Source organism: Kryptolebias marmoratus, linkage group LG10, assembly GCF_001649575.2.
Source record: "Kryptolebias marmoratus isolate JLee-2015 linkage group LG10, ASM164957v2, whole genome shotgun sequence".
In the NCBI taxonomy this organism is placed as follows: domain Eukaryota; kingdom Metazoa; phylum Chordata; class Actinopteri; order Cyprinodontiformes; family Rivulidae; genus Kryptolebias; species Kryptolebias marmoratus.
In genome coordinates this window covers 8871596-8942603 of record NC_051439.1, presented here as the reverse complement: position 1 = coordinate 8942603, position 71008 = coordinate 8871596, and the positions used below count along the sequence as shown (strand labels likewise).

Genomic DNA, 71008 nt, shown 5'->3' with positions numbered 1-71008 from the left:
ATAATTTCTGCATATATCAGGTCCCTATTTGCAGCTTACCTAAAACTTACTTCTGATGGAAAGGTAAAACCTCACCACAGGCAAGAAAACATCAAATCACAAAGTGGTTTGGACATTTTAAAGCCTTTCTGGTCTCCAGCTGACCGTTTGTGACCCGAACCTCCTTTCAGTGAAGTTCTGATTTTGTATCAATAATGTTAGGGAATATAAAGCCGTCATATCATTACTAGTACTTGCATTCAGGGGTTGGATGCCCAGACTTTAAAATAAAATCGAAGAAAGTAATTGGAAAGTCAACAACCAACAAAAAAAACAAAACCGAAATGGTCAAACTTAAATCAATTTGCTAAGACTTTTGAGAGCTCTCAATGTAAGACATCCAGAACTGTTCATTAAATCATCTATTTCCAAGGAAAGTTTGCTTTTGTGTCCTTGGATGCAAATTAAAATATGCTTTGGTCTTTAGCTGTACATGTTTTGGTGCCAGTTGTGGTTTGGGTTTGGTGCACATCATGCAGCTGGCCATTGTAAAATAGAAGAAAATGTTGCCTACCAGTCTTAGGAGCTTAACATTAAACACATGTTTTTGTTGGTCACTTTAAACTCGGGGCCCAGGCAGCTTCGGAACTAACAAAGACTGGTGTTTATTTTAATTTGTGTTCGGCGCCATCTCGTACTGAATGACTGCGCATGAACGCGCTTTCCTTTTTGGTTCTCGTTGTCCGCTCATTGGCGTTGGCTCTTTTTAGCCATCTGCGTCTGGAGCGTTTAGCCCAAATTAGAGCAGCTCTTAAGCTGGAGCAAGGAGATATAAAAGGAAGCAGGTCTTGGCTGGGCGATGAAACGACTCTCCCCTGCAGAGAACGGGCGCTTTGCTCGGAGCGGCTCCAGCTCATCGCTGCCTTTCTGATGTCAAAGCTAGAAGAGGTTGACCCTAAATCCCCTAAAGAGACACGTTCAAATTAAAGCTAGTTTGTGCGGATGGATCGTGATGGTTTTTTCTCTTCCCATGGGTCAGGTGGCAGTTGTCATCATTCATTTTCTGTGTGCACTCTTCAGTAAAGCACCATCAGACCTCCAGATCTTATTTTCATACACTTTATCCCCCCCCCCTAATGTTTTGTGCTTCTCATCTGTTTCAGGTGATATCCATGGGCAGTACACAGACCTCCTGAGGCTGTTTGAGTACGGTGGCTTCCCCCCGGAAGCAAACTACCTTTTCCTGGGTGATTACGTGGACAGAGGGAAGCAGTCTCTAGAAACCATCTGCCTTTTGCTGGCCTACAAGATCAAGTACCCGGAGAACTTTTTCCTGCTCAGAGGCAACCACGAATGTGCTTCAATCAACCGCATTTACGGATTTTATGATGAGTGTAAGTGAGCTTGTGTTTGCACAAGCTGCTCTGACGCGCAGACGTACAGCGCTCGGCTCATACAACACGTTTTCATGTGTTCACAGGCAAGCGGAGGTTCAACATTAAATTATGGAAGACTTTCACAGACTGCTTCAACTGCCTCCCCATCGCTGCAATTATTGATGAGAAGATCTTCTGCTGCCATGGAGGTGAGGGCCTAAAATCTGGCTCCCATCCCCTTGTTTAGAGAAACTTACATTTTTATAGGAAATTTTTGCCTCTATAATCAGATGCAATCTGTGTTTTCTGTTTAAGGGCTTTCTCCTGATTTGCAGTCCATGGAGCAGATCCGCAGGATCATGAGGCCAACAGACGTCCCAGATACAGGTACCGTTTGAGCCGGGGGTGGACTTCAGAGAATACTTGATCCTGAACATCTTCACCCTGTCTGGATTTCTGCCAGGAAAAAAAAAAAGAAATTTATGTTTAAATAAAAGACAAAACACAGCCTCTCGATTCCTGATTGAAGAACTTTTTACATCAGTAGGTCGTCTGTGTTTTCTCATCTGTTCACGGTGCCTTTTCAACATTTTTTCTGCTCTCCGCCCTTCCTTTCCACGCGCACCCATCAGGTCTGCTGTGCGACCTGTTGTGGTCAGATCCCGACAAGGACGTGCAGGGCTGGGGGGAGAACGACCGTGGGGTCTCCTTCACGTTCGGGGCTGATGTGGTCAGCAAGTTCCTAAACCGGCATGACCTGGACCTCATCTGCAGAGCCCATCAGGTAATCAGGAGCCTGGATATAAAGGATTTAATGATAACTTACCTTTATTTTAGTCTCATGTTGATTAGAAAGTAGTCAAACCACAAATGTGTTTTTCTAATTTCCTGTCTTTGCTTAATTTCTTTCCCATAGAAGCTCTCAGTTATGATCAATCACTTTGTTTGATCATAATTAACTATATTTTAAGTTGTCATTAAAGCTATTTCATATTTGTTCAGATGGTTTGTGTGCTCAACCCAGAAAGAAGTGTTTGTTTCTGAAACAGGCTAAATGTTTGTCTCTTAGTATTGATCGCTGTAGGCGTTAGAATAATGTCATGTGTCTTAAAACAGGTTGTGGAGGATGGATACGAGTTCTTTGCCAAACGCCAACTGGTCACACTTTTCTCTGCTCCAAACTACTGCGGGGAGTTTGATAATGCAGGCGGCATGATGAGTGTTGACGAATCGCTCATGTGCTCCTTCCAGGTAATTTGAAAAAACCAAAATGTTTTGTTTTTGTTGTTTTTGTCTGAACTTGTCTCCCCGCCACAGAAAGCTTCTCTCTCACGTGTCGCATTTGCCATGTCTGTCTCTCTCTCTCTGCCGTCAAGATCCTGAAGCCCTCGGAGAAAAAGGCCAAGTACCAGTACGGCGGCGTGAATTCCGGCCGGCCTGTCACCCCACCTCGCACCACCCAGGCCCCCAAAAAGAGGTGAACACACAGCTGGGGCTCCTCCTTCTCATCTTGTCCATTCCTGGTCAGCCATCCTGGCAGCCCCTGTAACGTCCCCCTTCAGAGTGAAGAGACGAGGCTTATCTGAGTGTCCAAATCTTCCTCCCTCTTCCTCACCAACACTTTTCTTAATGTGTATGTGTACATAAACTTGATGTGTCAATCTGTTTTATTTATTTTCACTTTGTAATTTGCCTGTGCGTTAGGATTTTTTTTTCCTTTTTTTTTTTTTTAAATTTCTAACAAATAATCTTTTTTGGTGGTTTTCCTAAGGTTTTCTGAGCTTGTGTGTTGTGTAAAGAAATGCCTTCTATGTCGCGAGGGCAATGTGACCAAGCTACAGAAAACCTTTTTTTTTTTTTTTTCTTTAATAAAACAGAATAAAAGTTCAACTTTTTTTGACTTCTCAGAGGGAAAAAAAAGGATATTTTTTGTGTGTTTTTTGGGGGGATATGGTTTAGTGCAGAGCAAAATTCACAGATTTAAAAAAAAAAAAAACCTAACCCACTTTCAGATGATTAAAGCATGTGCACGAGTATATTTTATATGACCATCCTCTGATTAAAGTTCACCACCCCATTTTTAGGAAAATAGAGAACAGATTTTAGAGGCTAACTCAGACACGATCTGCAACACAACATGCTCTGGGCATCGATTTCTCCACTCTGTTCTGCGTCCCTCTGCCTCGCCGCGCCTCGCCTCCCACACTGAAACATGCTGCTTCTCACACAAAGCTGGTATTGACCTTTTCTCACATCTCTTTATTCCTCCTCACCAAAATAATTGTTTTAAAGTGAGGACTGAGGGTTTTGATTACACTGATCTGATGCCGTTTTTGAAGAAACTAAAAACTAAGCCTCACCAAATTGTTATTGTAATATGCATATGGTACTTTTTAGGACTAGCAGCTTTTTTTTTTCTCTTACATCACCCAATCTGTTACAGTACAGTGTGTGAAAACTAGTGGAGGTGGAAGTGGGTGGAAGACCCAGTTTTAACTTTGCTGTGTGATTATGTCGCCACCTAGTGTATAGACACAGCACTGCAGTGATAAACAGCCCACACCACATGTTTTACAGATCATTACATTACCAATCTAAATTGTGTCATTTACTAATATGCACAACTGCGGTTAAAGTAATTCTGGTTAGTGTTTGCTTCAGTCTCTACTGCACTTACCGTACGATTTTATAGAAAACACTTCCCTTTTCTATTCCCCCCCCACCTCTCTTTTTTTTGTTCAATTATTTTGGTGTATCTTTTTGTTCTCGGTTGATATTAATTTGCTTCATTAGTTTTCTTGATGACAACAAGAAAACACGGTGTTACTAAAAGCTGTTTTGCAATTTGTACAAGTTTGTTTGGAAGTCAATACATTCAATAAAATGGATAAAACACAAAGTCACCAAAGTTACTGTCTTTTTATTAACTTTAGGCAAAGGTAGGCAGCTGCCTTATGCTTCACAATACTTGGGGACTCATAATATACCAAATAAACCACACTAGTTAAGATAAAATGGGTGCTGTGCAGAAAAAAGTATCCATACTGAAATAAATGGAGATATGGAGATTAAATGCAGATGTGAGTCACATGGCAAGTAAGACAATAAACAAAATAAGCTACTAGTGATTTTAGGAAAATAAGGGTAGAAACAAATTAATGGAGGGACGTGTTTGAGCTTTGCTTTGGGCCTCAAAATGACAATCCACCTCTGCTTAGCACAAGTGTATATCTGAACATATTTGATTTGATTTTATTCCAATGTAAAAATGAGGTATCGTATAGTCGAATTGAATGAAAAGTGTGGCATGCTTTGGTTTTATTTTTGGAATATGTGCTCAGTTTTGTGCAACATTTCTTCTCAAAGCATGACCTCGCAGATGCCTCTTAGCCCAGCTCAGACCACTCCGCATCAGCCATGAGTACAGCAAGAAGATCAGCGGCAGGAGGACACATGGAGCCGCCGGGTCGAAGTGAGAGAGAATCCATATGAGGAGGACCCACAGCGCCGCTTTCAGAAGAAGGAGAGCGTAGAAGATGATGTTCTGAAAGCTAAACGTGGGGCTTTTCTGAGAGACAGGCTGAGAAAGGAGCAAACTGTGTTGAGCTATGTACCTTTTAATGCATCATAAAAATATGTTTGTATTATGCTAAACCTGTTCATGATCCACTGGTGCCATCTGAGCATCCTCACAGTCCACACACTGTAGGTAGTAGTCAGTATGATAAGGAAACCTTCTTTTCTTCTTTCTTTGTCTTAAACATGGTTTTGGTTGTGGCGTTGATGAAACCATTGTCAGAGAATTTCAGCCTATAGTTTGTGTTGAAATAATTTAAATGTGCTGAGTGTGAAAGTGTCAATAACAGAAACATTTTATATTAAAACAATACAATTTTTAAAGTCATATAAGCTTTGCTGGCATAAATTTTAAAACAAGAAGTGCACACTAAATTTTAGCTACAAGCAATTGATAAATAAATGTGAAGTATGATCCATTATAATAAATTAAAATAATAAAATTCTTTGCTTTAGACTTTTGTTTGCAAACTGCTTCACTTACTTGGTCTGTAGTTTTGAGTTAAGAAATCTGTGCAAAGAGAACTTGGAAAAACATGTTTTCAGTATATTTTAAACAAAAACACAATTAGTACAACTGGGATGTGATTCACCTTCCAACCGCATGGGGGCGATATGTATAGCTTATTCAGATAAACCGATTCCGCGACGTAGTTCGTTTTTGAGGACGCGGCGCGGGACAGTAGAATCCTATAGCAGCTGGATGGGTTACAGCTTGCGGACAGAGCGCAGGTAAAGCATTTTAAGATCAGCGATGTCACCTACGACAAACTGCAGAACCAGAAGTGTAAGGTAATGTCCCGTCCTCTGCATCATTTTTCAGCTAAATCCATTCATAAAAACTCGTTCGAGGTGCTAAAACTGAGCTGGTTTTATTTTTATTAGTTAGCATCGTTAGTATTCTGTAGACACAAGCGATTTGCTACGTGTTGGAGGCTAAGAAAACATGCCTCCCGTGTCTGGTTTGACTGCTGTTTACAAGTCTGAAGTTCAGTTCATGAAGAGTTCAGGTAGCTAATGTTGTTTAGTATGCTTCGTTTTGGCTTAAGTGAAGTGAAATTTATTTATATAGCACTATTTAGCAGCAAGGCGATCCAAAGTGCTTAAGAACAGTCATAATTAAAGAAAGAGGCTTGTAACTATTTACATTAACGACGGCCTACGAAGTGTATTACATTAGCTAGTTTTATTGCTTGTTTTTAATCTGCTTTTTTACAATGAAGTCCATATTACCATCGACTATTTAATCTGTTATTGTAGATGCTGAGAGCTATACTGCTACATATTTTACATTTTATTGGAAAAAATCACTTGGTGTGTCAGTGAAACTTGAGCAGCAACAGAAAGTCTTCTGAATGTTTTGGAGCTTGAGTCTTAGATTATTGTTACAGATAATGCACTTTTGTAGCAGGCAAAGCAAGCTGCTCCACATTTGTTAGCTGCTTTTAACACACTGGTATTTATTGTATTCCCAAACCTGCAGGCTGAGTCCGAGCTTTGATGCACCCACCATCAGCCCCTCGCTGCTGTTTCAACAATGAACTATGGACACCTTCAAGCTCTGAGTGAAGAATGGCAAGGTTTAGGTTCAGAACTTCTGTCGCATCACTTGCTTTGGTGGTGTTCATCCTCGTCATAACCCTGATTTTAAGGGCTCTCGCCCCGGAGGATCCTTCTCTCCACAACCCAAAAGACGTTAGGGCAATCCCAGACAGAAAGATTGATCTACAGATCCAAAGAGACACCAAGAAAACACCTGAAGAGACCAAAATGAACGACTCTGCTGAGTCAAAAAGGAATGCAGAGCTGGAAGCCATACTGAGGAAGTTTCCTCCTCCAAACTACTATCTCCATACTTTCTACTACGTGTGGTATGGAAACCCCAAGTTTGATGGCAAATACATCCACTGGGACCACCCACAGCTGCCACACTGGGATGCTAAGGTGGCTGAGGGATATCCACAAGGCAGGCACAGCCCCCCTGATGATATTGGGGCCAACTTTTACCCCTCTTTAGGGCCTTACAGTTCCAGGGACCCCTCTATTATGGAGGCTCATATGCAGCAGCTGCGTACAGCAGCCATCGGTAAGACGCGAGTGAGCTGAGCTGTCACTTAATCAGGAAATAAATGGGAGTGAAAAATGGCTAAAATATAAAAACGTGTACCAACTGAATGAGTCAGTTTAGGCAGATGTCATTTGAAAGCTAAAATTAATTTCACTAAAAGTCATCTAGTTAGTAGGTACAAACTTTAAGGGCTGGTATTAGTTATTTGTTTGCAGATAACTAAAGCTGAAATGTAGAAAATATTACAAGCGAATATGTTTTGTAACAATATATTAGCACACAATTCGGTATAATGAGAAAAGTAAATGTCTTTGTTTTTTTTAATATCATATAAAATGTGGTCAGTTTTCTTTTATCAGTCTGATATTTTTGCTAAATGGCAGTCTATGCCTTAAACTGCTCATCATTTATGTCCTCAGTCTGAACAGCGATGTGGAAGTTGCATGTTCTGATCAAACTGTGTGTGTTGTTTGATGCCTGCATTTATTCTCAGGCGTCATCGCTGTTTCCTGGTATCCTCCTTCAACTAACGACGACAACGGAGAGCCAATAGACAGCATAGTGCCTTTGCTGTTGGAGGTGGCACATAAATACCACATTAAGGTTTGTAGGATGAATGGAAGGTCAGGTACTTGTATCTGTTGAGATATAATATATAACAAAATAGAATATGTAACAAAAAAAACATTGCACAGAACACTGAAAAATTTAAAAGGGTCTTCAGCATTACAACAGTTTGAAAATGAGTGTAATTTAAATAAAATATGAATAAACGAGCAAAAAGCAATAAATAAGACTAAAATACCTAACTTCTAAAACTATCTAAAATAACACAAAGAAAGTCATTTTTTTCCACTTTAAGAAAACAATCACAGCTGTGGGAGAAGCATTGGTTATTTGTGCAGTCAAATTTTCAGATGGTTCTGCTGCAGTCAGCCACAGCGTTTTTTTTACAACGCTGAGAAGGGAACAAAACTTGACCATCTATAGTTGTGTAAGTAGCAGCAAAACTTTAGGGTAGAAATCATGCATCTGTTTCAGTAATGGAGAAGTGTGACCTCTGCAAACCTCTGACTGCATTTAGAATGTGACAGATATGTCATCAGATCTTAGTGTTGATAACAAGTAGTTGCAAAAGAAAACACTACATTTAAAGTTTGTCGTGTTAAAAAAAAGTCCATGTTTTTGATAGTTTGGAGGTCGTGTCTAAAAGGTGGGACTGTTGCACATTCTGGTTGTTTATAATCTCTGATCTCTAACACTTGTCCTTACAAGTTATTTTCAAATAGGAGACAGAAACCACAGTGACAGTCTTAGTCGATCTAGCGATACGTTGATCTGTCTTCCTGTCAGCCACACTTTGGCTTGTCATGATGCTCTGAAAAGAGTCAGTATTGTTTTTATTTAATGCAGTCTAACTACTTATTAAGTAGTTACAGCCTAATTAATAACTGCATTATTAACTGTTTATTAGTCATTTATAAAGGGACCCTTATTGTAAAGTGGTAACAGACATAGTTTAGAAAAATAAATGTTCTATTTTTATCTGATATATGTTTTCAGGTTGCTTTTCACATTGAGCCATACAAAGGAAGAGATGAAGTCAACATGTTAACTAATGTCAAATATGTCATTGAAAAGTGAGTATTGCTGTGTTTTATGAGTGCTTATCCATTAGTGATTAGTGTATTTGTACATTCCTGTGTAACCTTTCTTTGTTATTTATCTCTTTTCCTCAGATATGGAGAGCACCCGGCATTTTTCAAGTACCGAACAAACACCGGCAAACTTCTTCCACTTTTTTACGTGTACGACTCGTATTTGATGAACTCGGAGCAATGGGCTAAGCTGCTGAAACACACGGAGAGCAGCAGCATCAGGGACACCCCGTATGACGCCATTTTCATCGCCCTGTTGGTCGATGAGAAGCACAAGATGGACATCCTGACCGCGGGGTTTGACGGCGTCTACACATACTTCGCCACCAACGGGTTCTCCTACGGCTCCACTCAGCGCAACTGGGGCTCGATTAAAGCGTTCTGCGAAGACAACAACCTGGTCTTCATTCCCAGCGTGGGTCCAGGTTACATCGACACAAGCGTTCGGCCATGGAACTTTCAGAACACTCGAAACCGCATCAATGGCAAATACTACGAAACCTCGCTGAGCGCAGCGTTGGAGACCAGGCCTGATTTCATCTCTATAACATCGTTTAACGAGTGGCACGAGGGGACACAGATTGAAACGGCAGTTCCTAAAAATAGCCAAACGGTGTACTTGAACTATCTGCCCAGTAAGCCAACAATCTACCTGGAGATAACTCGCAAATGGGCCGCCATATTTGGCGGTGAGCGACAAAAATGGCAGGAGTGATCACGGCAAAAATTCATTAATAGGGATATGCTACTGCAAAAAAGTTTTGTTTGCAAAATACAAATGATTTATTCAAAATTAAATGATTTGTAACACCACAACGCAGACAATGCTACTTCGTTATCCTCATATTGGCTGCAGTAATGTATGGTACTTCTTGCACTTGAGTGAACTACTGTTAATTACTTATAAGATTCAGAAATATTCCCAGCTGAAACCGAAAGGCTGGGTTTTTTTTTTTGCCTTTATGTGATCTGTGACTTTTTTCAGTAAACTTCTTATGCAACATGCACCACTGGAAGAAATTAAAGAAAGACAAGAAGGTGACTCTTTTCACCTTCACTTCAGACAAAAAAAGATGTTATTCATAGTCATAGTTTCAGAAACACTGAGAAATACTTATCTGTTATGTGCAAAAGTTCACATGGTTGTTGAATGCAGTTACGTAGGGGTATGGTGACAAAGTGTTTGCACGAATCACTTGAATAAATTCTCTGATTAGATAATGGAAGTTCTTCTTGTTTCACATTGTCACATTGTGAACATAGTCCACATTTTTCAACAGTGGGTCATTATGTGTGAGCTACTCCAGCAGGCAGGTTTTGAAATAAAGCATTCAGAGGTTCAGGCCACTCGTTATCAAATCCTTTAGAATTCATCTAATTCATCGTTTGTTCGGTCCTTCTGCTTTCACAAGCTCTGACAACTCATTGGCATGCAGTTTTCAGACTCATGTCCTCGTTATTTGACTTGAGAAATTAGAAGGGGGAGAATGAGGGCAACTCCAAGGGTTGCATTTGCATTTAGGAGGCGTTTGTGGGAACGCGCAATATATGATTCAAATAGGTGTTGATGTTGTCGAAACAGCTCATCATTTGGTTGAAGAAAAACAACCGAGCTGTCAGAGAGATAGAAGAAACCATTGGATGATCCAAAGGCAAAAACATGTATTTTATGGATGTTCTTCACAGGATCTGGTAATTTACAGAACATTTGAGAACGTGGGACCTGTTCATGCACCTTCGTGAATAAACAGGAGAGGATCAACATGTGGACTGGATTTTATGTATGATGGCACTGAGGAGACTTTGCTTGAAAGCAAAGGAACCTGGAAGTGGGCAGATTTTACTTTCAGGTCAGAATTAGTCAAAAATTGCAAACTTGTGAAAAAAAAGGGAAAGACTCAAAATAGCTTTTTGAGACAAAAATATCGTAAAGTCTGACATTGCAAAATACAGAGGACAAAATTAGGAGCACAAAGTCACTAACAAGAAACGACAGAAGATAAAGGCCTTGAAGGCCAAGTTATGCATATTAAGGCCGAATATTCTGCTTTTTTATGTATGCTAAATCCAACCATAGAAGTTCTTGACTGCAGCTGTCAAATTACTTCTGAGCTTGCAAAATAGCCGCTCTTCAGTTAATTTAGTTGATTTTTAAGCAAAGCTGAAAGCCTCGAGCACGTCTTTGAAAACTATAGAGATTGTCCCAGAAGGTAAGACGTAGGAGGAAACACTGATGTTGTTCGCATTTTTAAATGTTCAGCCATTTTCCTCGGACGTCATTTTACATTCTGGGACACTGTCGATTGGCGAGACAGACGGATCAGGCTGGAAAGGATGTGCAGCAGGTTAAGGCTTGTTAAAGCTAGAAATGGTAATGCTCTAACAAGAGAGGTGATAGGTAGATGGAGGAAGTACTTTGAAAAAATAATGAATGAAAGGGAAAAAGAGTAGAGATCATAGAAACTGTGGACCAGGAAGTGGAAAAGATTGGTGAGGATGAAGTTCGGAAAGCTTTGAAGAGGATGAAGAAGGGAAGGTAGTTGGACCTGATGCCATATAACAGCTGTGGTATGAAAATGTCTAGGAGAGACAGCAGTGAGGTTTTTGACTAGGCTGTTCTGAAGAAATTGGCACCAGAACAAGGGTGATTTACAGGGTTGTAGCAAATTCAGGGGAATTAGATTGATGAGCGACATGATGAAGATCTGGGAGAGAACTGTGGAAGAAAAAAATCTGACTATTTGTAAACAGAAGTGTGGTTCTATGCCAAAAAAAGAGCACCACAGATGCCATCTTTGTTTTGAGGAGTTTGATGGAGATGTACAGAGAGGGTCAGAAAGAACTTCATTGAGTTTTTGTGTATTTAGAAAAAGCATATGACAGGGTGCAGAGGGAGGAGCTGTGGTGTTGTATGAGGAAATCTGGAGTGGCAGAGAAGTATGTTAGACTGGTATGTTACTTCAGCATGTTTAATATCTGCAGATTTATCTGACACAGCATCATCTAAAGAGAATGCACTTCATGTATGAATGGCTCATTGTTCAATTGCAGAAGGGCTCAGTTTTTCTATTATTAATGGGAAGTGTGATATGGGAAGTGTGATATTTTTATTTAATGAACTCTTTCACTATGCCCTCAGTGTGTCAAGTGTTTCCACTTGCCCAGCCCCAGACTTGAAATTTTGCCTTTTTTAACAATTGGTCTTCTTAATTATATTCAAAATACAACAGGTTGTTTGTGATTGTAGCCAAGAAAAAAAAAAAAAAAATCACATGGACTTATTCTGTATCAGGATTTGGGGGTTGACAATCTGACCAGAATAGTTGATCTTTTTTAATCGTACACATCCAATCATCGCTGTGTTGGTTTTACCATTAAACTAAACCGAGTGCTTAAGGGGATAGTCCACTCAACTTTGAAGTGATTTCCTGTCTAACAGTTATCAGTAGTTAGAACCTTATCAGCCAGGAAATGAGTCATGGAGAAAAAGGCACATCTGACGTCTGTTAGCAAAAATCTCATAAACTACTGGATGGGTTTTAGTGAAACTTTCAAAAACTAATCACTAAATGCTTGTCTGCAACTCAAGTTTTGGAGTCAACCCAGTTCAATATGGCCACCACAGCTTACTGTCCTCAGCTGACACAAGAATGACTATAACTCAGCCAATTTTACAGATACTGAGCTAACATTTAGTGTGGAAGTAGCTGAGAGTCCTCCTCAGCAGACACTCTAAGAGCTTGAGCATGAGGTTGTGCATAGGTTGGACTAATCGTCGTAACATCATAAGGTGGTCTTCGTCTGAAACTCTGGCGTGAAAGGTGGCGGGTGATATGCATTCCTGCATTGAATGCTCGACCTTTAATTTTAAAAGGAGTGTCTCACATGTCCTCCATCTTGGATGTGGGCCATAATCTCACCAGATTGCCCCTGAAAATAATGAATGTTTTGTGTGCGTGTGTTTATTTAGGTTTAATGGACTGTGGGCTCCTTCGCATTATTTATCCTCTCAGATTAATGTTGTCCATTACAGTAACCTCAGCTCCACTCAGCAGAGGGTCTGCTGTCATAAAGTCCTGTCAGAGAGAGAGAGAGAGAGAGAGAGAGAGAGAGAGAGAGAGAGAGAGAGAGACACACACACACACACACACACACACACACACACACACACAGCATCATCATCAGCAGCAGCAGCCTGCAGCTGCATGATGAACGGTAAACAGGGCAAGGTATGGCGCATGGGCAAGGCAGCAGGGGAATTATCCCGCATCCCTGAGCATACATGGCCGACACCGAGCTGGGCATTTAACGCGCAGGCTAACGAGGTAGCCGCCCATTTGATTTCTGCTTATTACATTTCTTCTCCTTCTTTCATTCGCAGACATCATTTGTAGTCGGTTTGGGGAGAAGAAGGAGGAGGAGGAGGAGGAGGAGGGTTGGTGGGTGGGTGGGAGGAGGATGCGGCGCACACAGCTCCAGAGATAATCATCATTTTCAAGATCAAGACGACGGACAAGGAATGCTGCAAAACGGACTGGCTTTTATATATACATGCATTTTATTTCCTATTTATTATTCTGAGCGCGTGCCCTGCGTGCGGCGTTTTAAGGTGTCTTTGAAAAAAGGAGATCTGAGGGGAAATGAGAGGAGAGCTCTGTTGAGATGGTGAGTTAAAATGCATCCACGATTCTAACGGGGAAAACAACCAATTAATTTCCACTGATGGGGAGGGAAAAAAAAGACTGCTATTCAATCAGTTATTTGGGGTTTGCGCCCTCATTTTCAGTTTATTTTCATCCATGAATGTGACTCCTGTTCCCAAGCAGCTCGGCTCATTTTACAGCCTCGTTTCGCCTCCCTTTTTAATCATATTTCTCTCCGTTTTTGGGTCCAATTAAGGATGTGTATGGGCTCTGTCCGCGCGCACAGCTCGTTTCGGTGATTTTCCATTATTCGTCAACTTCACCACAGTGTCTGAAGACAACCATTTAAAAAAAAAAAAGAAGAGTATCTCCACGAAAGCAGCGGTTCTAAAATGACCTTCAGTGCTCGGAGGCTGGAAATTAATTGCCACCTGGGATGGAGGCTGCACAATCAGAGCCCTCTAAATCTGTGCTGCTTGTTCTCACATTTTTTACATGAATTTCTTTATTCCTAGACGTGGAACGCATCCCTTTGACCATACGTGTTCCTAAAATCATATGTCTGGTTTGGTGCATCCTTGAAACTGAAAGAAACAGAATCAGTGGTTGCGTTTCTCTTGGTTCTCTTATTTCCACCCCCACACCCCCCCAGCAGCCATCTCAAACGTAGCCCCTCTGCGGACTACTCACCCACGCCGTTCTCATGTCCCAAATACATCAAAGTGTATTTACCAAAAGCCATGTTATTTAAAGTCTGAATGGCTGCTCGAGTCTCTCCCAGTTTGACTGGACGACACTTCCCATCCCCTGCAGAATAAAACACAGGCCTATGAATTGTTAGAGGATGTGCACTCAGCCGCCTCGCTTTGTCCAAATGAAACGGAGGTGACCCAAACTTTCACCCTGGATTTGTGAAACCTTACTCAAAAAGTGACATATGAATGTTTTAGTTAATGGCAGTTTTGTCATGTATCCAAATCGCATGGATGTAGTCATTTGGAATCATTCAGTCTCTTTTGAGGTCTCATTTGAAAAACGAATAAAAAAAAACACCCCAAACGTTGGTTTTCACGCCACGGTTCTAAAGAAGTTTCAAATGCGGTCTGTTAGTGCTCATAGCATGCAACTGGGATCAGCTTCAGCTACCACCACACCAAACCTTTACTCAAAATCTGTAAAAGTAGCTGAGTTATAGTCATTTCTGTGTTGGCTGAGGTTGATTAGCTGTGGTGGCCATCTTGAACAGAGTTGACTCTGAAGGTTATTCAGTTGTAGATGTACATTCAATGATTACTTTCTGAAAGTTTCATTAAAATATGGCCTGTGGTTCATGAGATATTTTGGCAACAGACAGACAAGCAAATACATGCGTGCACACACACAGAGGCAAATGTGCAATAATCTGCTTTTCATGGCAATGGGCAATAATTAATAATTATTTAAAAAACATTCAAGAAGAAAATTCAGAGTGTGGCAAAAGATGTTTGTTTTTTTCCAGTCTGCTGATTCTGAAATTTTTATGAAGTACCATCAGAATGGGATGATTTGAAAAAAAAAATAAGGAATTGCATTAGACATTAAAGTATCAGATCTGAAACCTGAACACACAACAAATCAAGAATAAAAATAAACAGAAACAGAATTTAAAGAGAGAAGTTAATAATATAGTTTGTGAACAAATTGTAAATAATTGGCTTCAGGAAAAGGGATTCATATCTGCAAAACCAAACACAAACCAGCATTATACCTTAAAAGAAGGGAATTCAATGGTCTAAAACCAGGCTTCTCAAACTGTGGTACAAGCACATTTGGTGGTACTCAGAAGAAATCTTGGTATTACCTATTTTCAAGTTAAATAGCAAGCTAAATTATCAGTGGTTCAAACAAAAAATGATTTTGGCTCTAAATAGAAAATGCTCGAAACAAATGTGCAATAAAGAACATTTAAGTGCCCCCATGGAAACTGGAGTGGAGATGTGCCAGTGGCACCAGTGACTCTCTACTGCAGTGGTTCCCAAAGTTAGGGTCTGGACTCTATTGTGGGTCATCAAACACCAAATGTGGGGTCTTGAAGTTGACAGGATTTAAATGAACCTAAAAAAATGTTATTAATGGCATATTTATCCTTAACTGCCAAAATAATAATAATAATAATAATTAAACACAGTAATCGTATGGATAACAGTAAAATAATATTTGATAAGATTCTTTGGTAATTTTTTTGTTAGTATTGTTGATACACTTTAATCAGCAGTAGTTAGAATCACGAGTCTCTGCAGCTTTTAATTTGTGAGTCAACAACTGAAACGTTACAACATTTGCCATATTGGACCTGCAACAACAGGTGCAAGACAGTGAGTGTGCATGCTGATGTTCACAGCTACGAATGCATAAAATGGGGTCATTTTGTTGTGGTTGTGGTATAGCTAGGTTTTTTTGTTTTTATCAGACATGAACAGAAGATGCTTGTGCGCCATTTCATTGTCTGTTGCATTAGGAGACAATCAGAGAATTAAGTCATTTTAAAAACAAACAAAACAAAAAAAAAACACAGGACCAAAACGAAGCATGACCATCAATGATTGATTTAAATTAATAGCAGCAGTAGCAGTTTCTCTCAGCAAAAGAAGATGATGCAGAACCCTTTGTCTGGTGCAAGTCCAAAGAAAGGTAAAGATTAGCGCCAGAAGAAACGCAGCAAATTTCCAGTGGTTGACGATGTACACTATGTCAAGTGAAACAGCAGGGAGACGGCAGCAATTCCCTCTGCAGTAAATGCACAGGTGGACTTTTCTCATCATCTCAACTGAAAGTAGGTCTCGTCATGATGCAGTCATTACAAAAGACAGCAAATCATTTATGGGGCCAGTAAACAGAGAGCACCTCTTCAGATACTTCCTGGATCTAAGTGGCTTATCTGAGTAAAACATGAATGTTTCTTGATACTATCATGAGAGGAGGTCAGAACAGCAATAATATAAAAAGAATAAACATTTAACAGACCTAATATTAGAATCCATCCCCTTTAGTTTTTACAACATACATTTTTTCATTTCCCAGTATCTGCAATCAAATGTTCATGTATAGGTAGCTTTAATGAAATATTATTTTAAATTAATTTAAAGAAAAAAAAAAACAAAGGTCCAACATTCCTTGAAGGAATGTATATCCCTCACCACGTTTTATGCCAGACTTTTGATCTAAAATTGCTTTATGCCGAAAAGGGAGGGAGTTAAAGCAGTTTGGTAAAAATGACGTTTTGCACAGTCTCATACAGTGAGCTCTCACGAGACGTTACCCCTCAGAGTATGTGCGGAGGGTGACTCTCAGCTGCGACCACACCAAATTTTACCCCAGTATCTGTAAAACTGACTGAGTTTCAACCATTCTTGTGAGGGTTAATGTCGATTAGCTGTGACGGCCATCTGGAGTTGGCATGACTCCACAAGTTAATCTGTTGTAGATGTGCATCCAATGATTACTTTCTGGGAGTTTTGCTGAAATGTATCCATTGGCTCATGAGATATTTTGCTAAGGCTTCAGACAAACGAACCTAGACACGCTCACACCCCTCAGCCTTTCAAATCCTCTTTCATACAGTTACACAAATTCACTCCACAGACTCCTGTGCACATGCTCTTATTTGTTTTTTATTTATTTATTTCACTCTCCTTTCAGCTCACCCCCCCCCCCTATTTTGTGAACAGTTTTTTTTTTGTATATATTTTCTGCTAATAAATCATGTCCTGCTCTGTATATTATTTGACTAATTACACCTATTTGAAGCGACCCTTGGGTTGGTAGAGTCCGATTCGTTGAAGCACCTGCCTGGAAGGTGAACTTAAGAATCTAAGTGTCTTTATGCAGTGTGAGTCACCGCCTGATGTGAGTGGTGAATGCACGAATACACAGAGCACAGTCAAGAAAACACTGGTAAGGATCACGTAGAAAAGCGGATCCTTGATTTATAATTTACTAATCCCACAACCAGCCTCATTCATAAAAAAGCTGAAAATATTGGCAGATAAGTGTCATTTCTCACAGTTTGTGCCAATGCTAGTAATAATACATCAATTCAGGATAAGGAAAATGGGAGGTTTAGTTTAACATGGCGTCTGCCTGACTCATATTCTGGATGAGTTGTTTCTTAAGTTATGACAAATGAGCTATCATATAATTTTGCCCTTCTTCATATCTGCTATGGGCATTTTCTATTCCTCTGTGCTTCGATACACATATGCCAAATGTATTTGGCTCTACTGTGATCTGAAGAAGCCTGATCATTTATTTATTAACAAACAGATTTGTGTCTTTAGGTTAGAAGTTGTAAGCAAATTAATTAAATAAATTTAAACCTTTGAGCCTTTAAATTTGAAGTCTGTGAACCCCTGGTTTCACGAGAAACAACAGGAACTAACTGCAAACCACATTTTAACCAACTTGATTTGCTGTACCAGACTAAATAGGAAACGCAAAAAAAATGTACTGAAGCAAAAATTCTGTCACTCTGTTGAACTTTTACCCAAGTGCAAGTAAAGTTACATGTGTAAAAGTCTAATTAAGTACAAGTAAAAAGCATAATATAAACAAAAAGCTTCACAATTCAATATGCAACTAGATCCAAAGACCTAGGGCAATAAACCTTCCTATGATTGGATCCCCACCTATATTTAAACACATTTTTTTTGTAACAACCCCAAATTTTTCTCAATATTTCATCAAATTCTGTTCATTAGTTTGTAAGAAATCTTGCTAACAGACAGACAAGCAAACCAATGCTACTAAAAGTCAAGTCAAGTCAAATTTATTTATAAAGCACTTTTCAGCAACAAGGCGATTCAAAGTGCTTTACAACATGAAAACACAAAAATACAGATAACACACAACGATATCTAAAATATGAGCTAAGATAAACTAAATGAAACCATAAAAACATAACTTCCTTGGCGGAAGTAAAAATAACCAAAGTCTTGGTTAATCAAAAACAGCTCAAATGGCTGGTTGTTATGTAGCTTCAGGGTTAGTAGATTGTTAACTAGACAGAACTGAATTAATCTTTTATTGGATGAATTTTTAACCACAACCACGTCACAGTCCAGTCGCTACAGTAACGGTTCATTTGCAACTTTAATCTCTTCTTGTGTAAAGTGTGATGTTAGAAGTTTAAGTGAAGTTTTAAAACAAACCAAAACACAGTTTTTACAAAGAGATCACCTGTGACTTTAACCTTTGACCCTGTGACCTTGACATCAATAAGGATCACTCCTGACCCATTAAGTGTCCAGCTGTGCAGTTTGACATTCCTACGTTACACGGTTGAATCAGAGCACAGGGTCACCTGTCACCTTGACCTTAGACCAGATTCCCACCAAAATTTAATCAGCCGATTGTTGTGATAACCCCCAACACTTCCTAAAATTTTGTAAAATCTGTTCACTAACAAACTAACTAACACTTCTAAAAACTTAACCTCCTTGGCGGAGGTAATAAAAAATGCAGTGCAAAAAGAGAGACAAACCTTGAAGAGCTTATGATGTGAATCCTCTTTCCAAATAATACCAAGAATTTAGGATTTTTATATGACTTCATAATAATAATAATAATAATAATAATAATAATAATAATAATAATAAACTTGATTTCTGAGGAAAAAGCCTACAGTTTGATCTATGAACAGTGTAAGTGTAAAAAGAAGCAAGATTAAAAGAAATGTTAAAATAGCTCATTATGGTCACTATGGCAACCACACACCTGTCAACCAACTTAAGAGAGTCCAAAAGAAACCGATTAAAAACAAAGTTTTAAGCAAACAGTCACTGTGCAAAAAATATAAGTTAGATTCTGCAATTTTTAAATTTTTGAGTGGCAAAAGCTTCTGATGGTTAAAATTTAAAATATAACTGAAGTCTATGAAAGCTTGGCTGTGCACTCTCTGTATTCAGGCGTGGTTTAGGCTTCCCAGCAGCCTTTCTGGAACATTACAACTTGGATACAGCATGAATTTTGTCAGTCAATTGACAGTTGTTATCAGTTTAACTAAGCTGAACAGCTAAATGTGAATAAGTCAGATGTTAATGTGAGCTCAATATCACAGGAGAGAGAAATTTGTTGATTTCTTGAGGAAGCCCATTGTATTCTCAGCACGTGACAGAAAAATCTTTTTGTACAAGTTTGAACAGCTTCCAACTAAAGCATAACCACCAAACCTGTTCACTGTACAGGATATAAGCGTAATAACAATAAGCTCATTACTTGATGGCATGTGATTCACACAATAATGGGGCAAGGTTTGTGTAGTGCGAGTGGCACGAAGGTCTGCATCTTCATCTCAGGTCTAAAGTTCAAATTTCACCATTTCATAGCAACTTTGAATGTTCTTGCCACACCTGTTTGTTGTTTTTTTCTCCAAGTACTCTGGCTTTGACCAATTGTCCAGAAGCATGTTAAAACACAAATTAATGAGATTAAGCCCTTACGTCACATGACCTTGGTAATGTGCTTTAAGGCTCGCTCTAACATAGTTGACGTTACTGTATGTATTACGGCAATTTGTGTGGATCAGTGTTTCTTCTCTGAAGGTTTTCGGTGACATGCTTGAATTTTAAAAGTCCTCATCACGTTAGAGAGAGATATAAAGAAAGAGAGTGGAATCCATTTGATATGTTAATATAAAAAAAAACAACTTCCTGTCATTTTTAAGTACATTAGTATTCATGCAAGGGCTGCATGTCTGTGTGTAATGCTGAGCTGTGCATTAGTCATATGTCCTACTTTCACAAAAAATGTATAACATTTGGTTAATGCGTTGAAGAACAAACCACATGTTCCAGTTTGCCAGCGTAATAAAAAAGGGACGGTTTTAAGCCTGTTGTTTTCTGTTTGTTATCAAGGAAGTGAAAAATGCTGAACCATATGTGCAGAAGTCAAACATTTGCCATTTCTTGTAAGCGATATTGCAAAACTGTATAAACACCTAAAGCTTAACATTTTACTAAATATCTGATAAGCACAAAACAAACTTGATAATTTCATTTTGTCTCAAGGAATCTCATTTTCTGTTTACTGTTTGAAGGTGCTGGACAAACAGAACAAACATTCCCATCAGGTAGCTCCACCTCTCTTTTATCGTTTTTCTCTGGGGTGTGGACAGCGGTGATGATGAACATCAAACAATTCGAACAGACAGTGCGCCGTCCTCCACACAGCCTCCAGAAGACAAACCTGTCCAACAGCTGGGGAGTCATCATAATTTCAGAGGGTCTTCTAAAAAGCAGCCTTCATCTTCCTCGTCCTCCTTCCAAGAGGGTAAGACAAACTGGACATTCCTTCTTTTTGCACCTTTTGTAATGGAAAGCAGAAGACACACATACATACATACGTTCAGTGGACATGTTCACTTTTCAGTTCTGCTGAACAAGACTCTTGACGAGGCATGGTTAAAGAATCCACAGTGAATGTATTGTGTTTCAAATATGGCCTTGGGCCTTTAATGAACACAATAGAAGATTAACAAAGATAAAGTATCCTTTTGTTTTTTGTTTATTTTTCATATTCTGAATCATATATAAGAATCCTCCCTATTTCTATGTATTGTGGATTTTAGCAAAAACAAAACAACAGTCTAACTTTGGAAGAAACCACAATTTCCACAGTCTTTTACTTTATGCTGACATAAAGAGATTATTAGTCAAGTGACAATATATCAACCCTGTATGCTTGTTTTGACACAAACAATGTTTGAATCGCTGATTCATTGTGTTCTGTTCCTGCTCTGTTCCTGGTTTCTGTCTGGTCAGTTCGTGCTCGAGTTTGGATTTTGTTTTTTTGTTTTCTGTGCTGCCAAGTCAGCCTATTGTTTTGTTTTACTTTCTTTAGTTAAATAAATTAGTTTCTTCAAGAGGAGTCTGCATTCTGGGTTCATCTCCGTCATCCCTCATCCTGACACATATGTACTGTTGCTGTTGGAAAGTTTAGTTTTACTTTGAGAATTACACTCTGTCGAGGAATCTCTAAGTTTTGGGACTTTGGCTTTTCAGGAAGTTTTATAGTAGGGTCAGTTTGACAGATCAGAAACAAGACCTCAATATGCAATTTATTCTGGCAGCATCCATGACTTGAGATGAAGGTGGAGATGGGGGTTGGAGGTAAACAAGTGCGCCTGTAAGCAGTCGTCTGATTCACCCAACCATTTGGTCTGAGCAAAAGGCAGAAAGGCACACGACAACAGCAAAATTGGAATCAACTAAGTGCGCTACAAGTGTCAAGATGATTTCTAGATCTAGAAATCTGACATTTTCAAAGTAAATGAAATATAAAACTTTTTTTTTCGTTCACTTTGCCAGCAGCGACCAGTGTTTAATAACGTACGTTGAAAAAGTTGTAGTTATTTTGGTCAAACCTTGATACTAGTAATGCACATTGTCATGTGATTTTGCAAGAATATGTGTTCTGAATACTCTCTGCCACACTACCACACTGAAGCTGATTGATTCAGCTCTGCACAGATTATGGGCCGTGCAGATATATACTAATATATATACTATTTGGTGCATGGGGTTGTCACAACCTCATCAGACTTTTAAAGATATGTTTGAACTTGTGTTCATTGCTATAGCAATTTTGTAATAAATCATAGGACTATTCTCTTGTTTAATTATTGAATTCCACCATTATTTCAGAAAATCCACCATTCTGTCTGCAACGGCTACATTTTTCTATGTAGCAAGGTGAATTATTTTGAAAAGTATTTCTTTCTTTGGATAATTAAAAAAAAACTTTGTCATGTATCTTTTAAATCGGTCATCAGTGTTGCACATTTCAAAGACAAAAGGGCGAGGACTTGAATCAAATATGTCTTGAAAGGTCGACAAAGTTGAAATCATAAAAAGATACTGGTCTGACTTGAAAAAAGGGAATTTTCCTGTTCTTCAAACTGTCACTTTGTTGCTTTCAGTGACACTGATTTTAGTTTCTTTGTAACACTAATAACAATGATGTTTATGTTTTATGAATGAGTCACATGTAAAGCAGGAAGAGCAGCATGGCAGAGTCTGTTTCTGCTGGCACCTCTATTGTTCAATCCAGAAGATAGAAGTATTGAATATGTATTATTTTTGTGGTAGCAATACCTACTGTTTACGAGGAGGACTACAGTGAGTGCAGCATGACTGTAGTGCCAGTGTAAACAATCAGGATGCAGTTTTAATAGCATCTCGCTTGTTCTATACCCAGGACTTGAGTATAATGTTACTTTCCGGGATGGTTAGGGAAGTGCTCAGATAAAAGTCACCGTGGGCATTCAAGTTGTAAAACCCAGCTGAGGTGGTTTGGGCACCTGGTGAGTCCCCTCTCAGATAAGAAGCAGTCTATAAAAGACAAACCCCTCCTGACGCCTATTACCCAATTAACCATAGGAAATCATCTTGCCAAGAAGAATAAGAACTCGATAAAGAGTGTGATAGAAGTGGAGGTGGAAGCCAAAAAGATGAACCTGGGACCCTCAAAGTATGCTCAGTGTCTCCATAGCAGCTGGTGGTTTATTCCCACAGTAGCCTGTTTGGTGATGAAAGTTGTTTATTGCAGAAACTGGGTAAAATAAATAAATGCCTCCACTATTATAACTGTAAATTGAAAATGAAAATGCCATGCTGGTTTTGGCCTTTTTGGTCCTACATTTGTTACTTATACGTGATCAAACTGAAGATTTTACAAAAAAAATGTGTATTTTCCATTATAAATGCTAAAACCAATCTAAACTAAAACAGTAAAAACTCTAGCATGCACGTGAAAACTGTGCATAAATGTGATATGAGAGTGTAGAAAAGTCCCTGTGAGTATGAAACGCTCACCAAAAATAAACTTTCTTTTTCAGAAACATGCTGCCACTGAGGTCTAAATTTAGAGGATTAAAAGAAATTATAATTACACTGGCATGCAATCTTACTTCTCAGTTCTACTATGTTAGAAAAGAAATAAGAGCTGCTTCCACCCAGACATGAGCAAAATTATGAAGTGAAGTTCAACAGTAATAACAGAAAATCTGCTCATGTTTCTGCGTTATTGTGAGGGTTCCTGTTTGTGCCTTAGAACATACCAGCCGTGGAACAATTAGAGATTAATGTTTCAGTGCTCTAAATCACTTTGTACAGGGCTTAACTATTGTCAGAATAGTTTTGTTGGAATCCTTTTTAATCTGTGCCCTCAGATTTGTCATGTCTTGAGTAAGAAAAGCTGTGCACATTTTAAAACTGCACTCGCAAGTTTATGAAAACGCTTCCTTGTTGGGGAGCATTGGATGGAGAATTTCATTAACTTTCAAGTATCTCAGCTGACACATTTATAATGACTTTATGTGGATGAACAACAGCTGGTTATGTTTTAAAATGTATTGCTTTTTAATGCTTATAAATCTATGCTAAGCATAGACTTAATGAAATGCTCCATTCACTGCTCCCTAACAAGGAAGTGTTTTCATAAGTTTGTGCTGGTTTTATGGTACACTGCTGGTCAAAGATACAGGTTTTGTTTTCGTTTGAAATGACAAACTAAAGAAACAAAAATCTTAAACCTTAATAATAACAATTTTTATTATTGTTTTGCTGGGCTGAAACTTTGAAGACACAACTGGTAAACTAAATCACTTTTTCTACATGGCTATATTTACCAAAACCTGCGTGTCTGCCACTGGATATCTGCAAACAAAGGGCTTCAGGTTACTAGGCAGTGGCATTATGAATAAAATCCCTGTGAAAATAAATTACAGTGTATTTCCTGTGTGAACAAGATGGTAGGCTTGTTATTCGTTATAATGATTTTTACACATCTGAAAATAAAAACGTGAAAAATGTCTTGCTAAGTAAAGAGCCAGGCTTCAATTAGTCACCTAATTAAGTGGTAGCTGATGCTATGGAAAAAAAAAAACAATTTCCTGAAAGTGGAAAGTAATTAAATTATTTAAAATAGGCCCCAGATCTGTTAGTGCTAGGGACAGATAAGAGATCTGTAACATTTAAAAAAATCATGCTTGTTACAAATCAGTGATGGTTCTTGTGTATCTGTCACTAAAGGATATTTCTCACGGTAACTCAATGCTTCAGAGAAATACCAAGGAGCTTCTTGCCGTCTTGGCCTTAACATTACAGCAGTCTTTTTGAATTGTGTGCTAAAAGTTGTAACAGTTATTATTGGTATTTTAATTTTAATTTCTACTATTCACCCCTTTTGTTTGTTCAGATAGGACTGATATTTAGATGTCAGGTGCATAAATCCTTCAGACATGTCTTTTTTGCTGTGATATTTTATAATTTCTGGTTGCCTAATTTACTTTTTCTTATCTTTTTTCATGCTCAACTACAGGAGGTATCATTAGGAAGACCTGCTGATTCAAGATTCGCCGCACCTCATTAGATCATTAGGGGTCATTATCATTCTCCTTAAGAGCCGTGAACATCTCTCAGCTGTGACCAGCAGTTTTGTTCTCTGGACACTGAATCACAAGAGAGATTGTGTGGAATGCAGCATACACTCAAAACAGGTCTGTATAACAATGGGATTAGGAAGTCATCGCAACATAAATTTTATTCTAACCTTTTGGTGCAAAATAGTAACCATTCAAGCCAAATGTGCCGCAGATGCTATTAAGTTTAGCAGTCATGTATAAGAATTATTAATAATGCATGTCTCTAGAGGTTTAGAGACATGATTTACATGATGAGATAAACTGGTCTTGATGATGAATCCTGTTGATTATGACTTTATTCTAATCTTCTCTGTGGTGTGCTCCTTGCAGGTCAGAGTATGTCATCTACAACTTCTAACAAAATCCTGCGACCCCTTCTGATCTCTATTTTCATTCTGGGGTGCTTTGTGACTGTCTTTTTGATGTATTTTAAGCCATCCACCAGCTGGTTATACGGTCCAGTAGAGTCAACAGTTTCCACAGACCAGGTCAAGAACCTGTTCTCCACGAAGAGCAATAAAAACTTGACCACTGTACTGGTCTGGCTCTGGCCCTTTGGACAAACCTATGACCTGAACGTCTGCAGTTCTATCTTCAACATCGAAGGCTGCTTCGTCACAGCAGACAGAAACTTCTACAACAAATCACATGGGGTCGTCATCCATCACAGAGACATCGCCAGAGACCTGTCCAACCTGCCGTCTCAACAGCGACCACCGTTCCAGAAGTGGATATGGATGAACTTAGAGTCGCCTTCACATTCGCCCCAGCTGCCTGAGATCAACAACTTGTTCAATCTGACTCTCAATTATCGTCAGGATTCTGACATTGAAGTGCCTTATGGGACCATTGTAGCAGCAGAGACCGAGGAGGACTTTGTACCGCCTAGCAAAAACAAACTGCTCTGCTGGATTGTAAGCAACTGGAACCCTGAGCATGTGCGGGTTAAATACTACAATGAATTGTACAAACACATTGAGGTTCATGCATATGGACAAGCCTTTGGGGAGCACATCTCTGACCAAGACTATATCCCCACAATGGCCAGCTGCAAGTTCTATCTGTCTTTTGAGAACTCCATACACAAGGACTACATCACTGAGAAACTATATGTTCCACTTTCTGTGGGCACAGTGCCAGTGGTTCTTGGACCACCCAGGCAGAACTATGAAAACTTTATTCAAGGGGATGCTTTTATCCACGTGGATGATTTCTCTTCCCCCAAGGAATTGGCAGAGTACCTGCTGCTCCTGGACAAGAATGAGGAAATGTATCTGAGATACTTTAAGTGGAGGCAGCACTTTAAAGTAAAGAGATCCCATTTCTGGGCTGAGCACACATGCCTAGCTTGCGATTACTTGAGAAGGCACAAGGAGTACAAGTCATTTAATGACCTTAACAAGTGGTATTGGGGCTGATAGTGCTCAGAAGGGCTATGCAGTACCCATCATGTTTTTATTAAGTTGAAAATAGGACACATTGAAGAGGTGGTGGCTCTAGAAGGAGACTAATACAGAAGTAAAAAAATGTGTAACATTCAATGAAACATTTTGAAAAGAAAACATCTCATCTGTGGTAGTGATTCAGTCACCTATGCAGTGTAATGAACTCAAATGTGAAGCTAGGTCAATAAGGTCATGTGCATAATTTTCTAATTCGTTTGGCCTCAGTTGTTTTTTTTAAATATATTTTTGTACATTTGCATTTGCACTCCTAAGTCAACTGGTACCTGTTTTTATATATGTGAAAAAGACTGACCGTCATGTTACCTGGATGGAGAGGGCATTACACTATTCGTTTCTGAAAAGTTTGCACACTGTTTCTTTCAAAGATGGGTGATCTTGAAAAAACAAACTGAAAACACAACACTTTTATTTGGCAGGCTAGAAGGAGCACCTTAGCCTTCATTTCACAGTGTTGCTATTAGTGTTTACTCTGGATTTCTTGACTTCTTTTCTGGAAAACTCAAAAGCAGGTGAAGATAATTAGATGCTTATTTCTAAGGTTTTAAAAAGGGAGAAATTAATTGCAGAATCAAGCTTACTTCAGCGGTTGCATGCAAAACAGTGGATACTCTTTCCTTTTCTCTATTTTTTTTGCAGCCTTTATGACACACATTACCACCTTATAGAATTACAGTTCAGTAACTGTGGGGATCACTTTACTGTAAGGTTTCCTAAGGACATCTTATTAGCCTTTAGGATTTAACAGCAAGATCTTTCTCTTTTATTTTTTACACAACGTTCTGAGCAAAACCATGAAAACATTTTATGCAAGTTGAGTTGGCAGCTTCTTGGTCAAAGTCTTTAAGATCTTTTATCTCATAACTTTGATATTTCTCAACTGTCAAAGGGACCAACTTGTAAAGTAAGAACTGATCTGTTCCCTTGGAATCTGGTATCAAAATATCGCAAGGAAACATTTGACAAATAAAATGACCCGAGGCTTCAGATCGAACCAGGCTGCTAATAGAGATCATTACTGTACGTTCAAGAGACTGATGGAGCTCCGGCAGAAACATTGAAGGAAAATGACTGTGTGTTGTATATATTTTTAAAAATCAAATTTTGTCATGTCACACAGGTGTAATCAGGAGGTAAATGTGATTCTACTGTATACCTTTGTGTAATGCTTGGTGTCTCCAGAGGCTTTGTAATAAAAAAGAAAGATGAGAGACACTAGAGACTAGTGGAAAAACAACACATCGGAGACATTGATTAGGAGCTGCAGGGTGAGGTGTTGGTATTTTTACATTTAATGAATTTTATATCAGGTTGTAATCTTGCAGGCATGTCCTAACGGGGAAGATTGTGCCAAAATGCAGCAGAGAGAGCACTTTTATTTATGGGAAGTTGTGTGACTCACTCTGCTTTTGGCTGTCTTAAAGGAGCAATTGTGAGTTCAGAATCAAGACCTCAGTTTGTCCCACAGATATACTATGAAACTTCTGTTTATGGTTTTATATTGTACAGTCTTTTCTTCTGTATGAAAACAAGGCTTTTTTGTCCAATATGATTGGAGCAAAATAGGGGTTTTTTGTTAGTTTTTTTTATGAATGTTGTCTGTCTCTCTATTTCATCTTCTTTTTTCTTTCTTATTTTGCACAAAAACAAAAATGATGATCATGACGGTTCTTTTTGTTGATGAGTGTGTTACTACGCTGCAGAGTAAATCAAAATGTTATGGTGAGTTTATGTCCAAATGCTGATGTTGGTGGTTTTCAGAAGCACTGTACACTGGGTGGGATGAAATCTGCTAAAATTCTGCCAGTTTACTGATTTTTTTTTTCTTTTCTTTTCTTTTTTTTTCTTTTTGCCAAATTGTTGTATTTTGCCAAATGTGTTTTAAGTGGAGATGTCTTATAATGTTAAAAAGAAAATAAAACATATGGACAAATGAGCAAACATGTTATCTTTTGCAAACAATTTAGAATGAGTGTATTAGTATTAGCATAAGGATATTAGTTTAATTTGTTTCAAGCAAACTGAAGTGAAAAGAAAAATCAGATCTTTAAATTTTTAACACAAGTCTGAGAAAATATTTTCATTTATATCCAAACCCCATTTCTATTTGTAATGAATTTTATACATTATTAAAAGCATTTCTCTCAGACTAATTTACTTTCTGGTCAGAATTTTAGATGTAGTGTAACATTCCCAGCATTAGAAACTTTTTACTAATGTATTATTCATTTAAAAATATTTCATTATGTTTTATTTGATTGCTTTAATTTTTCTTGATTAAAATGGCTGCCTGAGTGCAGAGCTCCACAGTGCTTATGGTGATTTTGTCACTTCTGCTGTTTGTTTGCACAGTCTGGTGCAACTTTTTCACGGGAGATTATATTCTACTGATCAAACATCTTGTACCAAACCAGCGTTTTTCCGATGTTCAAGTATTTTGATGTTTTGTTGAACATTCTCGTCTCTGTACCGCCTCAGGAGAAGAAAACACTAATGTGAAAAAAGGGCTAGTGAAGCTTCGTCAACTGGGATTTAATTCTGTTGAGCCGAAGATTCACTGAGTGAACCTCCTCTCGCCAGGAACAACAGAGCTTTGTGTTTCACAGAAACCTGGCTGACTGTTGCCATTCTTGACTTCACACTTCTCCTGCAGGTTTTCCAGATGTTCAGAGTACTTATCAGGGAAAATAGATTTATGGCTAACACCTTACATCATTGAAGGTTAGTGCAAAGAAGTTAAAGTGCCTGCACTGAGGATCTGTGAAGGAGATATCTGCAAGCTCTGAGGATCAAAAAACTGAGAAACCACCAGGCCTAAATGATGTTTTGGCCTCCAGTTTGAAGGTTTGTGCTGACCATCAGGATCTTCAACAGGTCCTTGAAGCAGTGGGTCGTTCCCTCCTGCTTCAAATGCTCCACCATTATCCCTACCTTTAAGAAACCCAAAATATGATTACAGACCTGTTGCTCTGCAGTCATGAAATTCATTGAGAGCCAAAAATCATCACTGGACGCTTACTGGACATTCCCCAGTTTGCCTTCAGAGAAAGTTCTTCTGATCACGAGATCTTCAGCTTCCTGACAGACAAGCAACAGCTTATGGGGCTGGAAAAGAATATTTTGATCTCTATAAAAACACTAATCATTGATACCCTCAGGGGTGTGTGCTTTGTGCATTACTCTTCTACCGGTATGCCATGCTTCTGTTCAGCTTCTACAGTTTTCAGATGGCATGAAAGTCCTTGGCCTGATGCAAGACATTAAAAGCAGAGGTGCTTGACGGGGCAGGGGAGTGGGGGTGGGGGGTAAGGGCACTGTTCACCCAAGACCCACTGCAGGAAGGAGCCTGCTTGGAATGAAAAGGGTTTTGAAAATATGCACGAGAGATATTGATCAAGTGAGCATAGGGGCCCACCAAGATGGTTTATACATGGGTGCAGAATTTTGTGCTAAAGGGCTTTATACAGGGAGGAAGTTGAGCAAATGGCTGTATGGTGTAGTTGTGGTTCAGTAGGCCTTTCATTTTGTACCTTCCAGAACAACCCTTTGACTGCTGGGAAGTCTGTTGTGAAGTCCTTCAGGTTTCTGTGCACCACGATCACACAAGACCTGAAGTGGACCACCCACATAAACTCTCTTGCAAAGAAGACCCAGCAGAGAATGTACTTTGTCCACCAACTGAGAAGGTTTAACACGATACAGAAGATCCTGACCCAGTTCTACTCAGTTGTCACTGAGTCTGCTTCATGCACCTCGTTAGCTGTCTGATTCGGTTCAGTGTCAAGATATGGAGGGTTTGGAGTGACAAAATTAAAGAAATAAATATAACTTGAAATACGTATGTGTAAATCTCACTTTAATTATTTAAATGTATCATGAAATTATAAAAAAACATCATTAAATAATTAAATACATCAATAAATGATAAAATATATTGTGAAATTATCAAATATGCAATTAAATAATTAAATGTCCCATGAAATAATCAAATCTACATATTTAAATACTGAATTTGAATAATAAAATGTTGTTTTAAAGAAAACTTTTAATTAATAATATATAAAATTATTTCACTGTGTATTTATTTATTTCATAGCTCCCGTGAGGCGCTGTTGTCATGAAATAATTCAACCTGTCAAACCCAGCCATTAAAGCCAGTGGGCGGGACTTGTATGACTCGTCCAAAGACTCTGACGTCTGATTGGCTGCTTCACACCACAAGTCACGACAAATCTACTACAGATGATGGATTGCCAGAATACACATTCCAAAACATTAGGGTTGTAATTGTCTTTATGTGTATTTGGAAGAGACTGCAAGTAAACAAACAAGACTGTGTACTATTCTTTTCTTTTTTGACACAAAATTATTCATTTGAAAGGAAGTTTTCTTTTTTCTTTTCTGAGCGACATTCTGTCCACCTTTCTTACCACTGGGTGGCGATAATGCGTCCTTAGTTGTTTGCCAATCTCCAATGAACAAGAAGTAGAAGCAGAAGATGTGCCTTTTGAAACCCAGAGGAAGAAAAATGTTGAAAAGTTGTCCAGACTTACTTTAAAAGGCAGCACATTTAATTCAGGAAGCACTCAGACAGACCCCAGCTGCTCCGTCACAGCCGACCTCCGTCAACGCGTCGGCTGCTCCAACTGGTTTTCTTGTTTCTTTTTTAGGACTTACTTTTATTTTAGGACATTTTTAACACTGTAACTGTTGATAATTACTCTTTTTATGAAATCATTCTTTTTTTTTTACTTAACACTAAACACTACAGTCAGACATAATTTACTTTCCTGCAGTGTGGCTTATACATAGTTTTGCTCAGTTTGACTTGTTTTTTGAATTGAATTTTGATTACTTATTTCCCGATACTTTCTCCAATACCACAGTGACAGATAGATGTCACTTGACCATTACATGTTTCTTTTCCTTAATAAAACTTTCATCTCAGACTATTTGGTAGCAAAAATTCTCCACTGGTTCATTCTCCACAGCACAGCACTGCTGTTAGTCTTTGGTTTATGACCTACAGCTCATGTTTTGTTGAATTTTTCAGACCATTCATATGTTCACTGAGTCTGTGTCGCTATATGATTTGATCAGTAATCATAATGTTCAGTTTTTGTTTCTTTTCCACAGGAGTGTGAAGGTCAGTGCTGGAGCCATGAGCCTCTGAGACTGAGCCAGCTGGTGTTTTGACTCATCTTAGCTGATTTCTCCTCTCGCTAAGGTCCTTTAGGAAGGCTGGTGGTAGACCAAGGCCACCCTGTAAGACAAATATAGATATTATTTAGAAGTATGTGTACTTATCAAGAGTAAATTGCAAAAATGTTCCAATTTATTTGTTTATCAATTAATTTAAATATATTTTAAGCCTGTTTCTTAACCAGAGTAGATTGTTTTCCCCCTATTTTATGCGATAGCTTAATTTATTTTCACAACAAACTAGTATTTCAGATTATTTTTGTCTCCTGACCTGCCAAGTTAGGAGTTTAGAGAGGTCAAAGAAGGTTTAAACATTTCCTACAGTTTCAGATATTAAATTGAACAGCAGCTTAATCTATGGGTGTTTTTTATGTGATGTTATTTTTTTAGTGATTTTATAGGTGTTTAATTTCTAAATCAAGAGTTTTTAAATTAACACTAATAATCAGTTAAAAGGAAAACAATGTGTTTGAGAAGAAAAGTTGACCAGTTTTATGGTTCTGTGTGTATTTTAACTTGTTTCTTAAAAGTTGTGTTGTAACATTTAATCGTATTATCTCAACATGTTGAAAATGTTACATTTGGTTTGTTAGGAGGGAAAAGTGGAGGTCCTGCCAACCCACAGAAATCCTCTTTACTGATATAGTTTTCAGGGTTTCTGTGTTAGGTTCCAAACAGAACATAGAAGAAATGCATTTGGTTTCTTTTAAGCACTAATTTCTTTCTTTCAAGAGTTATTTTTTTGTATAAAATTTCTTTTAAATAAAGTTTTTTTACATTAATTAATTAATTTATTTTAAATTACTTGAAGTCTTGTCCAGTTGGAATGAACAGTCATCGTCTCATTCAGAATATATGTGTGGGTGATTTAATAGACTTACATCTTTCAAATTACATTTTAAAAGAGACAGAGTTGTATGTGTGTGTGTGTTTAAGTGTTCATTTGTGTGTGTGTTTGTGACAGAGCTGTGTGTGAGGAATAGGGTGTGGAGAGAGGATCATAGTGCTCAAGCTTGTAATCATGTGACAATATAGATGAAAGATTAAATGTGAACTTTAGAAAATTAAATTCAAACAATTCATTAGACACTACTCAAGATTGTTGTTGATAAATTTCAAATTACCAATTAACCTGACCTGCATGCTTTTGGTCTATGGGAGGAAACCAACTCCAACCCAGAAAGGTCCCAGAACGGAAGATGATCCTGCAAGTTTCCTGCTGGGAGGCATCAGCTTTAACCACTGAGCCTGGGGATTTCCAGAGATAGAAGACAAAAACTAGCTTTTGAGTGAAGCTGTTTCCTTGTCACAAACAGCAAACTGGGGACCAAAATAAAATATGGAAATCACAAAACAAAAAAGAAAAGCCCAATCACACTGGTCCATCAGGGCTCACTGCTGGCCTAAACATTCAGGGATCCGATTTAGTGACATACATTTTACTACTTTCCTATAAAAATGTTTAATCATCGACAATAGTTTATATTTTTATTTTAATTGCTTTTTACCTGGTTGTACAGGTTACAGAAATCTATGTCTATTTTAGAGCTTTTCTTCAATCATATTTCAACCATCATATGTTGCTAAAATCAAAGAAATCTGCCTCTAAGCCTTCAGAATTACTAGTGCAGGCCTTGCTAATTTAAAATAAAGGGCAACTGTTGCTTTAACCAGTGAGCTTTCGAGTTGGCACCGCTGGCGTCATCCAGCACGCCCATGATGACTCGGAATTTTCTTTTGATTGGATGGTCAGAAAGCGTAGTAATCAGATACGAAGCAATCCATGTTTTGCACAAGCCTAATTCTACTGTTGTGAAAGGGTAGGAGGAGAAGAAATTGATCTGGTTGCAGCTATTCCTGCAATGCCTTTTTTTAAGACAGACATTTCATAAAAGCTGGACATTGTGAGGAAAGGACAGTTAACCCTGAGGCTAGCAAGCCTGTCCTAGCCTGAGGGAGAGTTTGTCCAACACTTTCAGTTCAGCAAATAAAAGCAGTAGCCGTGGCTCACAGCCTCCAGGAAGCGCTGCAGTTTGTGTTACTGAGAATGTTTGTTATTTGCAGCTGATTTGTGTAGTGTTTGAAGTCACATATTCTCAGCTCTAAATTTATGCCAGAAAAACGACTGGACAGACTTGACTTTTTGCATAAGCCTCCATGCAAATAGGGTAATAAAAAATATTTGAGGAAAGAACGGACGTTGGATTTTGCCTTCAAATAATCTCCATTTTTGGCTTCATTTCAGATTATAAATTGTAAAATTTGTAACATTTTAACATAAAATATAGATATGAAACAGGTCTCGGTGGCAGTTGGTGCTTACTAAACATTGTCACTACATATAGTAAAGAGTTGGCAGTTTTTCATCTCAGTTGAATAACTAAGTACATATGTCAGGTAAGAAAAATAACAGTGAATTTAGTCACAAAAGGAAGAACTGTTCTCTACTAAGCACAATGCATTTGCAGGACATGACAAAAAGAAATCCTATATTTCAAGTTCTAACAGGTGCCAACCCAAGCATGAACGCTAAACAAGATGTCAGTGTATGTTAAAGATCAACTCAGCTTTTATGATCAGAAGCCTATAGACAATCGTTAATCAAAGGTTAATCAACTCAACCAATCCTAACAAGATCTGACCTTGAGAAATTAATCCACGCTTTTATTACAGCTCGTGTTGATTATTGTAATTCACTGTATGTAGGCATTAGCCAGACCTCTCTAGCTCTTCTGCAGCTTGTGCAGAACTCTGCTGCTCGTTTGTTAACTCGGGCCCGTAGGCGCGAACACATTACTCCCATCTTGACGTCCCTTCATTGGCTCCCTGTGCACTATAGAATTAATTTTAAGCTCCTGTTATTTGTTTTTAAATGCTTGAACAACTTGGCCCCACCATATCTACAGTATCTGAGCTGCTTCTGCCTTACTGCCCGCCCCGATCCCTAAGATCAGCTGATCAGTTCCTGCTGACAGTCCCCAAAACTAGGCTGAAGCTCAGAGGCGACAGAGCATTTGCTGTGGCTGCTCCCAAGCTCTGGAACAATTTACCCCTGAGTGTCAGACAGGCCTCCTCTCTTCCTGTTTTTAAATCTCTTTTAAAAACACACTTTTAATCTTTGGCTTTTAACACACTGTGATTTTTGTCTTTCTTGGCACCTAAAACATACCTGCTGTGAACCCGTATGTCTCTTTTTATCTATTTATTTTTTTTATCTGTTCATTTGTTTAATCTATTTCCTTTTTACTGTTTTTATCTATCTATTGTACAGCACTTTGGCTACCCCTGTGGTTCTTAAAATGTGCTATAGAAATAAAGTTGATTGATTGATTGAAAGGTTCTTTTGTTACTGCTTATTCTAGGACAAGAACTTGAAGAAACCTAAAGGCCAAATATTCAAACTTTTGCCATCAATAGTATGCTGTACTGTCACCCTGTAAGAACACATAAAAGAAAATATCTGATTCCATGTCTGATAAACAGAAAGTCCGTAAATCTCATTGTATGTGTTTCCCATTTGAAGGTTCCCGACAAACTTGCTCTATAAGGAAGTTCACATTAGTTAGCTCCACCTCTTCTCTATTACTTTCCTCCGGGGTGTGGACACCAATGAGGATGAACATTAAATAATTCTGAAAGACAGCGTACCGTCCTCACAAAGACAGATCTGTCAAACAGCTGGGATGCAGTTATAATTTGACAGAGTTCATCTAAACAGCAGCCTTCATCTTTCTCTTTCAAGGCCAAAAAGGGTAAGACCAAATAGACTTTTGTTTTCATGCCTGTAATCTGCCTCTAGTAATAAAAAATTCAAGATACATGTTTAGTAGAGATTCATACAGTGGACACGCTCACATTTCTGAAAAATAAACTTGATGTGATTCAGTTTACAGCTCCAGCAGTAGGACAGTCATGTTTGAATAGATGGAATATGTGTTTTAAACGTGATTCTGGGTCGTTTATGACTGTAGCGACAGGTGGAACCACAATGAGGAAACACACAAACAGAAACTACACTTATACTGAACAATAAAAAAGTTTTTTATTTTGTGAGTTATTTTGTAGTATTTTATTTACAATATTTGTTGCACTTGAGGAGTAATAATTTCTTTGACTTGGGAAATTTTTGGACAAAATAAAAAAGTTTTATAAACTTTGCAAGAAAGCACCTACAATTTCAACAGATATTTATTTTATTTACTATTTTATTTATTACTTAAAGAAAGTACTATGCTTGTAACATTTTGAAGGTGTATTAATGTGTATTAACATTTACTGAGGTGATACTAAACGGCTAAGTAAAAAAATAACAATAAATCAATGATTCACGTCTGATTCCCAGATAATAGATATTTTTTTAACCTTGTTTCCTTCTTTGTCTCTGTGTTGGAGCTCTGATGTGCCAACACTTACAACCACTGTATGCTCATAAAAAACAAGATAAGATTTTATGCAGTCATGCCGTTAAACCAGTTGAACGGTAAATGTAGCTGTTCTGAGCAAAGAGGAAAAATAAATAATGAAAGAAAGACATAACAGTTAATGAGTAAGTTATTATGTCTTTACGTTGGTTTTATGTAGCAGGATATAATAATAACACTATGGTCATATAAAAGGTTTTAAACAAAGTCATGTGGCATATTACACTGTTTATTACGTAACTGACAAAAAAAAAAAAGCTCTGTGTAATATTAAACTACATATCCGTTGATTCAATGGCTTGTGATTAAATTACATTAAAAAGGGTTATTTACGAGTCTTCTCTGTCACTAATATTAGTTTTTACATTGTTCTGGTGAACTCTGGCAATTTTGGTTAAAATCAATGATGTTTGTGGCTTTTCTTTATGCAGAACTCAAATGAAGTTATGCCTTCATTTATTTTCCTTCAGGCTGAAGTCTGTACATTGACTGAGCCATTAAATTGCCTTGATTCATTTATTTCTTGACCATTCTGGTTTAGATTTACTTCTGTATTTTGGACTGTTGTCCTTTCACGTGAGCCAGTTTCAGGCAAGCTGTGGACTTGATTCTATCTTTTTTTTGTTTGTTTGATAACAGAGGAGTTTATGGTTGACTAACTGAAAGCAGAATGTCCAGGTCCTTGACTGCAAAACAAGCCATCATCAGCCCTCTACCACCATGCTTCACAGTTGACATGAAGTGTTCAATTATACTTATTCATTATGGGTAAACATATGCACTTAACTCTCATCTGTACTTAGCTTTTCACAGTCCGCTCTTGTAGTTTGCCTTTATTTAAACCTTATAATGACATAGTGCAGTATCTGATGCTTTGTTTGTTTCTGGTTGTATTTAACCAAATTTGAGATATGAATGGGCCCAGTTGATTTTTCATTACTTTCCTAAAATGTAAAATCTTAAAACAAAAAGAAGATGTATGTTTCTTTACTATAACCATGAGTGTGGTTCTAGAATAAACTTTCTATACTATGCTACCTTGTAAACTTGGTCAAATTGAATATGTTCAAAAGGCGTTAGTATGATGTAAAATCATTGTACTTTTGAAAACCAAACTGCATTTACATATTCATGTCACTGTTTTGCACATGTTCAGGCTCTCTTTTCCAAGGCAACTTACACTTTTGAGATAGGCTTCCCAGGACTCTTGATAGTAGTAGAGGGTCAGTTCAACACATCAGAAGCAATTATTTTCACCAGCTTGGACACAAAACCTTTTACAAACAAGATACTCATATCTTTGTCATTATCACTTTGAATCAAATGTGATGTCTTCTTCTTCCTCTTTCGGATGTTCTCTCTTTAGAGGTCTTTAGAGTCATCCACTTACATTTAACTCTGTCTTCTGTATCCTATGTTCTTACTCCAACTACCTCCATGTAATCTCTAACTGCATCCATATGTCTCCTCTTTGTCTTTTTCCAGGCAGCTGCATCTCTAACATCCTTCTACCAATATACCCTCTGTCCCTCCTCTGCATCTCAGTTTGGCCTCTCTAACTTTATCTCTTAGTCATTCAACCTGTGCTGTACCTCTGATGACCTCATTCCTAATCCTGTCCATCCTTGTTCCTCCCAAGGAGAACCTCAACATCTTCAGCTGACCAACTTTCATCCCTCCTCTTTCAAGTGCATGCCTCCACTTCTCCAAGTTCTCTTCCACCTGTTCCCTGTTCTCACCACAGATCACAGAGTCATCTGCAAACATCAACAGCACAAGTGGTGTTCGTTGTTAACTGGGGCCTCGACTGATCCGGTATGGAGTTGGTTGGACAAACTCACATGTTTGTTTTAGTAAAAGTGTTTTATGCCGAATGCCTTTTCTGACACAGCCCTCGCCATTTATCCAGGCTTGGGACTGGCACAAGAGATACTCTGGCTTGCTCTTCCTATTGGCTGTTTTTTGACTTGGGCAGCCATGTTTCAATCTAACTATTTTTATGTAATTAAGGTAGTTATTATGTACTTTATTAAAAACTAGAACCTCATAGACAAGTTTTTGTTTATTTAGGACTGAGTAAGTTATTTTTTAAACATATGTAATATATTCAACTAGATTAAGTTTATTTGTAAAATTCATTTTTAATATGTTTAAAAAGTAAAGACAGTGCTTGCAGTGTCTTTGAACCAGGTTTAATTGTTCACAGAAATTTTCTGCGTCAGATCTCCACATGTTTATATTCTGGCTCGTGGCATGCACTCAAATGTGAACTTGGTGAACAGCCAATTAGTGATGAGTCATCAATGACCAGGAATGAACAGCTTATGAAATGTATCAATTAAATACTCCACCTCTTTTGGTCAGCTGTTTACTGACAAGTTTAACTAGATTAGTGACCTCATTCTACAAAATAAATCAATTTTCAAAAGCCAAAAACAAAAAGATGTGGCAAAATGAGATCTGAAATCCAAAGTATAAGGAATATTTTGTAATAATGAGACCTCATGTTCTACTGCTAGATAAATTCTTGTTTTTCACGGTGTTGTCTCATATCTTCTGAATTGTTATTCTGTTATTTTCTTTAACACGGTCTCTTCTGTCACAGAACAGAACACAAATGCATTCACTGTGAAACCAAAGAACACAACAGACGTCAGACTAGTTTAATCCTTTCTGGTGTTAAAGTTAATCTTCATGACTGATCGCACTAATAGTGTATTTTGCATACTAATGAAATGTTCAAGAAAGAGCTAAGTAAGTGGAAACTTTGGAAACTTCAGTAAAAAAGACTATGTTCACTCAGCGGCTCAATTTATTAATGCTCGACATTTTGGCTTTTGTTACTCTGGAGAAGGAAATAGTCTCTAATGTCTTTTCTCTACTACGTGCATAACCTCTACCTCATTCCAGTCCAACAGGAATAGTTGGCTCCTACCTAGTTGGTAACTACATTCTTACCACAAAACAAGTCATTAATTACAGTACAATTATGAGCTGTTTTAATGAGCAGTTACCACAGCTTAAATTTTCCAGTTACCATTACCAGTTCCCTGGCTTTTTTACATGTCCTGTGAGTGACTCAAATAAATTTTGGAGCACGTCATAGATAATACAGATAGCAAACTGTGAGTCTTCCTCACTCTGTAACAATAAAGTTTTCCTCACTGAAGTTGTGTTAAAATAGCTAGAGTTGGATCTTAGTTATAACCGTATGACTGACTTAAAAAGAATTGTGTCAGGGTGAAAAGTGGCTCATTACAGTCACTTGGTGTTGATATGCATGTACTGAATGTAATCCAAAGAGCTCATCCACTCTCTGCTGTTTCAAAAAATTTGCTTTTATGAAATATATCGATACTGAAAACTCTGCACTAATCTGGCCCCAGTTCATGTTGGCCTATATCTGTTTACTGGCGTAAACAAAAAAATATATATAAATGGAAGAGCTGGAGTCCATGTTAACATAAATATGATAAGAATATCTGCATTTTACTTTGTAGGATTAATTTAGATATATCTTATAATGCATTAAATAGACAAATTGATCTCTTAGCCTGAGAATCTCCAAATTCTGGATTCGGCAGATCACTCATATCATATCATATCATATCACATCATATCATATCATATCATATCATATCATATCATATCATATCATATCATATATCATATCATATCATATCATATCATATCAGTGTGTTGTGCTTCAGACAACAACTCAATATTGTATTTCTTTTCAGTGCTGTTTGCCACATAAAGTGGTCTTTCCGAATTTTCCCTTAATGCCTGCGTCAGGCAAATTGTGTCAGTGCAGAGAGGCATAATTTTGCATAGCAGTGTAGTTTGAGGTGCGCATCTTTACTTGCAAGGGCTTTGAGAATTAGACAGATGCAAAATCTTGGGTTGACACACAATTCACAGTGTGTGCCGAAAAGTAATATTAGCTGTAATTTAAAGTCCACGTTTAAGTTGAGAACATTAGTAATATCTGATATTAGCTGGCTACTTTTCTGATGACAATGTTTTTATTTTATTTACTACTGGCTCAGATAAAGCCAGTCTTAATGTTTTAGTTGAATAAAAGCTTTAGATATGCTTTTTTTCTATTATAAGGTTTTATCCTATTTTTTGTTTAATGGATTTTGTTTTTGTTTTTTTCTTTTGTTTCTTCCTGCCCACATAATTGATGGATCTTTAAGAAGACCTACTGATTCCAAATCAACCACATCTCATTTGATCATTAAGGACCATTGTCATTAACCTTACGAGCCAAAAAGCACCTCTCAGCTGTGATCATAAAGGAGATTTTGTGGTTTTCAGCATACGGTCAAAAACAGGTTTGTATAGCAAACAGAATAAAGAACCATTACAGTTCAGTATTAATTTGGGGGACTGTGGTAGCTCAGTAATCAGTGAGTAGACAGTCTTGTAATTTTGAGGTTGCAGGTTTGAGCCCAGGCAGTGTCAGGAAGGGCATCTGGCAACAATTGCCAAATCTTTTGTGTTAGTTTGTTTGCTGCGGCGACCCCTTCAGAAAGGAGCTACAAAAAAAAAAAAAAAACAACACTTGAGCTTCCGTTTGAAGTATTTGTATTTTAGCAGATTACCAGTTTATGACAAATGTGTTCAAATGGGGCGCATGTTATATTTAAACTTAGTAGTCTAGTAAAAAAAAACATTATTAATATATGTTTTTAAAGTATTTACAATGATGAGATAACTGGTGTTGATGATGAATCCTGTTGATCACGATTTTATTCTGACTTGACTTTATTTTTATGTGGTGTGCTTTTTGCAGGTCAACGTAAGATGTCTACAAATAGTAATATGCTGCGACCTCTTCTGATCAGTATTTTTGTTCTGGGATGCTTCGCGACCATCTTTTTTATGTATTTTAAACCATCCACCAGCTGGTTATACAGTCCAGTAAAGTCATTAGTTTCCAGTAATCAAGACAAAAGCGCCATCTCCACAAAGAGCAATGAAAGTGTGATTATTATATTGCTCTGGTTTTGGCCCTTTGGAGCCAGATTTAAGCTAGATGTCTGCAGCTCTCAGTATAACATCGAAGGCTGCTTGGTCACAGCAGACAGAAACCTCTACAACAAATCACATGGGGTCGTCATCCATCACAGAGACATCGCCGGAGACCTGTCCAACCTGCCGTCTCAACAGCGACCACCGTTCCAGAAGTGGATATGGCTGAACTTAGAGTCTCCTGTTCATTCACCTCGGCTGACTGGGCTCAACAGCTTGTTCAATCTGACTCTCAATTATCGTCAGGATTCTGACATTAGAGGCACTTATGGGACCGTCATAGCAAAAGAGACTAAGGAGGACTTTGTACCACCTAGCAAAAACAAACTGGTCTGCTGGATTGTAAGCAACTGGAGCCCCAATCATGCAAGAGCTAAATATTACAATGAACTGAAAAAATATGTCGATGTTCATGTATACGGACAAGCATTTGGGAATCGCATTTCTGGTGAGGAATGCCAGTCCATTGTGACCAGCTGTAAGTTTTATTTGTCTTTTGAGAACTCCATATTCAAGGACTACATTACTGAAAAGTTTTATCGAGCCCTGTCTTTGGGCACAGTGCCAGTGGTTCTTGGCCCATCCAGACAGAACTATGAAAACTTTATTCAAGGAGACTCCTTTATTCACGTCAATGACTTCCCTTCACCCAAGGAGCTGGCAGAGTACCTGCTGCTTCTGGACAAGAATGAGTATCTGTACAAGAAATACTTTAAGTGGAGGCGGCACTTTACAGCGCACGGATACGGTCCCTGGGCAAGGCGGCTGTGTGACGCTTGTGCTTACTTGAAAAAGCACAATGAGTACAAATCAATCAATGACTTTATCAAGTGGTACTGGGGCTGAAAGCGCTCAGAGAGGTTGTCCAGAAACTACCTTTCATGGATTAGTAAACCAGATGCATAAAAAAATATTGGCTATAGTATAAAATGTTTAAAAAGGTTGAAATATATTTAATATGCAATTGAGGCATCATGAAATCAAATCCATCTACAGTAGTGATTCAGTCACCAATGCAGTCTACTGAAGTCAAACGTAAAGGTTGGCCAGTAGGGTCATGTGCTTAGTTTTTTATTCTGTCTCCATCTTTTTATTTATATAACTGAAAGTTTACATTCGCACTGCTCATCTGACTAATCTCATCTTTACGTATGCAAAAACAAAACTGGAATAATTTTAACTGGTTGCAAAGGGCATAATTTTATTAGTATCCAAGAGCCAGCATAACTCTGTCCTGTAAGAGAGAAGTTATTATCCAATCAAATTATGAGGTTTTTTTTTTTTATCTTTATGTGTAATGTGTCAAATTGCAAGTGGATAATGGTACAATACAGCGGAGCATAACATGAAGATCCTACATACTCCAAGATGGGAAATATCTAAACAAATCATCATCTCATGTCATCTCCTAATATTACCTTAAATGTTAACTTTTATACTTCTTTCTTTCTTTTTTTCAAAATGCAGAAGTTGGGGAACAGAACAGCAGTTAAATGATTATTTCTAAGATTTTATTTTTTTGTCTAGGATTGTAAACAAAAGGTATTCTGTTTTATTTTAATCTCTCTCTCTCTCTTGTTTGCTCTATCTCTCGCTTTATTGTTTCCAGCACAGTTACAAAATTAAGATCTCTACAACACGACATTTTAATATCTGGATATCATGTTACTTTTAAATCTCCCAAGGACAGCTGAGTATTATATAACAATTGGTAGGGTTGGGTTTTGGGTAGGGTTTTTATTTGCTTTGTATTATAGAATGTTCTGGACCAAATTTTGATAATGTGTTTTGCAACTTGAGCTGGTTTCTGGGATAAAACCTCAAGCGACATAAACGTTTGAACTTGATATATTTGAACAGTGAAAGGGACCGACGTGAAGTAAGGTGAAGTCTATTTTTGAACAGAATCTGGTGTTGAAATGTGGTCCTGAAACTTAAACATGAGGCTTCAGGTGGATGAAACTAAGCTGTGAATAACAAACAATACTGTATGCTCAATAGACGATTAATATTCACGCGCAATATATGAAGAAAGCATTTTGTTTACTTCTGTTAAGTTCAGCTATTTTTATAACAGCATGCAAGTGTGGTCAGACGGTACAGTAAATGTGATTCTATTAAGAGTTATGCTTGATGCTTCAAGATTTTGAATGAAAGTGAAAGATTAGAGACATTTAAAGTGGAAACAATTATATTATATATTTATATTATATAATTTTATAATTATATATTTTCTGGTGGACGGGTGTGATTTTACATTTAATAAGTTTTGTATCAGGTGGCAGGCCTGTTGTCATGTCCTAACTGAGTAAGATGTGCCAAAGGGGAACTTTTAAATCAAGTTATTGTGACTTTAGAATCAGGACCTCAGTTTATCCCACGGAGACTCAATGAAAAGTCTTTTTTCATACAAAATAGAGCTTTATTTTAGCTTTATTTTATCAGTTTTTCCTGAATGTTGTTTGTTTGTTTTACATTCTTTTATTTTTTATGTTTTTCAAACATGTTGATCCTGCTTTTTTGTTGTTGATGAGAGCGTTCCTGTCTTTAAGGTTTTGGTTCATGAAATTTCTGTGTGTTTTCCCCAGAAATGAAAAATATTCTGCCTATTTACAGTAATAATCAGTGTTAGTCATTTTGTCACTAAATTTTTTGCCAAATCATTGTCTTCTGCCAAATGTGTTTCAATTGTGGATGCTGAATGATGGTGTAAATGAAATTTTTTTAAAAAAAAGGGCAAATGAGGAAATGTGAGTGTGACTTATCCTTATTTTGCCAAAGAAATTCAATAAAACTAGGAGGAACTAAAACAGTGTTGCACATTCAATTTTCACATGTAAAAACAGATATCTAGTTCAGAGGTCCCCAACCTCCGGGCCGCGGACTGGTACCGGTCCGTGGGTTATTTGGTACCGGACCGCAGAGAAAGAATTATTAACTTACAGTCTTTCCGTTTTTTTATTTTATTTTCGGAGTCTGAATGACATTTATTTTGAAAAAATGACCGGATTCTCTCCACTACATCTGTCTATTACTCACTCTTGATGCGTGTCAAAACGCTCATCTAGGTCACATGATGCGTTACCGCTAAAAACAAACCCACAAGCAGCAAAATGAGTAAAAAACAAACGTCTCTGGAAGCCCTAGATGGCACCGTCTCGTTACTGAGGAACAGGCTCAGGGCTCCCACTGATTCAGCGTTATGGTGAGTTGTATTCTTTGTGCACTTTATATTTGTGGTGTATCTTATTTTGAAGGGCATGTTTAATCATCGCCATATTGACCAGAGAACATGAGAGGGAGGAGAGGGTGTTATTCATGTTGATAACACAATACCAGGATGCAGCTAACAAAGCTGCGAGGACACGTTGGATTTACATTTTTTATGTTTTAAAAAATACCCCAGTTTTCATGCCAGTCGTATCATTGTTTTTGTTGTTGTATTCATCCACAACACCTTTAAAGGCTGGTCTGTAAAATACTGTCTGATAATGAACCGGTCCGTGGAGCTGAAAAGGTTGTGGACCGCTGATCTAGGTAACTAAACTATCCTAATGGTATGTAGTGATATCGCAGATGTGCATCTTTCTAAGCAATGTTCGCTTGTTCCTTTTGCGTCACATTTTACTAAATACATTATTTATTAGGTTTTAGATATAAAAATGTAAGAATCATGATTATGACAATGAAGTAAGTAAATATTTCAGGCCACCTCTGCTGTCAAACAGGGAGTGATGGAGAGACACACAGACTACGCCCAACACACAAAGTATCCCTCAATTCAAACCTTTTCTATGATCTCAGGGTAGAATATAAGTTCACATCTGTTGATCATGTTCAAACTGAAAGAATCAAGCTCCTTAGAGCAATCTGTTCCTCAGTTTAAACATTTATTTCATACACATAAAGAGTACAAATTACAGCTTTGGTCCACAGAGCTAACAGCTGCATCAGCAGTCTGTCAGAAGTGGCCCTGACTCCTGTTCTGAGTTACAGTATCTTCATGGTGTGGTCCACGCCTCCAGGAAGTGACCGTCATGGCAACAAACTAAGGTGCTGTCCCTATTCTCAGCGCATGATCAGCCCTCAGCCAATGAGCTCTAGTACTCTGGAATGCAGGACCAATAGTGCTTTGTCTGTTGGCTGAGGTAGGCCTGTATCTGATATATCTTTCTAAAGTAAACAAGAACCAGACATTTACGACATTTGCTGGTAATAACCTTACTGAGTTCTGTATATGCAGCTCTGCCACATGCCAAACCAGACACGAACATTGAACAATCTGCCGCTGTGCAGCCGGGAACAATAAAGATCATTATCTTTTGCTGGGCACATGAATTACAAAAAAGATTTGAAGTATTTTATGAGGGTGTGACAGTGTTGTGCACTTTCACCTCACAGACACAAGAAGGATCAAGGCTCCAATTTTGGTTTAAATGTTCTCTTTGTGCGTTTGTGGGTTTTCCCAAGTACTCTGGCTTTTTTCTTTATTCCAGGAACTTGTTTGTTAGGTTAGTTTCTCAGGAAAAATGGGTTAAATAAAATTAATGAATGTGAATGAGCTCTTAAAGTTCATCTAACCCTCCAGCTCTGCAGGCGTTTGTCAGTAAGTACCTTATAGCCCACAGATTATTCGTATACTGTACCATGTCTTACATTGTTTTGTTTTGTTTTAAGATGTAGTGGGTTTTTTTTCCTACAATATTCTTCAGCTGAATGTTTAAGAAACAAGAAAGTGGAAAAAAAAGCATTCTCTAGCCATAATTAATAAGTGCAAATGCCACACTGTAAAAGCACACATAGGGGTTAATAAGTCATTAAATATTTGATTAACAAGGAAGAAATATCCACTGAGGGAGTTTCCACTTCTCTGTCTTTTTCCTCCGGGGTGTAGACCGTGATTAAGGTGAACAACAAAGCATTCAGAAAAACAACATGCTGTCCTGCACACAGTGTCCAAAAACAGTTTAAAAATGATGGATTATGTAAACAATTGACTGAAATATGTGATGAAATATACAGCAAAATGTGCCATTTTAACATATTTATCCTGTATTTATAAGATCATAGTATAATAATGTATAAAACACATCTTGGTTCATAAAAAATGAGAGATTATTTTATTTATTTTAAAGTGTATTTATTTATTTTGTGTGGTTTTTTTTAACATATCTAATCATTTAAACACTCAGCAGTGAACTCCAAGTCTTACGAGTCATCAGGAGATGAAGAAATATTCAAGATAAAAACTAACTGGTCAGTTTCTAACATAATTTTGTCTGCCAATATTCTCTCTTGTTGAACTAAATTTAGAGTTTAGTTGGCAAGAAGCACAAGCTTTGGAAGTTGAAAGCTGATTAAATGAGAGACTTTCCAAAGTTTGTTGGAAAAAGCAGATTTTAAATATTGACTGTGGAGTTAGTGCAGGTTTCACGTATCAGTTTATTTTAAAGCAGTTTATACAATATCTACTCACTGCTGGGAAGGCATGGTTAGAGTGCGATGTGTCTATAAAATGCATTACTGTGATTTTAGATCATCAGCCACTGGAATGTGCTCTGTCCTGTCCTGTTGTTCAACCAGTCCCAACGGCTCAACACAATCAACTTCTGAGGTGACTATCACATTCTAGGAAGAAGATTTTCTCTTCTTCCTAGAATATGATCAAGGAAAAGATAAATGGTCACACGTCATCAGACATAGATGAGCTGATTGAACTTTTGGTGGAGAGCATGCCAAGATGCATGGAAGCAGGGTTTAAAAATTAGGGTTATTGCACCAAAAATTGATTTCTGATCACTTCCTGAATTTTAAAAAATGGTTTTGTGAAGTCTAAAAATGAAGATAACTTTGTTGTTGTTGTTTTTTTGTTTATTTGTTGGTTTCCTCTATTGAGGTCTGACTTCAGTTATTCAGGTCATTTGTCATGTTTTGCAAATAGATTCTTTAAGTGATTATTTATAGAAATTATTATGATTGTGAATTATTTATAGAAACCAATGCAAGAGACTTTACATAGAATAAACCCAGCAAGAAATCCCTTTGAGCCAAAACCTAGCAATAATTGGTAGGAGAAAACTTCTTTTTTTAAGAAATAAAATAAAAACATTTCAGTTTTTATATCTTTAACTGGTAAAATAGAGCGATAAATAACATGGCGGACAGATAGAACCCACTATTATTTATTTATTTATTTATTTTTTGTCCTGTCATGGCATTTTAGGCATACCTTATAGAGAAGATGGCTGCCTACATATTTATACATGCATGTCAATGAAAAACAAAAAATAAAAAGGTGTGTTCATGTTATGTGGGTGCATATGTGCGAGCATCCCACCTGGAGATGCACAGAGTGCCGTGAACAAAAGAAGGCCCACCATCTACTGCACCCAAGAGCAGAGAGGACAGGTGGATCCAGCTCCCGAAGGCCGCAGCAGCCCCAGGCAAACAAACACCTGGCACCACCCCAAGGAAGCTGTGCGTCAGCACAGAGGTTTGTAGAGCCAACAATCTTTTAGAGAGTTATATCAAAACATGCAGGTTGTCAAGTTTTCAGTCTCTCTGGCTCAAGGCAATAAACCTCTGAGGGGCCAACGTGTGCTAAGAACAAAATTATATAACACTGAACAGATGATGTTACACATCACTGGTAAATTGATGTTTTTTTTACATCATTGTATTTAATTTATTTATTTTGTCATGTGAAAATGTGTCAATTCAACATTATAACTACCTGTTTACAAACACTGGTGATGTATTAAACTCAGTAAAATTATAATTATAATTATGAATTTACAATATTCCTCAAGTAATCTTCTGAATACCACGAGTAAACAACAAATTTTGAGCTTTGTTTAATTTTTTTTAGGAATTACAAACACTAAATTTTTTAACAGAATGAAAAAAGTCCCTAGTATCTAATCAACAAAATTTTCTCTATCAGAATTTTTATTAATTTATGAAGTAATCATTCAGTAAACTTCTGAAGTCAACCCAATTCAAGATGAGCTCCAGGGCTAACTGAGCTTATACAATATAAGAAAAAGGCAATAACTCTGTATTTTTTTTCAGATATTTAGCTACAATTTGGTGTGGTAGTAGTTGAGAGTGATGCCCAAAACATACAATAGGTCCTAACAGATCATGCAAAACCTTTGTTTCAAACTTTGGCATGCAACACAGCGGGAGATATGTAATCCGTTCAAGAATGCTAGCTTTATTTCTCTTTGTAATGATGTGATTTTATGTATTGTTTAATGTATCTGTTAAGAAATAAGGAAAAAATTATCAAGATTGTCAGTGGTTAGTAATGTGTAGATCTCAGGTTATCGAGCAAAGTTGTCATTTCATGGCTGATCACGGGGAACTCAAAAATCAACATATTGTTGACATTCAAGTACTCTAATGGTTCTGTGGAGGTTGGTGACAAGAAAGATAAGATCTGATGAGTTTCTACCATGTTCTGTAATCCAGCCAAAGATCTGTATCACACTCCCTTGACTGATACATGAGACAGCATGTTTGGTTAATTGATGATTCTAAATTCAGTCTGTGTGTTGTGCGTGTCTCCATGTTGGCTCTGTCATTACCTGACCTGATCAGTGTTTTCCCCTGTCTCTCCCCTGGTGACAGCTGGGACGGTCTCTACAACCCTTCGACCCTGAGCAGGATAAAGTGGGTTTATAAAAATGGATGGTCGTTGAGTGCATTTTATAGGCTCGCTTGTAGCTAGGTTACAAACACAACACCCAGACGCACCCGTGGGGATCTCTGGAGATGCCACTCTCTTTCTGCTACACACACAACTTTACATCAGTTTGTCATTTGATGCCTATTATCGCCCACCACTGAAAGGCGAAGACGGACCATAATGTTTTTGCCCGTGTCTGTGTGTTCATGTGTCTGAAAGTTAGCAAAATATATCAAGATCCACAAGACCAATTTTAATCAAATTTGCAGAAAGTAATTATTGAATGTGCTTCTACAACTGATTAGCTTTTGGAGTTAACTCAGTTCAAAATGGCCACCACAGCCAACTGACCTTAAAAAGCAGAAAAATGTGTCAGTCATTCTTAAAGATACTGCTCTAAAATTTGGAGTGGTTCTTCATTACATACTCCAAATACTCTTCATTGTGCAAAACATTTGCTTAAAACCTACAGTTTTAACTCTGATAAGTAACAAAACTTCACATATTCTTGGACCCTGAAAGTAGTTTTTAAATTATTTAAGAGTTGAAGATTAGGGTTTTTATTTGTACAAACAAAAATCTTACAACTGTTGTTTTCTCTAAATTTGATTATATTTGATTCAAGCACAACGAACTCTATAAGGTACAGGAAAGGGACATATTTTACCGATTTGTTCTTCGGGGCAGACAACATTTTCTCTTCTTTCGTAGTAGAAATTATTCGCCATTCTCTGGGACAAGTTTCCTCACCTGCTCAAATGCATTTTTTTTTACTTTTGTGAGAACTGAAAGGGAAATTGGATGAGTTGGTGGAGGCAATACATGGGCACTTACAAGGCCTCCCTGAAGGGGTCTAAAGTTTTGCAAGATTTTAGACCGAGATGATTGTATGTCCTTGCCTCCTGCAACCCCCTCTGTGACTATCCTGTTCAGCTGAAAATACCGTGTTGAAAGCAAGCAGCAGAGCACAGGGGCTTGCAAAAAGACAGGTCTGTGTGAGTCCTCTTATTAACTACTGAAGCTGCCCCTCAGTCTGATCTAATGGATCCCACTTATGTTGTCATCACCATGCCAACCAGCTGTCAGCTTTGGTGCAGCGAAGCCTTTGCACTTCAGACCAATGTATCTGTGTCGTGTTTATATGTCCCAGCCTTCAACAAGTCACCACCACAAAGGAGCCACCAAAGTAAAATGCTTCTCTTCTTCGCTGAGATTGTCTGATTGAGGGGAGAGAAAAAAACAGCCACTGACACCTTATTATAAAGCCTGAATAATTCAAGATAAGAGGACACTTGAGTCCAGGTCAAATAAAGGTCTATTTATTGAAGCGAGACAGGCTGCATATAAAATTTGCTGGCAGCAGCGCACTGGTTGACTTCGGAGGATTAAGCCAGTAAAAAGAAACATGCAACATCAGCAACCTTCTGCAGAGTTGGCCCTGCCAGCTGAAGAAGTTTATAATCCAAGAGACAAAGTCTAGTAACTGTCGATCATCAAATGTGACTTATTGCACTTTAGAGAAATCACAAACATGGCAGCATCAATAAAAGCTTATGAATCTATCACTTCATGATAATCTGCTTTGTTGACATGTTTTTTTTATGACTTTCACATGCCAGTCCAAGTGATGCCTTTGTTTCATGGAGAATATAGGTCACTGCCCGATTGTCACATGATAACAGATGTGTAGCGATGCAACAACAAAGATTAAAATACCGAATATCTGCAGTTGTCATCTAGTTGGATCTGGGTTTATTTAATGTCAGCATGGCTTTGTGATTATCAGTCACTCATCTGGACATCAGGAGAAAAAAATAATTCAATGCATTGGTGATTTAATCCAGAGCAGCATGCAACTCTGTTTAATCCAAAACCACTTAAAATTAAAAAGAAGCCTCAAGGATGACTTAAAATCATATAAATCTGTTCTTGTGATGAAGGTATGAAATTGAAATACACTCACTGACAGAGTAAGTTAAGCATTCAGAAGGAGTGGTCTGATTTGGATGTAATTAACACATTCAGACCAGTGATGGGTGTGTAAATGATTCAGTTTGCAATGAACTGGCACATCTAGAATGAGCAGCAGAGTGCAAATTGTGGTGGCATCGCAAGCGGAACAATGGTGTTGTCAGGTAGTTAACAGAATGTCTGACAGTCTGTCAAAACAGTGAGTAAACATCATCAGACACATTATGCTTTGTAGACATATAAGACAGCATTACCAGCACGAAACCAAGTTTGGTAGGGGTCACATTGTGGTGTTGCATGGTAGTCATGTTGAGCAAATGATGAGCATGTGGGGTGTACAGATGTCACAGTGGTCCAATGTTGGAAGTAATAGCTATGTGTGGCCACCCACACATATTGTAACGTTGTGGTTTCCCAAGACAGACCACACCAGGGGAGGGTCATCATATTGTGTGCCAAGTATTACAGAACCAGGACATCTGCATCTGCCACCTGGACTCTTTACAACACCCAGTGTCAATCTGCACCATGCCTCAGTGACTGGCATCAGCCTGACTACAGGGTACCATCGTTTACACAGAGCAGAGACAGCTGTGCTCAGAGTTATGCCGTAACCTGGAGGTATGGACTGATGACATTATGATTGGCAGTAAATCTCAGCTCTGCTTTACCATGGATGGTCATCGTGTGCTTGCATGGCAGCACCGAAGAAAGAGGATCGGTTCTGCCAGTGATGTGGTGAGACACCGTGGCATTACTCATGGCATCATGATGTGGGGAGCCAAAGGGTATGGCTTCAGGTCACCTCTGGGAGTGATTCTGGGAACCCTGACAGCACAGCTCTACATCAGTGCCATCCTGTACCCACATGTTTTACACCTCTGAGACAGCACCCTGGTACAGTCAACAAGAAACTTGTCCATTGAGGATGTGATTTGTATCGATTCTCACTTATGCCGCACATAAGTGATTTGACTGCATCAGTACAGTAGCAATGTACAGATAGAGTTTTAGGATTGAATCTAGATGCATTTTTATTAAGTCTTTATACCAATAAAATCCCATTTGTTTAATATTTAACAGTCAAAAAGAAGGTTTGTTTCTACAAACAGGCGTCCACTAAAACAAAAGTTCAGATGTAGTTATGTTTATGTATAAAGAACGAGTTTACTCTCTCCATTTCTCAACTTCTTCTGGCTGCACATCCCACTGTTTAGCAGTATCGTTTTCTCTTTAGTGACACCTAAAGTTCAGGAGAAGAATTGAAACAGTCTGAAAATGTGCTTAAAGCAACGAGAATCAACTAACATTGGAGGAAAAAAGGTTAAAATATGTTTAATTTTTTATAATTTAGGGAAAAAAATTGCTTGTCACTGCTGAGTTACTAAAAAGAGTATTAAACACATCTACTGCCAGCAGGTTTATTCATTTTGCACCAAGTCTCATTTTTTACAATGTTTGTTTGGTCATTCCTTTGTTTTGTCATATTACATTGGATTAAATCTCAATGTGTTGAATCAAACTCATGATGTTGAGTGAGTGATTAAAGGCTGAAGTGCATCATATAAAGGAGCTGAATTGTATTGCACTGTACTGATTTTTTTGGTCTGTGTACCTTTAATGAATGAGTTGGCATTATATCAAGATTCTTATCATACTGGCTACACACCAGAAATCCACAATCCTACTGTCCATATATGGACTGTCTGTCATGTTGCCAGACCGTTTCCCTGATATTTCCCTAAATGAACATGCCTGAGATGAGCTCAGACGTCAACTCTGACCTTGTGCTGATCTGCCAAATCTCAAAGGCCAATGCAACAGCTGAGGACCGCCTTGCTGCAGAAGAAAGACGGTACAACAACAGAACGACTGTTCTGCACCAAACTGCTGCTTGTATAAAGGCTCAGTGGACGCCACGCCTTATTGGGATGTGTTCAACAGTGTGCTTATATTCCCAACTATGTTATTGTAAACACTGTAATACGGTGTTTACCTTTTAACAAGTGCAGTTTCATTTTATTCCCACGTTTTTGTTTGGGGGACTTCTTGTTGGTTTGTTTTTGTCAGTGAGTGTAACTTAGATCGACATATTGTCCCTCAGCTGTTTTTTTAAAAAAAAACAATCAAACCTATATACACAGAAAAACCAAGCTACAGCATTATTAGCAGAACTAAAAATGGACTGCATTCATTACAAGGCTCCAGATGCATTTCTTTACAAGGAGTGGTAATAAAGTAAATGTCAAGAGAAGACTGAAGGAAAGAGAGTTCATCTTCCCAGAGTTGCATTTCTCTCAGTCTCATCTCCCTCTTTGACCTCCCTGTGTTTCTGAGGGATTAGGACAGTAGGCTGGTGGTCTTTCCAGGCTATTTTTATAAAGACATCTATCATTTCCTTTATTTTGTTGTAAAACTGATACAGATACATTCGCCACAGCTCAAATACAATTAGTTGACTGTCAGTCAAAGATGCAAATAAATGTAAACATTTAAACACAGAGATGTGTTCTGTTTCACACAAGCATTTTTATTCCTACAGCTTCACATACTTGATGAAACCAAACATGACTCACATGAACACAAGCACAGCCGAAGCAGTACTGTGATTCAGAAGATGGTCAACGTTGAAACTGCCTGTTCTGCTCCTCCTCTGTATTTTGGAGCGTTCACTTTCTGAAGTGCTGCCAAGGTGCTCTCAATAACCAACAAGAACTCCTGAATATAGCTCGGTTAGTACCTGGCAACCAGAATCCTGCTGGCATAAAGCTCCTATAAGCCATCTGCAATCGCTTGTGGTGTTGCAGGCACAGACAAAGGCCAGAAGTGTGTCCACACAAATCACTCATTCCAAATGGCCACCTGTCTTTTACATGGCACCAAAATCTATGCCATTGTGTTTATGTGAAGTTAATGTAACATGTTTTTTGTTTTTTTTAATCTGAGAAAGAAGGCTGTCTTTTCTCCAAACGATACCTTAAAAGTTAAATTCTCATTGCTTTTTTCATTTTGAGAGAAAGCATCAATGGATTAAATAAGTTTAAAGGCTTAATGATGTGTGCTCCACAAGCTCCCTTAAAAGGTGACGAATGATGCAAGGGAGTATGTGCATTCTCTCCGGAGATTACCACTAATAAGTGGGCCTGTATATATAGAAGACTCCCTCAGTAGATACCCCCATAATCCTCCCTGACCCCCTTTCGTCCCAGCCTCACCTCCAGAGTCTGGACAACTCTGCAGTCCCTGAATTCAGCCTCATTCTTGCTCCACAGCCGCTCAGGTAGAGATTTCTTACGATACAGCACTGCTTTTTAGGAAGAAACTGGGGGCAAAAAATGGCCTCTTTTCTTGCTTGATGAAAGGAAGAAGAAATTGCCTGGAGTGTCCTCCTCCTGCTCTGTTTGAAAAGAAAAACTGAGAAAAAATGTCCACCACTGAGAGGTTTGATTGCCATTACTGCAAAGAGTCTCTGCTGGGGAAGAAGTACATAATGAAAGATGACACGCAGTACTGCACAAAGTGTTATGAAAACCTATTTACCAACTGTTGTGAGGGCTGCTCTTTACCTATTGGCTGTAACTGCAAGGTAAGGAAGCATAATGTGAGTTACTTAAGGAATGTGCTGTAAAATTGACAGAAATGCTAAATGTCAATAATAGATAACACTTAATGCCTGTTAATTCTGAATAAATTAATTCGTTTTTAATAATGATTTAAATAATGTCTTAAACCTTTTCAGGACCTGTCCTATAAGGATCGCCACTGGCATGAGCAGTGCTTCAAGTGTGCAAAGTGCAGCCGCTCACTGGTAGAGAAGGCCTTTGCAGCCAAGGAGGATTTACTGCTCTGCACTGAATGCTATGCGCACGATTACTCCTCCAAGTGCAGCACCTGCAAGAAAACTGTCATGCCAGGTATATGCAGCGACACATAAGAGATGGGCAAACTAAAACCTGCATAGCTGTCATATTTCCTGTGATGATGCATTTAGTTAATGAAATTACAAACTTTTTTTTTAAAAAAAAGCTTAAGGTAAGCAGACTAATGGTTCAGGCTTGATGATGGCAACAGGCAATACTAGCTGACAAAACCTTCCCAAAATAATATCTATTAATAGATGCTCTGCAGTTGTTCTCGCTGCGCTTGTTTCCAAGGTGCAGAATAAACTTAGACTCCCCGCTTTTAACCAGCTAATGTTCTTAATCTTTTTTTTTCTGAAGCTGAATATTTATAATGCTATGATGGTCAAATGGTATTTTTTCACAGTGTGCATGAAATGTACACTCAAAATGTAAACACTGAATGAGTTTTGCACATCTAAATTATTGAGAGCAGGTGAGTTTCATGCTGTCAAAAGAAATCTGAGGACATCAAAATGGCCCTTTTGTGTTTAATCGTATTTTTAGCCTTGAGCGTAAAACCCAGTTGTCCTCATTTTGTGGAATCTGTGACAGCACGTGAGTTTAGCACTATCCAAGGCAGAATATGTCCACAATGAACCTGATAATTGTTGTTTTGTTACTTGTGTGCTAAAAAAAATCAATTTATGGGCTCAAACTTAAAGGAATAGTTCAGATGTTTTGAAGTGGCGTTCAGTTTAAAGGTTAGAAACAAGAAATCTCTTATCTGTTGTAGATGGCCAGCATGATAGCATGTTCCATTAAGATTAGGTTAAGTTACTATCCAGGCTGAAGCTGATGGGTTATGAAGGTTACTGTGCTCTGGTAATGGGCTGTAGAATTAATAAATATCTCCTGTTTTGTTGATAATATTGTCACAACTTCGTCAGGCTTTTGCTTTTGTATGAACCTATGTCCATTGCTAGCAATTTTGTTATAAATCACCGCAAAGACAGTTTTGACTTGTTTAAATTCTTGAGTCCACCTTATTATTTCAGAAATTCCACAACAGTCAGAAAAACGTGAACATAAAAACTATTCAAATTATTTACTGTTAGCATTTGTTAATGTATTTAATATTGCAAAAGTTATTTCTTTTCTTAAAAAAAACATGTAGATTTATTTATAGTGGGTAGAACCATCCCTGCAGGCAAGTTGCGCTATTTGAGGCGACGTGTAATTCTGTCATTGAGGTACCATATGCAGGATTAGCTGATCTTTTCTCTTGTGCCAGGTTCCCGAAAAATGGAATACAAAGGGAACAGCTGGCATGAGACCTGCTTCCTGTGCCACCGCTGCCAGCAGCCAATAGGAACCAAGTCCTTCATCCCCAAAGACACTGGCTACTTCTGTGTGCCCTGCTTCGAAAAGCAGTTTGCATACCAGTGCTGTGCATGTAAGAAGGTAGAGTTACAGCTATAGAGTGCTTATGTTTCCTCATGACTCTCTCACTTGCTTTTTTCAATTACACCATGACTGAAAGGCTTCAGGTCAAGAGGAATGACATGTTGTTGTTTTGTTTTTTTTCTATTTTATTTTTGCATATATATTATCTTGCCTGGGTTTTTCCTATCTATAGGCCATCACAACAGGTGGCGTGACCTACCAAGAGAAGCCTTGGCATCGTGAGTGTTTCCTCTGCATTGGCTGCAGGAAGCAGTTATCAGGCCAGCGCTTCACCTCCAGGGAGAATTACCCATACTGCCTTGAGTGCTTCAGCAACCTGTTTGCAAAGAAGTGTGTGGGCTGCACCAAGCCCATTTCTAGTAAGTTTCTGCTCATGCTCAGTTCCACTCTTTCTAAAACGATGCCACTCCCTTCCAGCAGGGCATATTCAAGTTTTTGCATATGTGACATCTGAGAACGTGTTTGTGGCACGCAGGTTTGGCAGGTGCCAAATACATCTCCTTTGAAGAGCGCCAGTGGCACAGCGAGTGTTTCACCTGCCTGCATTGCTCGGTGTCACTGGTGGGCCGTGGTTTCCTCACCCAGCGAGACAACATTTTGTGCACTGACTGCGGGAGGGAGAAATGATCAGATCAACTTCATTCAAATCACTGCAACTCATGTGATGATTTCCTGATGTTGTGACACTTGCCACCTGTAAAGTCAAGATCAGTCTGGTGTTCATAAGGTTTTGGCTAATTGATGTGTATCAAAGCTTAATTTTTTTTGATGACTGAAGTTACAAAAAAGCAATGTTTTCTTCAGTGTTTGAAGTTGTGGTGCCTTTTCTGCAATTTTTGGTGACTTTTTTTTGCTTTAAAGAGAAAATATATATTTCCCTCCTCATAGTTATTTATTTTGATAAGAATAAAATAAGGGGTGTTTTTCTTGCTGGGTGTAGAGCGGAGGAAGGCAACCCTGGTTCTCGAGTGCCACTGTCCTGCAGGTTTTACTTGTTTCCCTGCTCCAACAGGCCTGATTTGAATCAACGGGTGACTTATCTCTTCATGTTCTGCAGAAGACTGAATCAGGCGTATTGGAGCAGGGAAACAAGTAAAACCTGCAGGATAGTGGCCCTCGAGGACCAGGACTGCCTACTCCTGACGTAGAGTCTAACTGTTAGCAGAAACCCTGAATGAATTTTACACAGTAATAGATGTGAATAAATACGCTTCAAAGAAGGAAAAAAGATGCATGGTTTTTTTTTTTTTTGCTTTTCACATGAAAAGTTGCTTAAATAGAAAAAAAGATATTTTGCTCATCTTGGATATTTGGTCTTTATGAATGCAATCCAGTGGAGCTATATTTGATGTCATTAAAGAGATACTCAGATATCTTTTTAGTTATATTTTGCTTTTGGACCTAGTTCAAATAAACAGTAAATTATTGTATCATAAGCATTAAAAATACAATTTTTCCTAAACATACATATTGTTTTAACATTTTCTGTGAAATGCAAGCATAAATTTCCTGTTAATATGTAGTCACATATAAAAAGAAAACTACTTTACTTTGTTAACTTGTGGAGGACGTTTTTACTTGTTGGCTAACTAACTCATAGACTTGAAATGCATTTGTCTCCTCTACATTTTCAGACTTTACAGCAATAACGTTTTGCTACTGCTTATAGAACATTAAAGCCCATGTTGTATGTAAAAAGCTAGGAATCTCGTAAGAAAAAAACAAATCTACCTTAAGTAAAAAAATCATCCTTTCTTTCCAAAGCCATAAACAGAGACTTGAATCCCACCAAAGTAAACCCAGAGGAGCTAGGGCAAGAAAACTAGGCTCAAGCAATTCTGCAGCCCAACAGAGGACAGTCCCACTTTAAAACCATCTGCTAGTCCTGTGGGACATGAGAATTACTGGCCTCAACACGTCCTTCCTAAAACTTGCTCTGAAAAAAAGCAAAAAATACAGCACATATCTTTACTCAAAGTGTTTGTCTCATCAGCTGGTGTTCAGTCAGTTTTCGTTGCAGATGGTGGCATCCTTCAGATGCAGGAAAGTGATCTGGATCCGTGTGGAGGGAGTGGACAGGTGGGAGGTTGTAAAAAAAAGTCCCTCTGCTCCAGGATCCTGTGGCTTTGGCTGAAAACGCTGCAAATCTGGTGGAAATCAACAGCTATGTCCTCTAGTATTCAAAGAAAGACAATCTTTTATCCCTTCAATCACAGCTTGCAGCATGTTGCAAACTCAGTTCTTTCTGAATGCCCCTGAATATTATTTAACCCTCCTAAAGCCCTCATAACGGAAAGGAGGAAGACTAGCTTTTGACCACCAGAGGGTTAAGAGCTGCCAAAATATTAAATGTGTCTCTCTATATTTTCCGAGCAGCTACAGACCTACACATACATCTTGCCAGGGGGTATTTGTTTTTTGGGGAAATTCTTTCCCGTTCGCCATCGCTGTGGGCATGTTTGCCGAGAAGACTGGAAGATGTCTGCGCGCTCCCATCCTGTGACCTCGGGACGTGCTGGCAACTCATCCGGCCTTAACTCTGCAGCCTAGAAAGCTGAATGTGTACAGCATGTAAGCCTAGCAGAGCAAACACACTGCGAGTCTCAGCAGAGAGGAAGGTCTGCTTTCCACTCCAGACAAAGCAGCCAACACCAAATCAAGACTCAGTCCAGGCAGATGGTAGACTGGGAGTCTGCCAGACTGTGGCTTTGTTTGGACAATATGTGCAGCCTTGTTTGTGTGCGTGTGTGTGCGCGCATGTCTGTGTGTGTGTGTGTAACTGATTCAATCCATCATTCTTACATGAGTCTCCAAGAAGCAGAAACAAATCTCCTCTCTGATGGAGTGTTAGTCTTCAAAGGGAAGGACATTTTCAGCCCACGACATCCCAATCTGGGGAGTAGTGGGACATGAAAGTGACGAGACGGAGGAGTTTAAAATCACTGCCTGCTTGACTCAAACAAGAAAAGCATTATATATTAAAAAATAAAATCTGTAAAATGCAAACATGTTCTTGCAGCTTTACACAGTCTGTAGTTTGACTGAGTACTTTCCACTCTTTTCTATAATTTCCCCCTGTTCTTTCATCATCTCCCATCACTGAAAGGTGTCTGTTAGCAAAATAAATCATGGACCACTAATAGGATTTTTTTTTGAAACTCTGAGAAAGAAATCAGTAGATGTACATATACAACTGATTAACTTTTGGAATCAACCCAATTTAAGATGGCTGCCACAGCCAACTATACTTAGTAAACACAACAATTGCTATAATTCAGTCAGTTTTATAGATACTTAGGTAAATTTGGCGTGGTAGTAGCTGACAGCCATTCACACCACATACTCTGACTGACTCTGATTTTCTCTTTTACTGGATTGAAACTCTGGTGTGAAAGAGCCGGCAACATGCATTCCTTCAATCTATGTTAGGTCTTTGAATTTATTTTTGTTAATCATCACTGTTTTGTAGTCATTATTTATTGCAACAGAAGTTCCATTATTTCATAAACTTATAAATGGTGTGTATAAAATGTTGATGCGTTCGAAAGCTGGTGTTGTTTAGATTTAATATATCATTGCTTCAAAACAGGTTTGTCAAGCCGTTGACTAATTTGTGTGATTTTCTTGCGAATTCCACTCGGATGAACACTCCTCAAAACTCCAGATGGTGACCGACTTTTAACATAATTTGTGATAAATCTCTGGTTGCAGGGTAGAATGAAAGACCTTATAATCAGCAGGTCGACAGCGTCAATTCTTCATGGAATATTGTTGATATTTCTCTGGTTTGGGGGATGTTAGATCTGGAGTTCATTTAAATTCATTCTTGTTTCAAGATAGGCAGTCTTCTGCCTCGATGATTTCATTTACTATATTAGCATTTTATTAAAAGAAACTGGCAAGAGCAGCAGAAGGACATCTCTTGCCTGGCTGCATTTTAACCAAAAGGGGTTCTCTTAGCTCAGGAATCTATTCATGTGAGGAGGGGAAGAAATGCCTCTGAAGCTGAGAACTTGATGAATAAATCTGAATGAAGTTTGTTCTTTTGGACAAATTCGACGGTAAAAGTTCAACTCAGATCAGTACTCATTACTGTCTTGTTCAGCAAAGGTGAGCTGGACTCCAGGGAAATCATCAACTTGAACCCTGCAGTTGTGTCTCAGCAGGGATTTCTGCTTCTGTCCGGATCAAATAAACAACAGCAGAGATCTCCAGGTGCTCTGGCAGGAAGAAAACCCACATTAGTCATGACATGGCCTTCAAGGAAGTTTTTTTTGTGTGTGTGTGCAGATTTTCTCAAAGAAGTCAGGTGGATCACCAAGGTTTTTGCTCATTATGGAGGAGTATAACGCCACCCTGTGGCTGTATGTGAAAAAGGAACAATTTGCAGCAACTTGTGACTGCTCTGAATGAGCCGAAACCACTGGGATTCTGTTCTGGAGAAACACAGCATGTGGACATTAAAGATAACTTCTCAAATAAAGCACTCAGACTTTCTTTGATTTTTTCCTAAACAAATCTATAGGATGCAAATGAATGTAATTAAGATAATGTACCCCAAAATATAACACATGAATTTTAGTGTATGCATTAACTATTGCTTGTTTTAGTTTTTTCTTCTTTTTACAGACTTGGATAAAGATTGCTGGCTTTATTATTTTCTATTGTCTCTTAGTCGTCGACTGAAAGAAATGAAGAATTCCTCATGTTCTTAAATCCAACTGCAGGGGGCAGAGTTGCACAATCCAACTGCATTTCACATTTCTAAACATAATCCTAAATGCCTCCCATCATATTAACCAAATTGCCTCCTTTATAGGCCTATTTTGGCTTTAAATTGAACAGCATTCAAGCTTTTGCATCAAAGAGATTTGCAGACCTTCAGCAAGAGTCCACCAGATAATAGATTTCAGAGAAAACGTCCATTTTCCTATTTTTTTAGAAAAATACATTAACTGCCATTAACTTTGCATTGTGAGCTCATGATTCACAACTTAAAGAGTGAGTCAGGGGTGTCTGCGGCTACATAATCTAATTTCCTATCGGTTTTATTGAATGTGAAGATAGAAGAATGATGTACTCTGTCCTCAGGAAGAGCCCAATCACAGACGTCTGGTCCTGGCATGTGTTACTTGGACTCTGACAGAACAAGAGGAAACAGAGGCCCAGCTGTGGACATTTTTGTTTTTTGAATCCAGATTTTATGGCATTTTTTATGTGGAATAAAACGATCAGTGCTTTCAATTATGTATTTTTACACTCAACATGCAGACTTTCTTTGTACATTCCCACTCATTCACCAACAAGCATATGTGCGGGAAGTGGGGGATACAGTGTCTTGCCAAAGGACATTTTGGCACGCTGCGCGGGTTCAAATTCCCTAGTTGGAGGACGACCACCCAACCCACTGAGCTAAGCCACCCATAGCCTTGAAAAAACAATTGCCACAGAAGGCATCTCTGGGCTGTAGAGGTCTGCTGCTGTAGGGCAGCCCAGGACTCAGAGGGGCAGTTCAGGCAGATCCTGCTCCTCACTCTGCTCCAGATCTGCTCCAGATCACAGGTTCTGCCTTGAATCTGTACAAAAACACCCTCAGACCTTACATGTGTTGAAGTTAATGCAGCTCTCCACTGAATCTTAGTTCAGTCAGTTTTATGGTTCTCAAGCTGTAGTACAAAGACCGCTGAAGTAGTCAGAACTAATTTTGGTGTCAACCATTTACAAATTAAATAACAAGCTAATTAACTGTCATAAGCTGAAATGGGACTGAAAGATAAAAAAGCAAAGAAAGACAAAAAGATCAGGGGTTCATGCATATTATGATCTTGTCTCTAAACATTCTAGACAAAAGTGCAGTGGAAAATATTTAGTAAATCTCTGTGGAAATTGAAGTGGATGATAGTGAACTAATAAGCTAATGTGTCTACTGGTGACAGTAAAGTCTGCATAGGACCTGCAGGCAACAAAAGGTGCAAAACTTGAAGAAATTTGGTTCAAGCTGTGTCAAAGTTGAGCCAAGACAACAGTGTACGAGGTGCCGTTCTCTGCAACAACTGCATGGAACCCCATATAAAGGGTTCGACCAGTTTGCTTGTTTTTATCAGATATGACTATAAGCGTGTAAACTTGTACTGCTGTTTTTTAATGTCCATCATAATGGTGATGCTTTGGAGCTTTTCTGAGGTGGTAATAAAAATCTGAGTACCACTGAGTTGGTTTTATGGGTTTTAATTAAATTCAAGTAGGGAGACCTACCAAAAAGCAGATGGCATGGTTGCAAAAAGATTTGGCCCAGGCAGAGCTCTGATGACAAAAGGCCTTTTTTCTTTATTTTTGTTGAGTTGAGACATTTTTAAATGCACCCTATTGCCCTTTTACTCTCTCAGCTTTAAATGAAGGCTTAAAAAATAAAAATTGGGCGTGAACAGCAAGCAGAGGCAGTTTGTCGGTTCCAAAATGTTGCAAAGTCAGTGTTTGCCTGAACTCTAAGAGGTGAGCTGATGATGACCGGGCTCTTAACTGCATGATGAGTGATACACAAATCGACTCTCTGCCAACCTGATTGTTCTTTTCTGGACTAAACTGAGCCATCCACATGAAATACTGTCTCCACAGATCATAAACCTAACAGCTGACACATTCTTGAATTAGCTAAAATAATGAGCACATTGTGTTAATAATGGGTCTCAACATGCAAAAATAAAATCCAGACGGAGCACTTCTCCACGGCGACATGTCGGAGCCATATCCTACAGACACTTTGAACATAACCATAAAACTAAATGTGGAGGACACACTTGGAAACAAATTGACTGATCAGACGGTGGAGTTTTACATGGAAACCAAAGGTGGTCAACCTGACCAGAGGGAATTTCACTATTCTCCACCGCTGTATATACACATCTCAGCCATCATGGTTTCCAGCATGTATATTTGTCTGCACAGACGCTACGAAAAGAAAGTCAACAAGTGAGAGGCTGCACATGAGAGACTTTTTTTTTAAATACATGTGCATTAATATACATTTATGAACCCCTAAAATAAAAATCCACTCAGGAAGGAAACATAATGAGGAAGATTTGGGTTATTTACTTATTTTTTATAAACTGACTTAATAAAGAGTTCAAATCTATCTGTTCCTTATGGGATATAATCAGCAAAGGAGCATCATTGTGATGGATTTAGGATTACATTAACTACAGTGTATCCATATGAGCAGTAATAATGTCTACCAAATCAAAGTCTAAGCATTCTTTGATGGATTGCATATCGCCCATCACCTTTCATGCCAGAGATTTTACTAAAACCATCTTCTGATAAGAATTTACGAAGCTATAGCCTCCTATGGAAGTTCTAGGTTTCTGCATTTTTGTTGCTGACCTTTTGAATTTTTTCACCGAAGGAGGTTTTAGGGGAAGTTTTTCCATTGTTTTCAACAAAAGTTGTATATAAATATCTAAATTCTGGGTCTTATGTAAGCATTTTGAGAGCGTAACTCATATCTGTCACAACACACCCAGAGCAGACTCTCTTTTCATCTTTTTACTTTTTATTCTGGTCCCATGTCCAAGGTCTACGGTCTGTACAGAGAAAGGACACAAACCATCAGCTCATATTTTTTCTTGATTTGTTGTGTTGTGCTTGCGGGGTGACCACGAGGCCTGCTCCTCTGTCAGTGGCTGATCTTTGGGCCGTGCCCGATGACCAGTGACCACTGAGTGGACTAGGAGCCAAGATTATCCACGCCCTCTTTCTCACATTTACCCTCTGGAAGCAATCCTGTTTGTTTTAGGTACCTGTGATTATGCACAGACTTAGACAGAATGCTAGAGGTACACGTCTAATGTAGAAGTTTAGGTGTCTGTAGATGTGGATGATGAAAGCATTAAATGTTAGATTTTAGAGGAATTTTCTGATGTAGTTATGAATGAAAGTATGGTAGGTTTCCAGACACTGGTCTCCCATTAGAAATACTCACGGTGCCGCAGACTCCGCAGCAGGAAAGAAAAACAGGAACATTTTCTTCTTGTACTTTTTCTAAATTGAAAAAAATGTTTGCTGTCTGGATTGTAGAACGTAATTTGGCACATGTGAAAGTTTGCTAATATTGAGCGAGAACACAAAAAAAGGCTATAATTGCCAAATTTCATGTGGTATTAGCTGAGAGTCATCCCCAACACATACTCTGAGCATTACATATTGTGCAACACCTTTGCTTAAAACGTAAACATTAACTGCTGACATCAACCTTGTGTGTTTGTTAACAAGATCTCTCATGAACCACTGGACGTATTTTGATAAAACTCTCACAAAGTATTTTTTTTGGTGGACAGCTTCAACTCATTCACGTTTGAAGTCAATCAGATTCAAGATGGCAACCACAGCTGATTGAACTTAACAAACACATAAATGGTGATAACTCTGGTAAATTTACAGATATTGGGCTCAGATTTGATGCGGTAGGAGCTGAGAGCTGTACTTAGTTTAATATTCTGGCAGGCAATAATTTCTTTCTTTTTTTTGTGATGAATTGAAAATAAAGATTAAGAAGATAGGAAAATGTAACAACTTAAAAATCCATTTAAAATCTTTACAATGCTTGGAGAATTCATAAATTTATTTTTTAAGAAAAGCCGTTTCTCTTGCAAGGATCCAGCACTGAGAGCCACCAGACTATGATGAAAGCATCACGTTCATATTTAATATATTTACGTAATAAAAATATAAGAAAGAAAATACTGAAAAATCTATATTTCTCCCTGAATGCCTGATATGCAACAGGTACTACACTAAACAAAGCCTAAAGGAGGAAAATGACTGCACAATCATTTTCTGTGCATCATGCATCATATTTATAGTCAAAGCCACAAAATACCATATCATGTCCCTTATGACGCATTTTTTAGTCTCAGTGGTTGCAGAGAGACAAGGAGAATCTTAATTTGCAGCCCTTTTGGTAGCAATAATGGTAAGGTAGCAGAAAACCTAAATGATTGAACTTTAATTCCCACTCTCCCCCAGCACAACTAATTCTGTAAATACAGCTGAACTGGTATGGGAATAAATAGCCAGAGGGGATGATCAAAACATCTTTTTTTAACTGCTAAGGCAACACTCTCTTATTCATGGATTGCTACCTCTGGGTTTGGCCGAACGCCACTGGGAGAAATGTGCAGAGTGTCCCACTGGAGACACAAACGGCACAGACAGTGACCACAGACACCCACCCTGCCCTGCTGCTCCGAGGCACGAGTTATATCCATCATACTGTAGGATACAGAGAATCACAGGGGTAAAATATTATCTTTTTGCCATTTTGGGGGCTTTTTTTTCATTGGATATTTGATGGATATCTTAATTTCGGCTATAATTTGAAATAATTATATTTGCTGCAGAGTTATTATTTATTTTCTTTCAAAATAATTAGTTTACCCATAAAGTCAATTATGTCATTACAAACATATGGGACTGAGGTGTGTCTTGGATAGAAAAGGAAAAATAGTTGTTGCCTTTTTTTTTCTTTTAATTTTGCAAACAGGTCAAGCAAAACAGTATACTTGTTCATAGTTTAGTTACTTTCTCACTTGTGCACTTTAAGGTCAATTTAAAATCACGCCATCACCAATTCTTTCACGTAATCAGAGCATCTTAAAGCATTAGTGCCTGCTAAATCTGTTTTCTCACAAATTCAGCTGACGCAGATTAAAGTTGTTCTTGAGTCCACCCTGTGAATAAAAGGCCAATATTAATTTTCTACAACTAAGAAAGAAAACAAGCAGAGTGTGTCTTTATAGCACCTAGCAAAATGCTTTGCAATGAAATGAACAAGAGAAATAAAGTTTAAGAAAGACAGACATATAAAAGAAGGTGGAAAAGATATAAAAAACCAAATAATATATTGTTATAAATGTCCTCCTCGAAGTAAAAGTAAAAAAAAAAAAAAAAAACTAAAAAAGCTCAATCCACAGTGGAGGAGCCTGAAAGGAACTCAGGTTTTAAACCAGGAGTCAGAAACTACTAATAATCTCTGGTTGGATGACCTGAAAGTCCAAGCTGAAGTTTAAGATTTCAACAGGATGAAAATGCACTGAGGACTTTGACAAGGCAAAACTTTACATGTTAACCAATTTAAAACTATTTCTAAAGGTAATAACCAAAGGAACAATAAAACAAGAGTCATGTGTTCCTTCATTTGTTCCATTTGGGAGTCTTGATGTAAGACAGTCAAGGGTTTTTTTTCTTAACAGAACTTAAAAGTGCATTAAAATAATCTAAATGACAGGAAATAAAAGCATTGATACTGCACTGGTGGACTTTGCACTGTGTATCTTGCCTTTAATTTAGGGTACTTGCTTGATTTTTGGCAAACAGTGAGAAAAAACGTGACAATATGTCAAACTCAAAGTGAATGTCATGAATGTCATCAGCATAAATATGAAACTGGATGTTGCTCAATCAGTCAGATAGGGAGATTATATAAAAAATGAAACTGACACTGAAACAGAAATCTGAGAGACTCTGCAATACAGGTTAGTACTGACCTTAGATTTTTATTAACACTGAAACTCCTGTCAGAAAAGCAAGATATAAAATTTAGCTTAATGGATTGGAAAGACTCCGCAAATGATACCTCCTAATCAATAAAAAAGGAGAATTTCTTTAAAAGTGAGATTTTGTTGAGAACCTTTTAGTAGTCAATATCTTACCTGCAGCAGACAGTGCTCAGAGTGATCTAAATCTGAAGAATTAGGGACAAATTATCTCTGAGGAGTTAAGCTAATGGCTACTCAGGGCAAATTCCACCATCTACACTAGTTTACTGCAAATAGGATACAAACAGTTCATAAATACTATAAATAAATAAATAAAATTTGGAATAAACAAAATTTGGAATTTGAGGTCCAATAAAATCAGAACTAGGAAATTGTTTTTGTCTGCCACCGTCTTAATGCCACTGGACACCACTGAGGAGTTTCAGCAATCTTGAAGACAGAATCAGTAGATAAAATTAATCATAAATCATAAATCCATTCTTTCAGTTCAATCATTTTAGTGCAGTTCTTACGCTTCTATTTTGCAATGAACTTGTTAGATTAAAATCAGATCTTTTCAAAGATGGTTTGGATGAAACATTGACAGTATTTGACTTCTGAGAGAATTTCTCATAAAGTACTTACTTGTAAGGATTAATAAGTTCCTTGTCTAATTTAGAGCTTCGTGTCCCATTTTAATGTCACACATCCTTTTTTGTGTTTAGGCTTCCTGGACAGAAATAAATTAATCTTTGAAGTATAAACTGTAGCTACAGCCTGGTAATTTTTTCCTTTTTTATTATAAACTCATTTATGCTAACAACTTTATAATCTATCAGATGATTTTATAAAGTTTGTTATACCATATCATATCTCTTATGACGGGTATGAAAGGACTATAATTGAAGCTCTGGTCGTAGAGGGTGTGTGTGTTCTGCACCACCGGAGAGCGTTATCTGTGAGACTCTGCCTCGTGCGGTGTTTGACATCACTGATTACAGAGCATGTAGTGCATTAACGTACTGTTACTGTAGCCTGGGAAAGTGGAAAAGCAGGAAGATGGATAATTAGACATTTAGCGCCAATCCTCCCCACAGATAAACACACCCCGTCACCACAACAGATAGGCCAAAGAGTTAAAAACGTCCCAACGCCCACCAAGCGCTGGAGCCTGAAACACCCTTTGACTGCTACCGAGCGCTGAACTTACTGTAACCCACACAATAAAAACTCATGGGGGCATTTAATCCAGCAAAGGCCTCATTCATCCTGCTGCATTGACGTACATAGAGCAATCAAGGCTCCAATCAGAGCTCGCACAAATTAGAGATGCATTGTGCTTAAGCATACAGTTACAATTTACAACTGAATAAAAGCATCAAAAAGAGGATATTTTAAGGATTTGGGATATCCTAAATACTGGGGGAAAACAGAAAAAATCAGGCCCATTCCTAACTAACATGTAGCCTGACAACTCTGCACTTTGTTGGGTTACCAGCACATGTTGAAACTTTAAAGGATTTAAGCAGTAATCAGGTCATTTTAAAGGGTGCAAGATGTTCTCTAATCACAACATACACGCAAAATTCTCTCAGTGAAAATTTCATCCCTTTGTTTTATATTCTCCATCTCTGCTCCTGTAGCAGCTCATTTAGGTTACCATTTACATGTCAATTAACACATCAAAGCTTTTTTTTCAAGGGACCATTAAAAGTTATATAATTTAGACCAATGTCCCTAACTTGTGTAGCTTCTGTTAGTATTCAGTCTGAAAACCACCAGTCAGATTTTTCACCTGATGTTGTATAGTAAATTTATTTTAAAATATAGTAAATTTCCCCAAATAAATAATAATAATCCTTTTTTTCAAAAACTTTATGCATAACTTACTTTAATCTGTGATTATGTCACTTTACCTATACTAAGTATACAAATGTAACATTTATGTATATTTTTAAGTGTTGCTTTCAATAACCTCATTTGGTTTTTTTTTTTTAAATGTATATCATTTAAACTGTTTTTAAACTAAAAATGAATCAAGAGCTGCTGAAAGAGGCTCCAGACCACTGTGGCCCCAAACAGGACAAAGCAGGCACAAAAAATGGATGGATGGATGGATGGATGGATGGATGGATGGATGGATGGATGGATGGATGGATGGATGGATGGATGGATGGATGGATGGATGGATGACATGTTAAATTTCTTTTTTAAACACTGACATCTGGTGGTCTTTTTGAAGTTTCTTATTGATTTTATTTTACACAAATTTTTATGTAGAGCTCTGTGGTTGTTTTACAAGCACACGTAGCAAAAGCGGCAGCTAGCTGTAGCACATCAGGTGCAGCCTGGGACATTTCCAGCAAGATTATTACAATATTTCTGCTGGAATAACCCTATAATGAAAAACTAATGGTGGTTTGAATGTTCATAAAATTGCATTTGGATGAACCCCTATAAAATTGTTAAGATTGAAGCAATTCTCTTTTAGCCATTAGCTCATGATTCTGGTTAGAGTTAAAACTTGTTTCTTCAAAGTATGATTGTTTTAAGAGCCATCTACAACAGGTAAGATAGTCATTGTTGATGACCTCTCTACAGATCCAACTTAAAAAATTCTGAAATATCCTTTTAACCGTCCTGTGGCCTTCTGGTCACCTCTCTATCGCTCTCTTTTGAGGGCTTTAGGAGGGTTAAATTATGCAGCATGAGTATGTTATAAGGGTGGTTGTGCATTTTCTGGTTATATTCAGCGAAAAATTAACATCTGATAAAGTCTCTTTGTGCCATTTTCAGCTGAATGCAGGGTGGAAATAGTTTGTATCTCATTTCTGTTTTATTGTGTTCTGACTTTTATGGAAACATGATTGTGAAATATAAAGCCCATCATCTTATAACATGAGGAGCTCAAATTCAGGGACTAATCTTTCATTCACTTTTTGGTCTTTAATCACATGTTTATGAGCTGTCAGCACTTTCAGTGGGGAGGGGAAAAAAAGAGATTATTTTAAATAACTTATTTCGCAAAAAGCAAAAATTCATGAAAAGTAGTTAATTGTCTTTCTTACTTTATGTGCATGAGGCACATTTTGCAGATTATAGTAGACAACTTTTATTTAAGTAAGATAAGAAAGTGAAACCCATGATACACACGAAGAAGTGGTTTTTAGAGCTGCAGTGGTGATTTGGAGCTTAAATATAAGACCTGAGAACTTCCTCCACCACTCCTTAGTCTGGCCTGTCACTGGGATACTAGATTCATCTGTGATGGATTATTTGCTGACTGATGTGTTCATCAAACCTTCAACATGTGTTTAAACCCTGTGGGTCCAGATAAAGCAGTAAATCAAAGAGCAGTCATCACTGTGGTCACAGTGCAGTGGATCAGAGTATCCTAAATAAAGCTCCTTAGTTTTCCATTGTCCAAACACAAAAAACCACTCTGAGCTCTGTGACATAACCTTGTATATGTTAAACACGTTGCTTAACAAAGCTACAAAACCATAGCAACAGCCTCTGTTGTACGAGCGAGTAAACCAGTGCTGGCATATTCTGAAGCCCATAAACTCTGGGGAAGTACATCTAAACGCTGTGTTCAAACCCAAAGAGGAAAAAATGGCAAATATCTCTTTCTGCCTCATAAACTTTAGTAAATAATAGAACAAAATGTATAAACATGAAATGTATGAAGGCCTGTGGTTTTGTTATTTTAGAATACAGGCCTTGTTTTGCACAGAGTAAGATTTGTTTTGTGCTTTTATGCAAATTGTGTTGGAGACAGATTACTTCAGCTACAACAAACCAAATGAATGAAAACAACATTTATTCATCGTTAAATGAAATGTACATCAAGAAAAACTGGTTAATGATTTATGATATTGCAGTTTGTTGTAGTTTCGCTTTAAAACTGTGTTTGACGTGAGCCTCCGTGTGACCGCAAACACCAGTCTTATTTCTTTATCTCAGGCCAATTACGGATTTTCGCAGTTTATTGGAGCGTTTCATCTTAGCAAGCCTAAAATATCTCAGATCTCTTTCGTTTACTCTCTAAGCTTTCAGCTGACTAACTGCTACAGACTAAAAAGACCGAAAAAAAAAAATTAATTCCCTAGCTTACAGCATAATGGCAGGTTTTGGCACGTTTCCGACCTTTAATTTTCAAAAGGGTGTTTCACAGTCATGAAATATGACAGAGATAATAGCCGGTGAAAGTATAACTTAGAGGCTGCATTTGTATTGGCATGGAGTATAATTAGCTTAATTTCAATTAAGTAAACCGCTTGTCTGAGAGGTAGACAGAGGATAAAACTCAGACGGCTTTACACTGTATGTATGAGGTGAAAGTGAAAAGTTTTCCCATTTGTAACCAGAAACAGACTTTAGTTAGAATTTATTTTATATTATTCAATGAATAAAATCCCAAAGTATACAACTTACAGTTGTATACCAACATAAGAGGACAAGAAGATCATAAGAAATGCTCATTATAGACACAAATTCAGACCACTGCCTCAGGTTTGGGTTTGTCTGTATATATCCCAGTTCAGTAAAAAATTCATTTTGTAAAATGAACCACTAGCTGAATTATTACTGGAACAAACATGTTGCACTGAAAGGAAGTCAATGAA

General features: G+C 38.0%; 5 protein-coding genes across 14 annotated transcripts in view; all 5 read left to right on the top strand.

The window, feature by feature from the left end:
• Positions 1 to 4256, top strand: part of LOC108237541 (serine/threonine-protein phosphatase PP1-beta catalytic subunit) — a 9751-nt gene extending 5495 nt beyond the window's left edge. The window contains exons 3-8 of the mRNA XM_017419036.3: positions 1143 to 1373; positions 1460 to 1564; positions 1671 to 1742; positions 1988 to 2139; positions 2472 to 2606; positions 2732 to 4256. Of these exons, the coding sequence (XP_017274525.1) occupies positions 1143 to 1373; positions 1460 to 1564; positions 1671 to 1742; positions 1988 to 2139; positions 2472 to 2606; positions 2732 to 2836 (800 nt within the window). The 3' untranslated portion in view covers positions 2837 to 4256. The remainder of the gene's footprint in view (positions 1 to 1142; positions 1374 to 1459; positions 1565 to 1670; positions 1743 to 1987; positions 2140 to 2471; positions 2607 to 2731) is intronic.
• A 1357-nt stretch (positions 4257 to 5613) lies between these two features.
• On the top strand, positions 5614 to 10004 carry manea (mannosidase, endo-alpha). Of its 4 annotated transcripts, none has more exons than XM_017411758.3 (5): positions 5614 to 5723; positions 6415 to 7017; positions 7493 to 7602; positions 8563 to 8639; positions 8739 to 10004. In XM_017411758.3, the coding sequence occupies exons 2-5, from the start codon at positions 6504 to 6506 to the stop codon at positions 9370 to 9372; spliced, it is 1335 nt and encodes a 444-aa protein (XP_017267247.1). In that variant the 5' UTR covers positions 5614 to 5723; positions 6415 to 6503; the 3' UTR covers positions 9373 to 10004. The 4 variants fall into 4 exon arrangements, with proteins under 4 accessions (XP_017267247.1, XP_017267280.1, XP_017267262.1 ...); XM_017411791.3 differs by having other exon boundaries at positions 5629 to 5663; XM_017411773.3 differs by having other exon boundaries at positions 5697 to 5718.
• Positions 10005 to 12874: 2870 nt separating this feature from the next.
• Positions 12875 to 28528, top strand: fut9a (fucosyltransferase 9a). 2 transcript variants are annotated; one of them, XM_017418744.3, is made up of 4 exons: positions 12875 to 12982; positions 20373 to 20605; positions 24656 to 24833; positions 25089 to 28528. In XM_017418744.3, exons 3-4 carry the CDS (start codon positions 24812 to 24814, stop codon positions 26174 to 26176), a joined length of 1110 nt encoding a protein of 369 aa, XP_017274233.1. In that variant the 5' UTR covers positions 12875 to 12982; positions 20373 to 20605; positions 24656 to 24811; the 3' UTR covers positions 26177 to 28528. The 2 variants fall into 2 exon arrangements, with proteins under 2 accessions (XP_017274233.1, XP_017274224.1); XM_017418735.3 differs by lacking the exon at positions 12875 to 12982 and adding an exon at positions 13119 to 13322.
• A 6519-nt stretch (positions 28529 to 35047) lies between these two features.
• Positions 35048 to 43691, top strand: LOC108233304 (4-galactosyl-N-acetylglucosaminide 3-alpha-L-fucosyltransferase 9-like). 6 transcript variants are annotated; one of them, XM_025004460.2, is made up of 5 exons: positions 35058 to 35175; positions 36484 to 36612; positions 37484 to 37659; positions 40044 to 40181; positions 40643 to 43691. In XM_025004460.2, the coding sequence occupies exon 5, from the start codon at positions 40654 to 40656 to the stop codon at positions 41725 to 41727; it is 1074 nt and encodes a 357-aa protein (XP_024860228.1). In that variant the 5' UTR covers positions 35058 to 35175; positions 36484 to 36612; positions 37484 to 37659; positions 40044 to 40181; positions 40643 to 40653; the 3' UTR covers positions 41728 to 43691. The 6 variants fall into 6 exon arrangements, with proteins under 6 accessions (XP_017267202.1, XP_017267184.1, XP_024860228.1 ...); XM_017411704.3 differs by lacking the exon at positions 36484 to 36612; XM_037977941.1 differs by lacking the exon at positions 40044 to 40181.
• A 10030-nt stretch (positions 43692 to 53721) lies between these two features.
• Positions 53722 to 57332, top strand: fhl5 (four and a half LIM domains 5). Its single transcript, XM_037977732.1, has 6 exons — positions 53722 to 53822; positions 53905 to 54128; positions 54282 to 54456; positions 55676 to 55845; positions 56021 to 56207; positions 56324 to 57332. The coding sequence occupies exons 2-6, from the start codon at positions 53967 to 53969 to the stop codon at positions 56473 to 56475; spliced, it is 846 nt and encodes a 281-aa protein (XP_037833660.1). The 5' UTR covers positions 53722 to 53822; positions 53905 to 53966; the 3' UTR covers positions 56476 to 57332.
• The last annotated feature ends 13676 nt before the right edge of the window (positions 57333 to 71008 follow it).

Bases quoted from the DNA above. Each gene is read 5' to 3' on its own strand.
- manea (XM_017411758.3), top strand. From the start codon at position 6,504: ATGGCAAGGTTTAGGTTCAGAACTTCTGTCGCATCACTTGCTTTGGTG. The intron at 7,603-8,562 runs GTTTGTAGGATG...ATATGTTTTCAG, and splicing joins CACATAAATACCACATTAAG to GTTGCTTTTCACATTGAGCC. The intron at 8,640-8,738 runs GTGAGTATTGCT...TCTTTTCCTCAG, and splicing joins GTCAAATATGTCATTGAAAA to ATATGGAGAGCACCCGGCAT.
- fut9a (XM_017418744.3), top strand. From the start codon at position 24,812: ATGCAGCATACACTCAAAACAG. The intron at 24,834-25,088 runs GTCTGTATAACA...TGCTCCTTGCAG, and splicing joins GCAGCATACACTCAAAACAG to GTCAGAGTATGTCATCTACA.
- LOC108233304 (XM_017411713.3), top strand. From the start codon at position 40,654: ATGTCTACAAATAGTAATATGCTGCGACCTCTTCTGATCAGTATTTTT.
- fhl5 (XM_037977732.1), top strand. From the start codon at position 53,967: ATGTCCACCACTGAGAGGTTTGATTGCCATTACTGCAAAGAGTCTCTG. The intron at 54,457-55,675 runs GTATATGCAGCG...CTCTTGTGCCAG, and splicing joins CAAGAAAACTGTCATGCCAG to GTTCCCGAAAAATGGAATAC. The intron at 56,208-56,323 runs GTAAGTTTCTGC...TGTGGCACGCAG, and splicing joins CTGCACCAAGCCCATTTCTA to GTTTGGCAGGTGCCAAATAC.